Raw genomic sequence first — 72,089 nt, forward strand, 5'->3', positions numbered from 1 at the left:
CCAGTATCCCATGAGATTGTTTCAATTTATTCAGCGATTAGGCCTTCATTTTTCCAAGATATCAGCTCTGGATTGTGAGAGACTACAGATACAAATGAATAATGGCCTGACCAGATATAAAAATAAAATTCTTGTCCACAGCCTCTGCAGCAGTTGGTCCAACAGCCAGGACTTTGTCAGTAAGTGCCAGCTTCCCTCATTTTTGTTCCTGCTTCCAATTCAGGACCTAACCAGAGAAAGCCAAGTATGCTACCCTAACCAATCACATAGGATGCCTCTCTTCTAGATAACCCACCTCCGAGGTCCCCATGACAACAACTTCCTATCATGGCATACCTGATGCTCTTCCTTTTTTCCAAGATGAAGCTTTCCCAATTCTCTCTCTACTTTTGAGTTTGAGTCCGATACAAGTGATGGTAGCTGACCCTCTTTATAGCAAGCTCTAAGTAAATAGCCTTTATTTATTCTCATTTGAATGGTCTTCATTAATTTCCTTAGTTGACAGACATTATTCAAGTGAGACTAAGGAGGGTGATATTAGGGGAAAAGGATATGTTTGTTTGAATAAAGATATTCAGTGAATCCCCCTGATAAGCCTGATAATCTCACCTTCTGTATTTGCTTCAAATCATAGGCCAGAAGGCCTCTCTAGGGACCCTTTTGGCAGCTTGGTTCTTGCTTCAGTTTTGGATAGTACATTCAACTCTATGGCTCCTCTGTCTCTTTCTCCTCTTTTCATTTCACCTCATCTGTTTCTTCAAGAGACCCTTTATTTGATGATGTCTTTTTATTATATTTATAGTTTATTTCTTTATGCATTCCTACATTTTATTTTGGACTATTTCTTTTTTTTCTTTAAATTAAAGTTTATTGGGGCGACAGTTGTTAGTAAAATTACATAGATTTCAGGTGTACAATTCTGTAATACATTATCTATATCTCACATTGAGTGTTCACCACCCAGAGTCAGTTCTCTTTCCATCACCATATATTAGACCCCGTTTACCCTCTTCTAGAGCCCCACTCCCCCCTCCCCCCTTTTCCTTTGATAACCCCTAAACTATTGTCTATGTCTATGAGTTTTTGTTCTTTCTGTTGTTTGTCTTGTTCTTTTGTTGTTTTCAGTTTATATACCACGTGTCAGTGAAATCATATGGTTCTCTACTTTTTCTGTCTGACTTATTTCACTTAGCATTATAATCTCAAGATCCATCCATGTTGTCGCAAATGGTACTATTTCATCTTTTCTTACTGCCAAATAGTATTCCATTGTGTATATATACCACAGCTTCTTTATCCATTCATCTATTGAAGGACATTTTGGTCGTCTCCATGTCTTGGCCACTGTAAATAAAGCTGCAATGAATATTGGAGGACACTGTCTTTATGGATAAATATTTTCATAGTTTTGGGGTAGATACCCAGGAGAGGGATTGCTGAGTCATATGGTAATTCTATTCTTAATTTTTTGAGGACCTTCACATTGTCTTCCATAGCGGCTGCACCAGTCTGCATTCCCACCAACAGCCTCTCCAACACTTGTTACTATTTGTCTTGTTGATGATAGCCCTTCTAATTGGGGTGAGGTGATATCTCATTGTGGTTTTTATTTACATTTCTCTGATGATTAGTGATATTGAGCATTTTTTCATATGTCTATTTGCCATTTGTATGTCCTCTTTGGAGAAATGTCTCTTCAGGTACTCTGCCCCTTTTTCAATTGGGTTGTTTGTTTTTTGTTGTTGAGTTGTATGAGTTCCTTTTATATTTTGTATATTAGCCCATATTGGAGTCACTGTTTGCAAAAATCTTCTCCCATTCAGTTGATTGCCTCTTTATTTTGTTGATGGTTTCTTTTGCTGTGCAGAAGCTTTGAAGTTTGATATAGTCCCATTCATTTATTTTAGCTTTTACTTCCCTTGCCTTTGGAGTCAAATTCATAAATTGCTCTTTGAACCCAAGTTCCATAAGTTTAGAACCTATGTTTTCTTCTATGTAGTTTATTGTTTCAGGTCTTATGCTTAAGTCTTTGATCCATTTTGAATTAATTTTGGTACGTGGTGACAGATAACAGTCCAGTTTCATTCTTTTGCACATGGCTTTCCAATTCTGCAGCACCGTTTATTGAAGAGGCTGTCTTTTCTCCATTGTTTGTTTTTTGCTTCTTTGTCAAAAATTATCTGTCCATATTTACGTGGGTTCGTTTGTGGGTTCTCAATTCTATTCCATTGGTCTGTGTGTCTGTTTTTCTGCCAATGCCATGCTGTTTTGCATATTGTTGCCATGTACTGCAAGCTAAAATCAGGGAGTGTGATACCTCCAGCATTGTTCTTTTTTCTTAAGATTGCTTTGGCTATTCGGGGTCTTTTATGGTTCCATACAAATCAGATGTTTTTTCTATTTCTTTAAAAAATGCCATTGGGATTTTAATGGAGATTGCATTAAATTGTATATTGCTTTGCGTAATACAGCCATTTTAACTATGTTGATTCTTCCAATCCATGAGCATGGAATGTCTTTCTATTTCTTTGTGTCTTCTTCAATTTCTATTAAAAATGTCTTATAGTTTTCATCATATAGGTCTTTTACATCCTTGATTAAGTTTATTCCTAGGTATTTTACTGTTTTTGTTGCAATTGCAAAAGGAATTTTTTTTTCTTTTTTTTGAGATATCATTGTTAGTATACAGGAATGCAATGGAATTTTGTACGTTGATTTTGTAGCCGTTAACTTTACTGTATTCATTTATTGTTGCTAATGGCTTTTTTGGTGGAGTCTTTAGGGTTTTCTACGTATAGCTTCATGTCATCTGCAAAGAGTGACAATTTAATTCTTCATTCCCAATTTGGATGCCTTTTATTTCTTTCTCTTGCCTGATTGCTCTGTCGAGGACTTCCAACACTATGTTGAAAAGCAGAGGTGATAGGGGACAGCCCTGTCGTGTTCCTGAATGTAGAGCAAAGGGCTTCAGTTTTTCACCTTTAATGATATTAGCTGAGGGTGTGTCATATATGGCCTTTATTATGTTAACGTATTTTCCTTCTATACCTATTTTGTTAAATGTTTTAATCATAAATGGGTGCTGTATCTTGTCAAATGCATTTTCTGCATCAATTGATATAATCATATGACTTTTGTCCTTTATTTTGTTTATGTGATGTATCACATTGATGGATTGGCGGATGTTGAACCATCCTTGTGCCCCGGGGATGAACCGCACTTGGTTGTGATGAATAATCTTTTTAATGCATTGTTGCATTCGATTTTCTAGAATTTTGTTTAGGATTTTTGCATCTGTATTCATCAGAGATATTGGTATGTAGTTTTCTTTTTTTGTGTTATCCTTACTAGGTTTTGGTATCAGGGTAATGTTGGCCTCATAAATGAGTTAGGGAGTATTGTCTGTTCTTCAATATTTTGGAAAAGTTTGAGTAGGACAGGTATTAGATCCTCTTTGAAGGTTTGGTAGAATTCACTAGTGAAGCCATCTGGTCCCAGACTTTGGCTTTTGGGAAAGTTTTGGATGACCGATTCAATTTCCTTATTGGTGATCGGTCTATTCTTCATTATTCAGCCTTGGAAGACTATATGTTTCTAAGAACTTGTCCATTTCTTCTAGGTTATTGAATTTGGTGACATATAGTCCTTCATAGTATTCTTGGATGATCCTTTGTATTTCTGTGGCATCCATGATAACTTACCCTCTTTCATTTCTGATTGTTTCAGTGTCTTTTCTCTTTTTGTCTCAGTGAGACCAGCCAAGGGTTTGTCCATTTTATTAATCTTTTCAAAGAACCAGCTCTTTGTCGCATTAATTTTTTCTATTATCTTTTGTTCTCTATTTCATTTAGTTCTGCTCTGATTTTTATTATCACCTTTCTTCTGCTGACCTTGGGTTTCATTTGTTCTTCTTTTTCTAGTTCTTTAAGGTGCAATGTGAGGTTATTTATTTGGGATTTTTCTTGTTTCTTGCGATAGGCCTGTAATGATGTAAATTTCCCTCTTAAAACTGCTTTCTCTGCTTCCCAAAAATTTTGCTAGAACATGTTTTCATTCTCATTTGTTTCTATGTATCTTTTGATCTCTCCTCTTATTTCTTCTTTGATCCGGTCGTTCTTTAAAAGTATGTTGTTTAATCTCCACATATTCGTGGTTTGTTCCTGCTTTCTTTTTGCAGTTGATATCCAATTTAAAAGCCTCGTGATCAGAAAATATGCTTGGTATGATTCAATCTTCTTAAATTTGCTGAGGCTAGTTTCATGTCCCAATATGTGGTCTATCCTTGGGAATGTTCCATGTAAACTAGAAAAAAATGTATAGTCTGATGTTTTAGGATGAAGTGCTCTATATATGTCAATTATTTCCATTTTATCTAATGTGTCATTTAGAGCTGCTATTTCTTTATTTATTTTCTGTTTGGATGATCTATCCATACCTATAAATGATGTATTTAGGTCCCCTACTGTAATTGTGTTTTGGTCAATTTCTCCCTTTAGTTCTGTTAGTAGTTGCTTGGTATATTCTGGCACTCCCCGATTGATGACTATTATGTCTTCTTGTTGCATAGTCTCCTTTATCATTATGAAATGTCTATCTTTGTCTCTTATTACCTTTTTTATCCTGAAGTCTGTTTCATCTGATTTCAGTATGGCTACACCTGATTTTCTCTGGATACTATTTGCTTGGAGTGTCAATTTCCACCCTTTCACTTTGAGTCTATGTTTGTCCTTGTAGCTGAGATGGATCTCTTGAAGGCAACATATGGTTGGGTTTAGTTTTTTGATCCAATCTGCTACTCTGTGTCTTTTTATTGGTGACTTCAGTCTATTTACATTTAGGGAGATTATTGATATCTGAGGATTTCATATCACTCTATCTTTAGTTTTCTGGTAAGATTGTGTCTCCATTGTTTCTTTGCCTTTTTGTTGTTGTCTGTTATTTCTGTGTGGTGGTTTTTTATGATTTTTCCCTCTGTTTCTTCTTTTATTATGTTATACATTTCAATTCTGGATGTTTTTGAGTGGTTACTGTTAAATTTATGTAAAAGAAAGTTTGATATTTAGAATATTCCATTTTCTTCAGCATTCTTACTTTCTTCATTCTCATATTCCAGTTTAAGCCTTTATTCTCCCCCCTTTTATGTTTTGGTTGCCACAAATTATCCCTATTGATGCTGGTCAAATATCTTCCTTCAGTATTTCTTGTAGTGCAGGCGTGTGTTTGAAAATTCCCTCAGCTTCTGTATGTCTGGAAAGGTTTTTATTCCTCTTTCATATCTAAAGGATGTCTTTGCTGGATATATTATTCTTGGCTCATAATTTCTCTCTTTCAATAATTTGAATATTTAGCTTCAATGCCTCCTGGCTTATAGAGTTTCTGCTGAAAAATCTGATGATATTCTAATGGGCTTTCCATTGTAGGTTACCGTCTTCTTTTCCCTGGCTGTCTTGAGGATTCTTTCTTTGTCGTTAATTTTTGACAGCTTCAATACAATGTGCCTTGGAGAAAGCCTGTTGGGGTTGAGGTAATTAGGTGTTGTATTTGCTTCTTGGATTGAAGGATCCAGTTCTTTCAACAAGTTTGAGAAGTTCTCGTCTATTTGTTTGAATATACTCTCATTCCTTTCTCTCTTTCTTCTCCTTCTGATATGCCCATTATTCTTATACTGTTCTTTCTGATGGAGTCAGAAAGTTCTTGTAGAGTTATTTCATTTCTTTTAAGCCTCAAGTCTCTTTTTCCTGCCATCTGTGTCATTTCCAGGTTTCTATCTTCGATGTCACTGATTCTTTCCTCCATCTGGTCAACTCTACTTCCTAAACTGGCAATTTCATTCTTAATTTCTTCTATTGAGTTGTTAATCTCCAGAAATTCAATTTGGTTCTTTATTAAAATTTCCATCTCTTTGGAAAATGTTCATGTTGGTCTTTGATTGTGTTTCTGAGTTCATTGAACTGCCTTTCTGTGTTTTCTTGCATCTCATTGAGTTTTTCAGAACTGCAATCTTGAATTCTCTGTCATTTAAGTCACATATTTCCATATTTTTAAGTTCATTTTCTGGAGAATTTTCACTTTCTTTCTGAGCTGTCTTGTTGCTTTGGTTATTCATGGCAATTAATGATTTATTATTTCTCTTCCTAGACATCTACAGGAGTGGGTTCTGCAACAGGTTGATAGGAAGAAGTTTTTCTTTTGTTTTCCAGTACATGTTGGTAGAATGTTTTATTTTCTCTCCGACTGCAGACTTTTATTCTCTCTCACAATTTAGTGTTTTGTGTTCTCTGCACTATTCCAGCTTCTAACACAACGGGGGGATTCCCTGGAAGGCGGGCTTCTCCTCTGTTAACAGTTCACCTGAGTCATAGGGCACTGCGTCCCTGTGGGGATGCGGAGAGTTTTTGAAGTTCCAAAGCTCTTCCTGCACCAGATTCAGAGCCCGTGTGTTTCAGCAGTTCTGTTTACTCCTGCAGGGATCTGCCCAGATAGGTGGGGCCAAGGGCGAGATGAGTTGTGAGAGGTGGCCCAGAGCCATGGCAGCGACCACCACCACAGCCGGTCCTGCTTCCACAGCTCCCTCCCTTTTGCTGGACCTAGCTGGGCTGGGAGTCTGTGTATGCAGACCACACTTCTCAGAACTGCAAATATTCTGTTCTTTTGATCTGACACTCTACTCTTCCTCTTCTAGCACTTAGCAGGTGGGAGCAGGGCAAGCTCTTGTAGGATAGGGAGGGGTCGGCTAATCTCAGTGCCTAAGGCTTCCATTCTCTGCTCGGCAGTGAGGGCTTATACCACCAGTTTCAGCCTTCTTCCCTCAGTCTTTGCTCCGAGGTCTCTGCCATGAGCATTGGGTTCAGCTGTGTTATATGCTGTCCCCTCGGCCCTGTGAGCCATAAGTGGAGCCCTAGCAGTCCGAGCTCTTCCCTCTCCCGCAGCTGCGGTAGTTCCGGGATGCGGCGAGCTCGGAGCACTGAGCTAGGTCTGCCTCCTGAGTCAGCGCAGGCCCCATCTCCACACTTCCCCCTACCTTCCATCCCCACTGGTGCAATTTGCCCACCTTTACATGATTTCAATAGTGTGCCTCTTAGTCTTGCCTGTCTGCTGTGCAGGGAGTCCTTTGTGGAGTTATAGTTCAATTCGTTTTAACTTCCGGTGGAGATTTCAAGGGGCTCACCTCACACAGCCATTTTTATGACGTCCCAGATGACTTCTCTTATAACAATTTTCACAATCAGTTTTTAAGATGAATTAACTAGATATTTGAACAGATTTGCTCTGTTGGAGATTTGTTTCCCTGATTGACTATTATAATGGAATGGGGTTACGTGTTCCGAAAATGCTACCTTTATCTGATCCCACATCTCGCTATTACCCTTTGTTCTTAGATGGCTGATATTCCACATGAGAAAATAGAAATGTCAACACTTGCTTTGCATAATCTCAGAAAGTTATTGTGTATAAAATTCTAGGGTCATGATAGTTATTAGTCCATTCTATCATTTCTATTAATAAACAAAAAATCATAATTTACCTGAGATTCATAAATATGTGAGCTGCGTTTAGAAAATGAATATTCCCATTAAAAAATGAATTAAGGCCACCTTATTTTATGTGTGGCCAATTTACATTTTACTTTTTATGCATTTATTTCAGCATTTTGCTTTATCTGTTTTTCCTTATATAACACCCAAATCACGTATATTTTCTTACATTTCATAATGAGAGACACAGAGAAAGAGAGATCTGGTATAAATATTATAGCTGTACATCGATATAGCCTGAAAAATAAAATGGAGATACTCCCTGTGAAGTCACAATGTTATATAATCAACAATTCACCAGGAAATATGATGCTGGAGGAACAACCTCCTATAATGAAACAAACTCCTATAATTGAGCATGTCATATTGGAGTCTTAACTATGGTATACAAAAATTTTTGGCTAAATTTCTATATAGACAAAAGCTCTATAAGAAAAATATTAATATCCACATCTTTTTTGAATGTTCATTTTTGTCTTGTTAATCCTGAAAGACTGGTTATTTCTAAAACAAATGTACCTAGGCTTCAAAGCCAATTTGTACTTACTGTAATTTCATGTATGTTCAATTAAAGTTACATAGATCCATTAAGGCTTCAGAACTTGTACCAAAGAGTTGAGAAAACAAGCCTAGTCACTCAAAATAGAAGAGAAAATTCTGAGGATCTTAGTAGGAGAACGTTTCTTTACATTGTTTAATTTAAGAAATGTTTCTGAATGAGATTACTCCTTTCCAAACATCATAATATCTACTAATATATGGTACATTTCATGAAATGTATTTGATTATTGTACATGCTTGTGAACTTTTCATTAATAAAATGCTACATCTGTAGAATATGTAGCTTTAAAGATTTCTGTGATGAAAGATTTAAAAATGTGTGACTGGAATTATTTTCTCCATAACTATGTAACCTATTTAAAATTTTTCTCCGTGGACAAATATGAGTTCTGACAATTAACTTCACAAACTCATGCTAGAAAAAATGCTCCATACCTCATTGCTGAATATCACTATGGTCACTTCCCAAGTACTCCCCTTGGGTAGCTATGCACCAATGCCAGTGCCTAGTCCACCCTTCAGAGCAATTTTGGAACTCTTTTTCTGGAATGGCCATCAGAGCTGTCATCGTATTACATATTACCCTTGATGTCCTGAATGTCATTAAAACGTCCTCCTTTCAATATTTCCTTTATCTTTGGGTAAAGAAAGAAGTCACTGGGGGCCAAATCAGGTGAGTAGGGAGTGTGTTCCAATAGTTATTTGTTTACTGGCTAAAAACTCCCTCACAGACAGTGCCATGTGAGCTGGTGCATTGTCATGATGCAAGTGCCATGAATTATTGGCGAAAAGTTCAGGTTGTTTTCATCTAACTTTTTCATGCAGCCTTCTCAGCACTTCCAAATAGTAAACTTGGTTAACTGTTGTTCAGTTGGTACAAATTTGTAATGAATAATCTCTCTAATGTCAATAAAGGTTAGCAACAGCTTTGCAACAAGTCCATGAACTTAATTGTCAGTCCTCATATGTTTTTAATAAGAGTTACCATGTTTCCCCAAAAATAAGACCTAGCCAGACAATCAGCTCTAATACATCTTTTGGAGCAAAAATTAATATAAGACCCGGTCTTATTTTATTATAAGACTGGGTCTATAATATAATATAATATAATATAATATAATATAATATAATATAATATAATATAATACCAGGTCTTATATTAATTTTTGCTCCAAAAGACACATTAGAGCTGATTGTCTGGCTGGGTATTATTTTTGGGGAAACACAGTATGTATAGTCATACAAATCTTATATTTTGCATACATTGCACAGTAATATATAATGGGTCTTAATCTTTGTCACTTTTAAAGAACACATGCTCAAATTGTCAAAATTTAGTTTCACAAGTTAGCAGTAGGTAAAGAGTGGAGCTGAAGACAAGAATACAATGAATGCACTCATAATAGGCATCTATACATTGAAAAAAGAGTATAGACACTAAAATAAATTAACCTCTTGGGAATCATGAAGCCATACTTTATTTTATAACAGAAGTGTGAATAAAGTGGTGTATCCCGAAAGTTATTAGAGAAGCCTGACATGAAGTGGAGTGTAAGAGAATAGCTCTTGCAAGAGAACACAAGTTCAAACCGTTTATTCAGGAGGCTCACAATTCAGTAGCATGCCAAAATTAATGATGATGTTCATTTGAACTATGCCTGGAACGTTACAGAGCATGAGCATACACTTCACCAGCTCTGACCTCCTGGAGCGCTGGGCTGATTATAAGTTAGTTTCCCTCTGCTCCAAATCTATCCCTTGACACCCTGCTTTGTGACGCTGGGGTTGCGACTTTGCAAATTACAGCTCTCTTTACCAGCAGACTCTTGTCTAGCCTGTGCTAACCTGTGGCCTAGAAGACATGAGAAGGCAGGAGGAGGGGGAATGACTTCTGACTTCAGCTGCCCTGGGTCCCAAAAGTGGTACTAGCAGCAAGTCAGGTCCCAAAAGAGGCCTGAATCTGACTTCCAGGAGGGAACTCTGCTGAGCCTGCAGATTCTGACAATACCAAAACCTTCCCTTTATTTCCTCAGTCCTCGGGACAGAGGCTGCTCTGTACAGTTATTTCTCAGTGTTTTCTTTGTGTACTTCCATTTCCCCGTTCTGGTGTTATGACTCCCTATATAAAACTCATGCTGTGAAAGTATCCAGTGGGTTTATATTATCTTCACTATACTATACATGGTGACTAATGATCACCTACAAATTTAATTAAACATCCTAATATTCCAAGCCCCTGCTACCACTATTATTTACACAGTTTAGAAAACAAACTGGTTACCCAAGTGTATTCTGCATGGTTTAATCTATTTTCTTCCTTCCTATTAGATAGAATTTGGCACTGAAATACTCTACATCTCCCAATTAATTATGATCAATTGTTTTCATTTCAAAAATAGTGTGCTTGCTTTCTTTCACTCTTTGTAATTGATCACATCAGTGACTTCATAATTCAAGTTTTTATTGTTCAGAAATAAGATCCGTTGTCAGTGCCTTAGCTGTGAACTACAGTTAGATGTCTCGAACATATATATAATATATATACATATATATGTATATATATAAAAGATCGCTTCAGCGAGATGACTGCATAGAAATAGACGGATGATGACAGTGATGAGAAAATTGGATGTAGCTCAATTTGGCTGGAGAATAATGCTTATTATAAGAGTAATACTGAATGATAGGGATGAGAATGTCCGATGAGGCCAAACTGCACAGGACCTTTAATAGCAGATTTAAATTTCTCAAACTGATTTAACAGACATAAAAAATATTGTTGAATGCTACTGACATCAGTCATCACTCTCGGAAACTGAATAATACAGAAAATTGACAATAAAATTTTGCAGTCCATTATGGGAATAAGGGAAAAGCACTATTTATACCTGTAGTGAGTCCTCTGGGTATATTCCACATCTCTTCCTTCCAAGATGGAAATTCTCATGGTGTGGCGGTCAGAGTTGTTGGCTGCTCACACCACAGACTCAGCTTGATTATTGATGTGATTTCCACACCCAAGGGAGCTCCCTCACTCAGGGTTCCAAAACCTCCCCGAGACAACTACACCAATGACTGAGTGATGTAGGGTTACGTAGGACCACCACAGTGACTTAATCCTGAGGTCTTTGAGACAAAGCTCAGAGCACCACGTGTTAGCAGCTGAAGATGCTGTTGTGACTGCATCAGTCAGACATCTCCTTTTGCCTCATGTCATATCCCAATACTTCTCTTTCTTACAAGTGCTAGTTCAGACAGAATCAAACTTAGTGGATCTGCATGCAAATCTCTATCTCAGAATCTGGATCCCAGGGAACAATACCTAAGAGATTGCACCAGGTGTGGTCCTCGGAAGAAGACCCTAAAACGTGACTGGAATTGGAGCAATACAAACCCACTGGAGAGGAGGATCTCATCAGCAGTTCAAGGTAGAACAAACACTTTTACCGCTCCTGTCATGCTGGGGTTGGGCAACTGTTAAAACCTCACTAATGGTAAATTGCATTGACTGAGGTGAAAAAGAATACCTGATTGGTGTGCTATCTCAGGTGTATGAGCAATTGTTAGAAGTGTTTTTTGCGAGGACTAAAGAATCAGGTGTCTCTAGCCCGAGCTGTCAGGCATGGAGGAAAAACAGTAGAGGGCAACGGAAATTTAGGGGGGATTAATCAAAATCTGAAAGCGAGATGGCTTTCTTTGCAGATGGTAAAGAAACTCTTACAGAGCAGTGAAAAGGTAAGGATCAGGTCAAGTGCAAAATATAGGGTTAAAAGAGCTGAAAAGGAGGTTGGATTACCCAAACAAGTAGGTCAACTATGAAAATGTTAGGGTCCTAATGTGAAGTGTGATTCTGAAATCTGGGTTGCAAACAGCTAGGTCGTGTTGTTGAAATGATTGAATCTCTGGGTTTCCTGTACCCTCTGGGACTCCAGTGTCTATTCCTTGTAAGTAAATGTGGTTCACTCCTTAAAACAGTAAAGGGTTCCCCTTTTGTTGGAAGATAATGCAGAAACTTCCGCATTACAAGACGATGTGTCCCCCTTGCCTTCCCCTAAACTCCTGACCACCAGGTTATTAACTAGGGTTAAATCATAACATAACCCTGTTGTGGCAATGCTGGACCAGCTCAGGAGAAAACAACTGTTCCATGAAGGTGCCACAGGACCTAGTCCACACTGATAAGCAGTATCCGACTGAGTACTCCGGATTCTGAGGTGGCCAGAACAAGGGGAGACAGCAGCATATGAAGTTGGATAAAGAAGACAGTTTAGCAGTACAAAACCTTTTCCTCATGATACAGAACTTTATATTATGACAAAATCTTAGGAACCCATGCAAATGTGCTGCCAGATGGCCTTTGAATGCTTGAAAGAAGTGATGACCCACACTAAGTAAAATAGAAATGCCACAGCCACCGTGATGGAGAGAAGCATTCAAAAGAAAGTGGAATGCTGTGTGAGACCAGGAAATCCATCCGCACACTATGCTCTATTGTGAGGCCTGGAGGAAAACACATTTACCATAGTGGTCAGTAAAACGCAACTGAGAGGGGCAACAACATCACCGACAAGCTTGTTAGTGGCTCTCCTCTGTGAGTGAGGGCAGAATGGATGTGACGCTGATGCAGACTTGGATTGCCTGAAAGCAATGAGAAAATAGATCTTCGAAATCACAAAGGTCAGGAGGTGGTGATTACTCATCAGAAGTAAGATGAGCAAAATTATTTTAATGAGTAGCGGTGTCTAATTGGCATCCAGGGGTGCCTGATCTGCAACGAGGTTTGAGGATGATAAAAATATATGTATAGCAACTCTAGGATAAGAGTGATGTGTGTTCAACAAAGGAAGTGCTCCATCTATAGGAAAAAAATCAGAATGGAGTGTCAGGAGGTTGAATGCAGCTGAGCCAATTAAAAGCAATCACAATAACTTGTCCAGTTATTTTTTTTTTTACTTGTGGCAGCTTTCAGACTCAGAACTCAGTGACTAACGAGGTGTCCAACACCTCAGGAAAAAGGATCCTACAATACCATAGCAAATGATTACGGTAATGATCCAACGTATTCTTTCCCAAAGGGAAACACACCTGTACAAGAGTATCTGTAAACTGGGAGAAGGTAAATACATTTTAAATAGAGGGTTAAAGTTGACATTGCTACACAGGAAATGAAATATCATGGTGTCCCAGTAAAGGGGTATGTAAGTTTCCTATGGTTGCTGTAATAAATTATAATCTTGGTGCTTAAAGCAAAAAAATATATATTATCTCACAGTTCTAGAGGTCAGAAGTCTGAAATAGGTCTCAATGGGTGAATATCAAGGTTATTGCCAGGGCTTTGTTCCTTTTTGAAGGCTTAGGGGAGAATCCATTTCTTTGCATTTCCATCTTCTAGAGGTCACCCACATTCCTTCGATCCTGGCTCTCTTCTTCCATCTTCAAAGCCAGCAATTCATGGATGCATTTGCACATCACATTTCTCTGACATTGTTACCATATGGTTGTCACATTGCCTTCTCTGGTTGTGACTCTGCCTCTCTTTTCCATTCTTAAGAATTCTTATAATTACATTGTATCCACCCATGTAATCCAGGATAATTGTCCCACCTCCAGGTCAGCTGATTAGCAACCCAATTTCATCTGCCATGTTAATTCCCTATTACCATAAAACATAAGATAATAACAGGTTCTAGTAATTAGGACATGGACATCTTTAGGGTGTACTGATTCTGCCCACCACAGACAGGCAACATATTGATCATATTGCTCTAGTAACAAATAAAGAACCGCGTCTGGTCTGGCTTATGGTGAGTTCAGTAAGTCTACGGAACCACTCAGTGGTCATTTTCCTGGTCTCACAGTACATAAATGGAATAGACACCCTTTACAGTTGGCAGAACCACCATATAATTTTCTTGGCCTGTGAATGAATAGTGAGCTAATGCAGTAGAGAAGGCTCCAGGGGAAATGGCTCAGTATTTCACTAAGGCAAAATACCCACATGACTCTGTTATGGTGTATCCTACTGCATCTCCATTTAATCCACTACTTTTAGCCCCTTCAAATCAAATGGATCTGGAAGATGACAGGATATGACACAAACTCAACCAAGTTGAAGTCCTCATTGAGTCTTCTCTGCCAGTCAATATAGATTAAGACATATGGTGTACAGTCGTTCATCATTTTTCCTCCAATGAGGAAGAATAATCAGAAGCAGTTCAAATTCATGTGACCCACACAGCAATATACATTTCTAAGTTTGCCTTACATTAACTTTCTCTGCTTTGTAGAAATTTAGTTCAGAAGGAACTGGCCTATATGTTCAGTTGACAAAATAACATAGCGGTCCAGCACTCTGATTATGTTATGTTACTTGAACCAAATGATCAACTATATGTAATAAATATATTGGTGAGATATATGTGCTTCAGAGACTGAAAGATAAACCTGAAGAATATTCAGATCCATGAAGTTTCCAGGAGTCAATGGTTTGGGAATGCTGAATTCCCTCCAAATAAAAGCCACATCATTGCATCTCAAATTTCTGTCCACTAAGAAGAAAAGGAAATTCTTGATAGATCTTTTCAGGTAGTGACAGCAATTTATCACATACCTGGGAATATTGTTCCAACCCGATTACCAAGTGACAAAGAAGGCTGTCAGCTTTCAGTGAGACATGGAAGAAAGCGCTCTGCAGCAGGTCCAGGCTGAAATGCAGACACGCTGCCTTCTGAGCCATATAATCTGGCAGACTCTATTATAACTGTGATATCGGTAGTAGGACGTGATTCTGTTAGAGCTTATAGCAAAAGCCAATGGAAGAATATCCGTGATGACCACTGGTGCTCCTGCCATCTGCATGCTTGGAATATAAATCATTTGAAAGACAGAAAAAAAAAACAAACAAAAAAAAAACTTTAAGGACTTTATTTTAGAAAATGGAGTCAGAAAAGGCTAGATTTACTCTTCCATTTGCTAAAACATTAACAAGATACAAGAAACGTTTTTCAAGGTCTAATATTAAGAGATGAATTACAAAGCTCGTTGAGAGGAGAGAAGCAAACATGGTGGGCCCTATAATCACCCTCACTTATTGCCTTGGGAGATTTTGTATATATATCCATACAAAGAGTTTTACATGAATATTCATAGTATCTTCATTTGTAATAGCCAAAAAGTGGGAAAATGCAAATGCCAATTGAGAGAAGAGTACATGAATATACAAATAGAATACTAGTTAGCAATAAAAATAAATGATCTATTGATACACATTGCAAGATGGGTGAATTTATTATAATTATGTTGTGTGAAAGAAACCTGACAAAAAAGATAACATGTTCTATGACTCCATTTACATTATTTTTTTTTGAATTTTTTTTTTAAATTAAAGTTTATTGTGATGACAATGGTTAGTAAAGTTACATAGGTTTCAGGTGTACAATTCTGTAATACATCATCTATATATCATATTGTGTGTTCACCACCCAAAGTCAGTTCTCCTTCCATCACCATTTATTTGATCCCATTTACCCTCACCTACCACCCCCTCCTACCCCTTACCCTCTGGTAACCACTGAACTATTGTCAATGTCTATGAGTTTTTGTTTGTTTGTCTTGTTCCTTTGTTGCTTTCAGTTTTATATCCCACATATACATTAATTTTTAGAAATGCAAATTTATCTGTGGTGACAGAAGACAGATTACTGGTTGCTCAAGGATGAGGAAGGCAGGGAGAAATGGGAAGAAGGGATCATAAAGGGGCATGAGGAAACTTTGGGTGTGAAAGAGATGTTCGCCATCTTGATTGTGATGATGGTTTATGTGTATATATTTTAATTATTTTGCCGGAAAAAAATTCATGTTATAACTAAATTACTTAGTTATAACTAAGTTAAACACTTCTTATAAGTAGCTACAAAAATTAAAAAGGCAGCTATTTATTCAGCATTGTAAAACAAAATGGATGTCACCAGTAGCCCAAATTTCTCATGGACCACACCTATTTCCAAAGTATCACTTTTCATGGATGGACACTTATTCTTTATGAAGGAATTGACTTATAGCACACATACAGGTAATGAATTCTTTTAGACAATTAGTCTTTCCGAAGGGCTCTTCCAGACTTCTGTTCTATGGCAGCTTTAGCGGGATCATTTCTAAGGGTGCTGTCCTAACAACATGATGCCCCTCCAGCAGAAAGCACCAATGTATGCATCTGATGCAGAGGTTTTTATCATGACCTCCCAGATCCCCTTCATTGGATCTGAAGCTAGCTTAGCAAACTAACTGCTCTTCTCCAGAATGTTGTAAGTAAACGGGAGAAGAGGATGTTGATTTGCAGAGAGGAAAAGACAGTTTAAGTTGGACTATGTCTTTTTCATTTATGTTCTAAGTACCCTTCTTATTTGAAGGCTAATGACTTAATAATTAACCTGCTCTATCAGACTTGGAATGATTGCTTTAGTAAACCGAAACCCCTTCCGCTCTGGCTTCCTTGACAGGTTCAAAGTTACATCTGATACACACAACATGAATGACCTTAACCTAGGGTGAATGAATTTTCTTTTTCTTAAAAGAAGAAAATAAAATATTCTCAAGTAATAATTTGCATGCAGAGTTGGCCACCTGCTTTATATTTTTCAATTCAATCATGATTTCAGACAGAACTATAGCCCTGCATTATGCTAATACTGTACAAGTACCAGGTGACTCCACTTGTACACTGCCACAATAAAGAAAAATGACTACTCTCACATCTATTGTGATGGTGATGTCGCTCCAGCAGGATCAAGGAACAAACAGAATGTTGTCTGAGTATAAATCTAGATGAAATATTACAAAGTGTATATACATTCAGATGGTACATTCACATAGATAAATTTGATGGAACACCTTTTCCAGGAGACACTACACACTTTCTCACAAAACTTCTTTGTCTTGATAGATTTGATGGCATTTATCTCTCTTTTGGTTCTAAGACAAGACTGTTTTCATTAAGTTACAAAATTCTATATCTTTAGTAGGTCTCCTTGGTCATATAAAAAGAATATCCTACATCTTTAGAATTATAAAAAGTATCTCGGAAACCTATCAGCAGTGTGAACCTGAAAAAAAAAAAATTAATATCACTGAATTTGAATTTTCTCGCCTGTAAAATAGAGGCTATACTGCATAACTCACAGTATTATTGTGAGGTTTTTGTAAGAAAACATTTTTAGCTGATAAGTACTGAAAAGAAAAGGGCTTTCAGATTGTGACCCCAAAATATCTGGCCCTATGTTGTTTATCTGCCTAATTGGGAACCTTCACCAGCTGGAAGAAATCAATTAATTAAGGAACACATAAAAGACAAATCATGGAATAAATAAATAAATAAATATAATTAAAAGTCGTATTGGATTCATGGTCTCTTACATCTGCGATGATTAAATCAAGGAGTATTTGGAGTAAAGTCTGTCTCAAACCATTCAGGTTTGCTAATAATCTCCTTCTTCAATCCCCTTCCCCATTCTGCTTACTCTCATGTTCACTTATGTGACAGCAACGACTTCTATTTTTCATAAAGAAGAAAAATTCAAGATATTTTAAAATTTCCATTTGAATAGCCAGGAGCTTTTAAATGGAAATTTCTTTAGGTTAGTTGGCAGGTTAATACATTAAAATATCTAGACAGGTAACGTTAAACATTGTAAACAAAATATGGTAAATGTTGCTGACAAGCATGGAACCCTTAGAGTTCTCTCCTTTCTCTCATTCTTTTCTGGGTTACCTTAAGGCAGGAAAGCTTGAACTTACTAGCATATACCTATATGGACATTACATTTTTCCTCTTCCTTTGGTCTTGTTCATTAATTTCAAACAGGCCTAATTAAACATGTATGCCTGGTAAACTTTTGCCTAAGATCCAAAAAGAATTGAAGAAAAAGGCCTTATGTTTATGGGAAGATTGAAGAAAATAGGCATATACATGTATACACATACAGTCATGAAATACCTACAGTTAAAACACCATATAGAAAATTCTAAGTTTCCAAACAAGATTCTAGACCGTGTACACCACAAAAAGAACCAGACTGACATTGCCCTTTTAGATAATCTTATTTTAATTGTTGATATTGTTAATGGATCTGAGTGCAGAGTGAAGTGATTAATTTTGTTTTCCTAGAACAGTATGTCTACTTCCTTATAGAATGAGCATAGAAAAAGGAAACAGTGGTCAACAATAAATCCTGTAACATAAATGGATTAATTAAATCGATTTTGATGCTCAGAGATTATCCCCAGAGATTTGGGATTTACCTGGTCAAGCATTGACTTCTTAAATATATTTACAGGTGAATTTAATAAACATCAAAGGTGAAGAATCACTAAATAGAATACAAACAATTAGACGCCTAACTAACAACAAGAAAAAGGAATTGAGTGAACAAACACTGGAGTATGGGAAACATGGTTAGCACAGAGAGTCTCCATAAGCTACCAGTGTGCATGAGGAGTTTTCTCCTAAGCTACACCATCTCATTTACATTAAATAAAGTTAACATAAACTAGGACCTGCAGGTTAGCTTAGTCTTCAGTACACATTGCCAGAAAATTCAAGAACACCTAGAGGGGAAACAGATTTGCAGACATAGGAAGTAGAGGTTCTTCAAATACCTTAAAGTGCATCAGTCATTACAAAGACAAGTTATCCACTTAACCAATCTTTGTGACATAAATTAGAAATTGTGGAACAAAAGATAAAATTGGGCACCAGAAGCAGCAACTCAAGGGAGGATACTGGGATCTTAAAATACAAAGAAGAAATTATGTATATGTGTGTCAGAAGTAACAAATGGATATATCATATCATATATACACATATATATTCATATACATGTATGGTGTTGGTGGTGATTGTGATAGTTGAAAATTTTTAAAATGGAAAAGTAAAAGAGGACAAATAGTAAAATGGAAAAAAACTAAAGACAGTCATTTGGAAGGTCACATCTATAAACAATTCCTTAAGCAGAAGGAATTAGTAAAGTCAGGGAAAATTGAAAAAAAAAAAAAGCTAAGTAATTAGAGAAGTAAAAATGCCAACATCAAGGAAATAAACAAATAGCAAAATAAACAAATGAAGGAGGGACTTACTGAGTTGTAAAGTTCTTCAGACACCAAAATAGCAGTCTTTGTCAAATCCTTTGTTTAAAATGGTCTCCTAGTCTGTAAGTTCCTGATTCATTTTTTTAAAAAAAAAACACAAACAACGTGATGTGATGAGTATATTTTTTTAGGTTGATAAAGTTTAATTTTTAATTTAAAGCTGCTGATTTTCTTTTTGTGATTAAGAATTCTTTACCCACTCTCAAATCCCAAAGATATTCTCCTATGTTTGATTCTAACATCTTTATGATTTCAGTTTTACTATTAGTGCCTATGCACCATTGTAAATTAATTGTTTTTTGTTTATAGTGTGAGCAAAAGGCCCAGAGCCACTTTTCATTAAATATGGACAGCCGTATTGTTTAAAAGAAAATGCTTTTCTTTCCTCATTGAATCGCATTGGTGCCTTTCTAAAAATTATTTTGACCACATAAGAATGAACCTATTTCTGGTCATATTTTAATCTTGCAGCGAAGGACATTGATAATACCTGTTATTACTTTAGTGCTTATTTTGTAGAGTTCTTATTTTTTCTACATAAGCAATAAAGGCCACCTTCAAATAGAGAGTGTTTTACTTCTTTGATTCTGACTTTTAAGCACACTAATTTTTTCTTTCCTTAATATAACAGCTAGGATCTTGAGTACAATTTTCACTAGAAATAAGGTGATTAGGAATCCTTACCTTTATTCCTCTTCTGAGATTATTCGATATGTTTATTATTACATATGATGTTACCTGTGGGATGAATTTGTTGCTATTGTTTGAAAACAGAGAGACTTAAATTTTTTTTTGAAGAGAATTTAAACACAACTATACACATAAATATCTCTTGTGATTGACTATGGTTCAGAGGTCACTGGCAGCTCGTCTTACTAGAATTGCAGAAAGAAAATGAAAACTGTTTTTTAAATCAAAACCACAAAGAGATCATTTAAAGGAATGAAATGTGCATGACATGACCTTATAAAATGGCCCCATTAGTCTTCATTTTAAGGATCTAGTAGAATAATTATAAATTGAATGATTTCAGTTTTCTTCTCCCAGGTCTAATGGGCAATATTTTGGCTACAGTGTATATTTCATATTTTCTCTTTGTTGGAAAAAAACACTATTGTGTCATTAATAGTTGGTCAAGCAACATAAGGTGACTTAGAGTAAGGTATATGTAACATAAAATATAAAAGATTAAATTATTGTCTGATTTATATCCAAATATCTTGTATCTTCAATGGTGTTCTCTGTTTTTCTCTTCTACGCTCCATCAACACGTTAGTTGAGCTTGCATTGTTCTCTTCAGTTACTTTTCACTGTGGAAATTAAAGCTATACATGACTTTTAAAATCTTCTTATCGGTGTTTTCATCAGTAAACCCCAACTGCAAGTGTCTGGAACCAAGCTAATCAAGATTAATGCATTCATTTAACAGATGGTTACAATGTTATTAAAATGCAAATGATTGGTTTCTGCTAATTGTTCAACATCAGAAACAATTAATCAGGAGATTTTTTTCATTTTCTAATAGCCTTTGTAGAGTTTACCTCCAGAGATTAACATAAAAGACTAATATGTAAATTTCTCTCACTAACCTCAGGAGAAGTCAATCAACTTGAAAGAAAAGTAGAAACATGATTATATATTTATAGTAATGGGAAAAATCCTTTTAGTACTGTAATTTGCTCCTGAATTGTTTTGCACCCAATTTAACTAGTCTTTATATAATTATGTTTACTGGAATATCTATTCAAGCTGAATGGGATTTGGTACTTTATTTTGAGTCAAAAAAGACAATTTAACTGCTTGAGTAAATAAACTGAGAGTGTGTCTCACCAGAATAGTAAGATTGTAACAGGGAGGTAGAGAATATTTCAGATACACTAATGATGTGAAGTTCAAGCACTAAATATTCCATCCATTCATTCTTTCACTCAACAATATTGTATTGAATGACTCTTTGCATCACCTTGCAAATCTTTACTTTCAAACAATACTATAATTGCTTTGTGAAGTAAAAAGATGCAAAAAAAAATGGCTAGGATTCCTGCAATTGAGTCTGGCATAATATTTTTATGGCACAGGCAGACTTGAAATGAACATAGAGTTTTAGAATGAATTAGTGTCATACAGTTTCACAATGATAGCTGGTGCTATTCCAAGCAGAGCACATAGGATGGGTGTGACTCACATATTCTTATTCTCTCAGAAAACCTGTATAGTACAGAAATCCAAATTCAACCAAGTGGTGAGTTATTAGCATGGAATTAAAATGTAGATTTAGATTTATGTGAAACATAATCTACAAAACAGACCAATTCACTGAACTTATATAAAGAAGCATCTTAACTTTGAAAAAAAATCAAGCTTTACTTTTTGTGTTTCTATTACTAAGCATCCATGACAGACCTTCTGAATGGCACACTCTTTGTTTAGGTGTCTAAATATTTTAAAGCAAACTTTCTTCAAGAGCCATACAAAGATATATTTCTAGAATGTGCCAAATCTCTATGGATACATTTAAATTTGCATTTTATTTTCTATGCTAATCTAGCCACCTGAACAGATACTCACAATATCACAAAAACATAGACAGAGTCCTTTTCACCTAGACTATGACCTTAAAAATTTAAATATTTACATCTTCCTTTGTATTCATGACACATACTATCATTTTAATTGTTTGGAGATAATGAAACTAAATATAGGTGGACTTATTCGATACAGCAAGCATTGTTTCCAATGAAGCCTAAACAACTTCAAGGTTAATTGACAATAGTTCAAATCCACCAGAAATGACAGATCTGTAGCCCACAGGTTAAAAATATCCCCAGCTATCTAGTTTGACTCACACAGGATTAAATATTCCTTTGTAATTTTAAAAACATTTCTGTTATTGCATTTTCTGGTTCTGTAATTTTAATTTTTATAACTTCTATATCTTTCCTGGAGTTTCTAGATGCTCCATTTTTCAGTTTTTTGTTTTTGTTTTTGTTTTGTTTGTTTGCTTGTTTGTTTTGTTTGTTTTGTGTGCTTTGTTTTGTTTTTTCAATTTGTTTCAAGAGAATTTGTAACTGCTTTGGAATCATTTTTAGCTGTTTTAACATCTTGGTCAAATAATTCTAACATCTTATTCATCCCAATGTGGACAGGAGTTGATTGTCTTTTTTTTTTTTTTTTTTTTTTAAATTCAGGTTGTGATTTTCCTAGTTTTTGGCAGAATGGGTGATTTTTAATTATATCCAGAGACTAGTTAGCTGTTATTTAAGATGTTTGGGTCCTATTTATTTTATTATCGTTTCTAAAAAGATTTTATCAGGCATTCACCCTGTTGGGTTTTATTATGCAGGTTATGGTTTGCTTTTGTGGGCTGCTGTGAAAATGACATTCAATTTTCAGAGTCTTCAGGGTATTATTTTAGTCTGCTTGGTTTATCTCCAGCAGCTGATTCTTGTTCATGCTGCTTCAGAAGGTGGGAGAAGCTTCTCCAAGCCAGGGCAACCATTGCCCTTACATGGGATAAGAGTCTCCGACTCACAAAAATGAGAGTGCTTCCCTAGAAGGTTATTTGTTTGTTTGTTTGTCTGTTTGTTTGTTTGTTTTGTAGCAGACTATATCGCTGCCTGTGGGGGACAAAGAGCTCATTATGAGCTGGACACTTGTAGAGGTTGGATCACACTTGCCAGGGCTCTGGCTGCACAGTGTTGTTACTGGGAGTGCTGTTTTCCTCGGTTATTGTTTTCTTGAAGGAAATAATTCAGTCAAGAGACAGATTTAAGTGAGTTGCAGAAAAGCAAGATTTATTAATAAGAAAGATACTCTAAGACATGGAGTAGACTGACCCAAGAGAGGGGAGCAGCCTCTCCATACATTGTGTAGGTTTTTATTTCTATGGTTGGAATTGTCTCTCCCTCTCCCTCTCTATCATCTTCCTCTCTCTCTGCGGAGGTGTCCCATCCTCCTTTCTGGTTTCCAAGGTTCCTTCTCCTGGCTTAAACATGAACCCGTCAATTTCCCAGGATTTATTTGAGAAGCTCATTAAAATAATCCTGAGAAGCAAGATGTATATTCTGATAAGCAGATGGTTTCCTTCCCTCTGGCATTTTTCCTTCTTCTAATGACACATCTTGTTCTCAATATCTTGCTGAGCAAGCCAGGTGTTTGTGCCCCAAATGAGAGCAGCTGCCAGGGGCCTTAACCCAAGTAGGAGCAGCTACCAGAGGCCTCCTAACCGGGGCTAGTTTCCTCCTTCTGCTCATTTCTGCCTTTCTATCTTATCAGTGTCACTGAGTGTCAGAGGGAAGTCTCAAGTGTGATGGAAAAGAAGAGTGCTTCTCCTGATACTTACTGTCCACAAAGCGTCTCAGGAGTCCTCCTTACTCATTCTGCCAGGTTTACCTGTCGTCAGGACACTCATTCATTCTAGCAGATGAATGAATGAGTCTATTGGGTGGGTAGGAGAAATGCCCCACCTCTTGTTCCATTGGCTATACTAACCTTAAGAATGTAGGAAAGATCTTTCCGATGCTTTTCCACTATGTTGTTGCTCCAGTCTTTGGGGCCCTCGGGAATTTGCCGTCTTCCTTCCATTTTTCAGTTTTCTTTTAGTTGTGTTTCACATTATTTCTAGGGATTATACTTTTTTTTTTTAGGGAAGAGCAGGGAGAGACTAGTCTATACCATCTTGCATGGACCAAATGTAGCTTTGTTTGAATATCACTTGCACACAGATACTTTTTTATCTTTTTGCTTTCTTTTGTTTGTTAGTTCAATGGCTTACTTTTTAAATGTGTTTTATGTGAGCTATATATCAAATATAGATTTAAATATATTTAACAATATTTAAATTGATACCTATAAATTTTTGGAAGTTATTTTTTTCTTTTTTTTCTTTTTTCTTGTATTGTTTATTTTGAATTTTTTTAAAAAAGGATTAATCTGTTACTTCAATAAGAGAAACATTGCATTAAATACAGTAGATATACTAAAACCTTCTCTTTCTCAATATATTAAATCATATGACAGCAAGATTTTGCTAACCTAGGAGACATTTGATCTCTTTTAGGTGACTTAACATTACTTCTCAGTTCTATCATTTATACATTTTACAGAAAACTCTTAAAAATCAATAATACTTTTTTCATTTCAAGTGTCTTTCAACTCGTATTATGGGAACCATTTATTAGACATAATGCCATGTTTAATCTTAATGATCACTCTATGTAATAATTTTTCTTATCCATTTTTCACAGAAGTTCAGAAAGGTTAAATAACTTTCCTGTGGTTGAATAGAGATTGATGCACATTTTATTTTAATCCTCTTACTTTTTCTGTGATATATTTTTGTAAACAAACTTGTATAGGAAATTTTTTAAAGTTTATAATTATCTCATCTTGAGAAACTTGGAAAAGAGACTATATATCAATTTTGTTTGTAAATACCTATAACTATGATTTTAAAAATGCAAGGTCAACTTTTACTTATGACAGATGCCAACTACAATAGTTTGCTTCTTGGTATTAGTAATCATTCCTCTTTAGTAAGATAACATAAAAGTAAGCAGTATAGAAAGTTTTTTCCTCACTCATATGATATTGCTTCTCATCTTCAGAGGCATAAGAAGTTAATGGTAATTTCTGATTAACAGCAATTTCAGTGAAAGCTCTTCCTACCTACTTCAATTTAACCAAATCTTAGATTAACCGATGCTCTTGATGGCTTCTATGACACGTACTTACTGGGCTCCTCTTGTAATAATTTTCCCTCTGGTACACCTATGTTTTTTCTCCCATTAGTTATATGCTTACCAACAATCAGTTGTGTTTGTTCCCAAACCTGGCTATGCAAGTTACACACTTTATTGAAATTTCATATTTTAATTGTATAGTAGCAAATTCATGATGAATGTGTACAAACAGAGTATTTAGTCTCTTTAAAAATGAATTTAATTCTGTGTAACTGTTTATAAATGTAGTCAATAAAATTGCTACTAAATTAGGCATCTGTTAGGTAACGTGAAAACATGAGAAAAAATAATATAATTCTACAGGATTATGCTCTTAATTGGCTTCATAGATACCTTTAATATATTTTTGTAATACTTCAAAACCATTGAAACTGGAAATCAAAGTTTGAGTTGTTAATATGGTTTAAGCAAGAAAATGGAATATATGAACCAATGAACCTTCAAAATATTTTTAATTAAGAGACAGTATTAATGCATTGAGCATCCTTATTAAAGATATCTTATTTAACTGTTCTCTTTCATTAAATTAAAAATGTGACTTTTATTATATTTTCTTTGTTTTACTTTTCACTTGCATTTGTTTTGTATTCACTTGCATTGATTTCACTTTTTTGTTATAAATGTTTGGCAATACATTCGATTTCCATTAATTCTATAATACTTAATGATCAAAGAACAATACTAGCTATTCTTTGTAGTATATAAAATGATCCACTAAATACTCTATTTTGAACTTTTCCAATAGAAGGCTGAAATCAAGAGCATATTCCAAACAAATGGAGTTGCTGCTTCAAAAGGTGCATGTATTTTTTAAGTTTTCATACATATTGCCAATTCTAACTTTCAGGAAGTATATCCCAGTTTCCACTGATAGTAATTTGTAAAAGTGGTGATTTAGAGTTGGCATCTGAGAACTTGGTCTACATGGCAGTTACCTTCATGATTTTCTGATTGTCATCAAGCCCCGAGGATATTATGGAACTCCAAGACAATCAATTACAACATTCCCTAAACTCCTTTCATACTGACATAAACCATAAAGTTGTTTTACTCTCGTTCCTCTCTCTATAGTCTGCGTGGTTACAAAATCTATCTCTGAGTATATCCAGCCAAACTACCTATTTCCTGAAACAGAGCCCAAATGGTGTATCTTTCACATTTATGCTGTTTGGAATGTCTTCATAGCATGGACAAAATGATACTTAAAATTACACGTCAGGTTCTAAACTGTTGACTCCCTCGAATTGAAAGTACTGGCATCTTTGCTTATTAACTGGTTAATTATCTATCACTCACACCATGTATGAGTCTTTAGTGTCCCACTGTGACCTTTACAAATCCCAGCTTCCCTGTGGCCAACTCTGTCAAAAAGTTAATTTCCCTTCTCCAAACGTCTGTCCACATTATAGTGAATGAATCATTACCAGGTCTTTCTTTAATCTCTATTCTTTATATTATCTCTCAGGGAGAAGGGGGTCTGCCTTTTTTTCCTAGTAAGGCTTAACTGAAAATAACATTTCAACATTAGATCACTTGTAAAAATTCATGGACATTTCAAATCTAACAAATTACTCAAATATGCATATACATCCCTCTTATGTAAAACAGATGCTGGAATTAAAAAGACAAACAAGCAAACAATCAAACAAACAGGCTTCAGATTTAGAACAGTTCATGGTTTACCAGATAATAACTTTATTACTTTTTTCTCCTACTGGTTTCAGTACCCTCAGAGGATCAAAATTTCATATAGGTAGATAATAGCTGGAAAATATTACTCTATAATCAGAGATGTGCAACAGATTATAAAACATAGTATAACAAAGAAACTATGAGGAACAATAGTTTTCCTCATTTTCCTAAATCCCCTGTTAATTTGGCTTCTTAAATTGCCAATGGGGGTAAGTGAAGATATCTCCATATTCAAAGAATCTGTCCTAATCAGCTAAAGGATAATGTCAGAATCACTGCTCTGGAATATCAGCCAGAGTCCCTCACAGGTACTTTCTTTCATTGTCCAGTCAACAGGCTTTAGCGAACTACTTCCAATCAGTGCTAAGAGACATAAGGACAAAAAGAAGCATGTTTTCACATTCATCCTAAACTAAAATCAATCTCTTAGTCACATTCCTCCAAAAGTCCACTCTAACTTACCCTTCCTTGTTTTTCCATATTCTAGTCATCTATCATCAATTTTATTCATTCCAGATGAGAATTTCATAAAGTCTCAATTTCATACCAATGCTCATCTGTCTCTTGCCTTTTAACAACCATGTGCCATGTGGTTCATTCATATTTTCCACACTGATTCATCTGTCCTACAAGTACTTTGAATGCTTACTGTATGGTAGACACTGTTCCAACCAGAGAAAAGAGTGAAGGTCAATACCAACATTTCTTGGTCTCATGCAGTTAACAAGAAAACATATCAGGAGTTAAAACTGGTATGTAGGAAATTAAAATAAAGCATAGGGTAAAAGTGGCCAGGCAGTTGATTTTTATTATTGTGAAGAACTAAGTGTCTTTCTCATGAATTTGCTAGATCAAATATAGGGTGCTCAGTTGAATTTGAATTTTAGGCTAACACAATTTTTTGTTTGTTTGTTTGTTTGTTTTTTAAATTTATTGGGGTGACAATGTTAGTAAAATTACATAGATTTCAGGTGTACAATTCTGCATTACATCATCTATAAATCCCATTGTGTGTTCACCACCCAGAGTCAGTTCTCCTTCCATCACCATATATTTGATCCCTCTTACCCTCATCTCCCCCCTCCGTCCCCCCTTACCCTCTGGTAACCACTAAACTATTGTCTGTGTCTATGAGTTTTTGTTTCTCATTTGTTTGTCTTGTTCTTTTGTTGTTTTTGGTTTGCATACCACAGTTTTTAATATGAGTATGTACCACATATGGCATAGGACATGCTTGTACTTAAAATATTTATACTTTATCTAAAATTCAAATTTAACTGGGTATTCATTATGTATTTTTGTTAAATCTGACAAAATTATTTTCACATGATCTCTTTAATCTTGTATTTTTCAGGAAATAGTATTAACCTAAATGCTAATTTTTCACATTTTTCTCTATAATATTATAACCAGTTGTTGTTGTTTTCTTGTTTTTCTGTTCATTTGTGTGTTTTTTTTGGGTTTTTTTTTTTAAGCATATTAGAAATTGTTGGAGGGCTGAAACTATGTTTTACTCATTTGTGTACTCATCAGAGTACCAAGCACAGTATCTTGGTAATAACAGTTAGTAGTCTAATAAATATTTGCACATAAAAATGAGACAAAAAAATACAACCAAAACAAGTTTAAATCATCCATATATTGATGGATCTTGAGATTATTATGCTAAGCAAAATATGTCAGACAGAAAAAGTCTAGAACCATATGATTTCAATGATATGTGGTATATAAAACTGAAAGCAACAAAGAAACAAGACAAACAAATGAAGAAACAAAAACTCATAGACACAAACAATAGTTTAGTGGTTACCAGAGGGTAAGAGGAGTGCGGGGTGGTAAATGAGGGTAAATGGGATCAAGTACAGTGATGGAAAGAGAACTGACTCTGGGTGGTGAACACACAATGTGATATATAGATGATAAATTACAGAATTGCAAGAATCAAGTACATACTTGAAACCTATGTAACTTTACTAACAATTGTCACCCCAATAAGTTTTAATTAAAAAAACAGAACAAAAACATTTTAAAAAATTATCCTTATATTGATTATAGATGTTTGTTTCAAATTCTTCCGGAAGTTCTGGGAAGGATAGTTTTTGAGTGGCTACCAGTTTTAAGCACTGTGGTAGGTGTCAAGGTAGCTGTTGTAAGGCACACATTAAGGAGACAAAATGGATACACTACAAGTAGTCAAGGAAAATAGAAAGCGGGTTGTCATTAATGCAATAGTAGTCGGTTGTGTGTTAGTAAAGGCGTTAGACCAGTACCCATGCTGTTTCATTATATTTCCACTACTTACTACACCATAACTTCAGTTATTCTACCTGGTCCTTAGACTAATAATTTTAAAATAAATTACATGTTGAAGGGGTAACATTGAGGTATACTAAATTTAATATGCTATATTACTAAAATTCATTTAGTTGATTTTGTTTGACCTTTTTTTAGTGTAGATATTAGGAAATTCAAAGTTATATATATGATTTGCATTATATTTCATACTGTACACCACTGTGTTAGCAGTGTTGAACTTAATTCTGAAAATTGTAGCTCTAAATTAAAAATCTGTTTTTATTTGTTCTTTTAACACTTAGAATACTTTTTTTTTGGTTGTTTTGTTTTTCTACCTTTTAAAAGAACTAAAGCAGCAATAAATTTAAGAACTAATTATACCATAATGAATTTATTTTCAGAATGCATTTTTCATGTTTATGCATAAATTACTAAAGTAGTTTGAAATTTATTTCAATACAGTAATTTACTGAAAATGTAGCAAACTAATAAAGAACCAAAAAATATATATCAGCTATTTTAACTGTTTATAATTTGCATTTTAGTAATGTGTTCCTCTGAGAAAAACGTTTACATAACACAGTTTAAATTATCATGCTAAACTACGATGAACTTTATTTATTTATTTATTTATTTATTTATTTATTTATTTATTATTTATTATTTATCATTACGATGAACTTTTATTATTATTTATTATTTATTCATGCTTTATGATGTAGGTGACACACAAACACTTTAAAATAAATTAAGAATCCTACTATTAATAATATTTCTCTTAGTTAATAAAAGTTTGCTTAATAATCTTTTTAACATTCCCCATGAAAAATGAGAGCATTCATTATTTAATAATTAGTGTGTATTAACTATTTCATTTTCTACAAACTAAACCGCTGCATGAATCTTGTGATAAAAACACTAGCTGCTATCTAGCAATTGTAGACAGACTGTGTGACCACAATGCTGAGTACAAATGCTTTTATACAAGGAGTATCAAGATTAAATCCATCCTGTCTCACTTTCCAATTCACTTCAGGCATTGAAAGAATTCAGAAATCATTGATTTCCCAATGTCCTCTGCTGCTCTGTATATCTCATCTGGCTCAAAGTGCAGAGGTATAGCCCCACTGAAACAAAAGTAGTTAAGATTTATGTGAGCTTAGCATTTATTTATATATTCTTTCCTTTATGTAATTAATCATTTCATTTTCCCAACATTTGTATCAGGGAGTACTATTATTATCACATTATTGATAAGGAACTAAGGTACAAGAAGTTTTAATTAATCCCTGTCTTAAACATGGAATTAACAGAAGTAGAATGTGAACACTGCCAGTCTACTCAATGCACGTGATCTTAACCACTATGTGACACTGATTCTTGGTACCATAAATATTATTTTGTTTGTCACGACACTTTACCTAATAGCTCAAATCTCCATGGATATTTTACAATACTTAGAATTAACAATTGTTAGTAAGTCCTAATTAATTAAGATGTGGTTTAAAGAAAATATTTCAGTTATTGTCTGTTCTACATTTTACAGATTTCATTTAATAATACAAATACAGAAAATAATTTATTGAACATTGTGTGGACTAAAGTAGCACCAGTATTTATTGCTATACTAGTAAGATCTTGGGTGTTTATATTTAACTACTAGAAACATAGAATAACATTCATCATAAACTGATTCTTTGGTAATATGCTACCCATGATTGTTATTTTTCAGTGTATAATGTGATGTTATTTAAGTAATTTATGACTATACTTTAAATTTATAGACCTACAATTTATTGAATACTGTTTTCCTTCCTCTATCTTCTTTCCTCTTTCCTTTACATGCTAGCATAATTAGAAGTTGTTTTATAGCTCTGTCAGAATTGTTAAAATATTTAGCGTTTTAAAATATTAATCAGGAATCATTATATATTCCTTTAAAGGCTTTCTGACTAACTGACATGAAGGGAAATGAAAAATGAAATATCTCCCATAAAGCCATTGAAAGAAAATAAAACTGTCTATAAACTATCTATTACATGAAATGAATCCCCACAGTCCTTTGGTCTTGAATTCATCAGACTTCTTGATGAACATCACTTTCTTTTTCTGAGTTAAAAATGTATAGCTTTCAATTACAGAGTCTTAATTCACTTTAAAATTTACATTGCTAATTAATCAACTTCAAACACTAAATTTATGATGCATTGGGAGGTTTACTCTCCTACAAAACACGTATATAGATAACACTGCTATGAAGATCATTCGTTTATATTGAGATGACTAAGTTTAATTCCCAATTCAAATAAACTTTTCTGTTTCCATTAGAGAAATTTTATATCTATATGATTTTTTTGTTTGTAATCATATTCAGCTTTCATGGATGTCACCATGCCCCGATATTAATTAGTAAGTACTTTCCACTGCATATGGAAAATACATGTATCCCTCCCTGTATATATCATCTTGCCATTTGTGATGTCTTCAATTCAAAGCAAACCCTAGGAGGGAAAAGAGTGCAGATATATTGAGTGCAAAATTCCTGAGCTGTTTCCCCGACACATCCCCTTTAGAATGGTCTCTCTGTCTCTTTCCTGGCTATCCCCTTCATGGTCTGGCACTAACACAAACCTCTTTTCGGGACACTGATTTAATAGATCTCCCTTCAGGACACTAATTCTCATGTGGACTTCTCATGGGACAGTTGTTTTTCATTCATTTGATTTTCTCCTTTTTTTTCAGTCTTATTGCGGTATAATTGACATACAATACATTGCACATATTGTGCACAAAATAATAAATTTTCACATAATATGTACCTGCAGATCAATCAACACAATCAAGGGATTGACTATATCCATCCATCTTCCTCAAAAGTTTCCCCAGACCGTTACAATTGTAATCTCTCCCTCCTAAACTCGTATCTTCTCTCTTGTTCCAGGTGACAACTGTTCAGCTTTCTGTCAGTTCTATGTTTTGTTTTATTTTATTTTATTTTATTTATGTTATTTTATTCTATTTTATTTTTCGCTGTAGTCTTCATATAACTAGACCCTGGAGTGGGTACGCCCTCTCTCCCTTTCTCTTTCTCCTAAATGTTTAAATAGAGGTCTCTTTCATGTGTTCAACAGTGTGTTCTCAAAAGTCTCATGTTTATTTTAGTATCTTTATATTTTTAAATCAAGAGAGTTTTGTTTTTTTCTTTTGAGACCCAAAGTTGCCAAGAGAAAGCATACAGCTTGTTCTTGAAGCTGCATTGATTGTGTCCCTTTCTCAGGCACACAGCTCGGACTAACCTATGTTCCTCCTTCTCATGATGGTGTACTCAGGCAGTGACAATGGGTGGCCACCATGACAAAGGCTGAATTTCACTACGGTTCTGGCTGAGAGGGTAGAAACTATGTTTCCCAAAATTCAAAGTATGTTTATTAGTCTTCACCTAAGGTCTGTCCACTCATTTCAGCTATCACTCATGGGTCCTCGATGTACTTTTTTACTTTTATACGATTTATGGTTTGGGAAAATTCCTCTGAAATTGTAGGATATTAACTGTCACTCTTAGTTATTAGGTGGTAAATTTTTGTTTGATATCCTTCCCCTTGGAATTTTAGTAGTAACCAGCACAGAATATGACAAGTACCACTTGTCAAATGTCATTTGAAACAGTAAATCTTGAAAGCAACATTGTATACCATTTCTTTGAGTGAATTGGTGCAATTTAATCATGTTTTACTTCTTTTAAGAGCCAAGGGGTGTGTGGTGAACACACAATGGGATTTATAGATGATGTAATACAGAATTGTACACCTGAAATCTATGTAACTTTACTAACAGTTGTCACCCCGATAAACTTTAATTTAAAAAAAGAGCCAAGGGGAGTAGGTTGAAACATGGTTTTCATAAGCCACAGGCGTTCGATTCAACTATCCATTTTAGTCATGCCGTTTATACTACATATGTGTACACTTGCTACTCATTGAATTTTACCTCACATAGTTACATTAATTGACTATATCATATAAATATGAAGTGTATGTCATATACGTGTACATATGCTGAGATTTTAATTTCAAATACATTTTATGAATCCTCTAATAAGTAATTTATCTTCACACACTTTGTTGAGGGTAAGGAATATTTTAATCACTTCAAGTAATACACAGAATGATTTAGATATGTAATTAAACATATTTTAATTTTTATGTTTACAAAAAAGGATACAACAGAAGTATTCTTGTAGCTTCTAAATATTATTTGCATTTTCAAAGGGGTAATTTATTTTATTACGTACCCTAGGAAAACGGCATACAAACACTAGATTTTGGATATCTCTGAGCATGAAACTCATTCAGCTTAATAGAGACATAATTGTCCCTCTCTGTTACTACATGTATTACCTAATTAAAAAATGAATAAAATTTCACAGCAAGGAGAGTGACATTTGTTTAACAAGAAATCATTAACAGCATGTGTTTTCCTATTGAACTCAGAAAAGGTACACAGTTGAACGTGCCTGACAATCTAGCGACTATTTCAGTTCACTTTCATCCTCATAGCAGGTGAAAAAGGGCACATGCCATTTTATACCTATTCTTTGGAAATGTAACAGTTGTTTCCCCTGAAAAATAATTAAAACAGGAGTTTACATAACTTCATGAAAGAATTATATTTTATTCACTTCTCATTTCTGCTGAGATTGTTAGCAAAGGCCACTTACAAAAAGAGGCTTTGCTTATAGGTTTTAATATTAAACATCTGAGTGTATCGTCTTAATCATTTATGGGCCAGATTAATTCTTCTATATTAAAATTCTTAGACATATCCTCTCATTATGGTCAGTGATTACTTATCAAATTATCATTAGTAAAATATAGAGTTGTTTGTTTTCATTACAAAACATTATTTTTTAAGAAATGCTAGTGAATTTAAATTTCATTATGGTTTTATTTCTTTACCCAACCTTTACTTTATTTCCCAACTAAGATCAAAAGGTCAGACAAATCATATGTAAATTCATATATACATAGTGTTTCTTAGTGATCCTGTGAATTTTCTTCCCATCTTTACAAATTCCAACCACTTGATCTCACCTCTTCCTTCATCTTAGCAGCAGAGGATCATGAGGCTACTTCCATGTCCACAAGGCTCCCCCTTATGCTTCCCACAGCTGTGTCTTTTTTTTTTTAATTTATTTTTTAAATTTATTGGGGTGACAATTGTTAGTAAAATTACATAGATTTCAGGTGTACAATTCTGTATTACATCAGCTGTGTCCTTTGAGTAAAATTTGGTATTCATTATTTTTCAGGATTTTTTCCATTAGCCAACAAATATATATTGTCTCTTTTTTCTTTTTCTTTTTATTTTTCGTTTTCTCAAAATTCTTCATTTCCTAGAATTGTTAATGCTAATGATAAATGCTTTCTATATGAACAGTTTTATTTCCTATATTTTGAGGGTTTTGTTTGTTTGTTTGTTTGTTTGTTTTTCCCCATAGATCTTTTCAATCTGAACCTGATGAGCAGGATAAACTGGGAGTTTTAGAAACTGAAACAAAAAACATCAATACATATTTTGGAGCCAGAAATCTCCAGTGGACTAAAAATTATCAGTGAGGATAGCTGATCCTACTCCACATTCACAAACATTAAGATAAATGAGTAGTTTCTGAACAGAATAATGAGAGTGTGGGCATAGCCTTTACTATTAGTTTATTAGCACTTTGTATTTCCCGACGCTTTTTCATGTGCATTTTCTTGTTAACTCCTTGCAGTTACCCTTTCTAAAAATGTTATTGCAATGTAATGATAATTTCAGTGTTTTATCTGATAGCATGCTGACTCAGAAGCTTTCTTTTGAATCTAAGTCCATGCAGAAGCCTTCCTATATGCTAAGTTGAGGTGGCATGTTTTGCCTTACTAATTGTATCTATTTTTAATGTTCTAAAATTTAGTTAAGTTCACTTGAGAGTTAAGGTAATATCATTACGATGAAATTATTCACCAGCACCAGAACCAAGAGTTGGGAAATATAGATGCAAATCTATGTTTGCCAATAATACCTGTGTGAATCTAGTAAAATCAAATTTCTCTCCCTTAAATTGAGACGTTTGGGTAAGAATAGCTCCTTTGTGTGTGGGGGGGCGGTAGGGGGTATGTAACAAAGCTACTCCATGGTACTGCTGCCTTGTCGTCCATTTTATTTGGCCAAGCAACCCGCAGTGCCCTTAACCTGACAACAAGCCTGCTCCTACCAGTGCATGCCCTAAAAAGCTGCCTGCAGAGTCACAAGCAAATGTGAAGTTCCTGATATGATTTCTCTAAAGCTCTTTTGATCTGCAGTCTCCACTGCCTTTCAATCTCATGTGCCTCTTAGGTAAGACCCCATGGGACTTACCAAAACCCCTCTTCTGGATTGAATTCACCAATCATCCTTAGCCTGGGAACCTCAAAAACCCCAGCCACAGACCTAATAGAGGCACGTGCTCCAGGTCCTGTCTCCCTCTCTGCCTCCCCTCTGCTTTAATTGACTTCCTCATGCAAAGGAATAATGCTTAATATCTCTCTTTTAGAAATATGCTCTAAACATAAATAACAGCCCCAACATTAAGGTTTCAAATATCCTTTTGAATGTTCTCTCCAACATCCTAAGGCAGATGGAATACTCCAGTTTTCTTTCTGAATCATATAATGGCATGTAACTCCATCAGAAAACTCCCCTAGAGTCCCAAGCCAACAAGAGGATCAAACAAAGCCTCACTGAGGGAGTGGCATTAAAATTCTCAATCTGTCTTGTCACAAACTCAGAGGTTCTTGCAGAGGCCAGACAGTGCACATAAATGGATTTTGACCCAGGGATACATAAGGCAGAAGAGAGTGCTGGGAAAGCAGGTCTGAATCAGCACAATGGGCCCCTACTCAGCCTCAGGGACTTTTGTAATATGGGTTTTCGGGCCCAATTCTATCAGATAGTTGGGTTTTTCAAGATGAATTTGATACATGAATGTGTATATGATGTGTCCTAAATGTTCTAAGTTGGCAGCTAATTAAAACTATTTGAAATCAAGATCCAAGCCAACAAAAGACACCAAGTAAGGGTTTGGCATCTCTCTTGCAAAGAAGGCTTGAGATTGGAACCAACACAAATGTACCAGGAGGATGATTTAAGACCAAAAGAAAATGTGCAAATATGGGAAATAATGAACGCATTTAAAATAATGGAAGTTTATAAAGGATAGACTAAAACAGAAAGGGCAAATTAGATTAGAGATATACAAAAGCCATGTTGAAGGGAGCTTTCAGCTATGCTGAGAAAAATTGAAAATTAATCGCTAGCATTGCATCTCTATGAAAGTGCTTGATGCTATGATATAGTCATGAACACTGATACTTACATCAAGTAACAAATATGGGTGAAATGACATATAAGATAATTTTTAAATTTCCCAATCAAAATAAACCAATATTTATATTCATCCAATGAAATAAATTATTATAAAATAGTATATAATTACCTAGGTGTAATCCAGATGATAAAGAACAAAGATATAACAGCTAAACATTTTAATTTAGGTTATATTACTGTCCAGAATGTATTTGGAATTAATTATTCTTTGTTTTTCTTTAAAACATCATCATCACTAGCAATAAATATATAACATCTATGCATAGCACAGATTAAATTTTAAAATCATAAATATTTTATATCATCTGTTTTTCCAACTCTAATAATATAATTTTAGCTTTTGTAAAACTTTTTAATTATTATGTATAGTTTTAAAAAATTAACCTGCATGAAATTAGTAGACTGAAAGATTCCAAAAGTGAGGGTATATTTATTATTCTACTGTGCAAATTCAGTGTGCAAGAAAGTACAAATGCTTCTGAACAATCACACTTCCAACTCCTGCAATGCATCAATAAACTTAAAAATATTCAGTATTCCCTCAGAGGAATCACTGTTCAAATTATTCCACCATTTCAAAATATTTCTTGATTTCCTTAGTATATATTAATTATTGTCATTTCATCTTTATAAACAGTGTACCATTCTTCTTTTCAAGGAGCCAGACTTTAATTTTATTTAAAAAATTTAGTGGTAATTTCTTTGAAGCTTGTTTTCTAAAGAATACATTTCAACTTTCATCTTTGTTGTTCCCTGCTTTATTTTTGTTTACTTTATATTGTTTACTATTGTCATATCTTATTTCTTGTTATTTCCTAGATTTTTTAAATGTCTATCTTAATAATAAGAATATGTTATTGTCTTCTGAATACAGATATGTCCCTTTTAGGTCATGTGATATTTGTTGTTGTTAGTAGCTATCTATTTTTTAATTATAGTTTGATATACTTCTGGATCCAAGAAGTTTTTAAAGGACTTGTAACAAACTTAGTGAAATAGCTTTACTTTTGTTTTGTTTTATAGTTAATCCGTTTTTTATTGAGCATAACTTTTAACTGTGAAGTCACATAATGTATAAAGCTATAAGATTTATTGTTTTAAGCATTGATTAAGGGTTACTCTGTGAGTACATGAATGATTAATTTCTTCTATTATTCCATATCAAAATTAAAAGTCTTATTCTGAAATTTTAAGTATATTCACACACACATACACAAATATATTTATGTTCCATGAAGATCTAGAAAAATCAGTTAGCCCTTTCTTCTCCTTTTGTGGGCTAAACTCAAATTGTTGGATAACCTTAAAGTCAGCTCATAGTTGAACACGGAAAAGGTCAGATCATTTCTGTTTATAAGGGCCCCCATGCTAGTAGCAAGGTTCACACAGGTCAGTAAAACATTTCAGGATCCTAAAATGGACTGCATGGTGAAAAGAAAACATTTCTCTTCTTCAGTTTGGACATGTTTCTGAGTACAGGCAGTGGCATTTGCTCCTAATCAGACATTAAATTAAAGAAAATTTCTTCTGAGACAAATTGGTTGTATTGGCCTAAGAGGTAGTACATCAGTTTTCAATCTGGTGCCGGTAAATTTGATCACATGCAATTGGAACCAGCTTCTGTCTCTAGACTCCCCTATTTTAACCACTGATAGTGGTGAAATTCTGTTACTGCTGCTATACTGCCTTCTCTAAATTCCAACAGCAACTACAACCGTCATTGTCACTATCATTACACATGCAAACACGCGCGCACACACTACATATGGCTTGCAATTGATTGGTATGTCTTCAGCTTTTTATTTTGAACTTGTTTTTCTTGTTTCTTATAATAAACAATATAAAACTGTATTTTGCTATTCACCTCAATTAGGGAAACTTTATCTTTTCAATGCAGTTAAAGTGGTAATTGGACTTATAGCTATTAGTTTATGTCTACAATATAATAATATAACGAGGGTAGTAAAATTCTGCCATAAATGTTTGAAATTGTGCAGATAAATGTAGTAATAAAAGCATTAGCCAATTCTCGTGTGTGTGTGTGTGTGTGTGTGTGTGTGTGTGTGTGTGTGTGAGAATTGCTAGAAGCAGTGGGTTTTATCATAGTGGTGATAGTCATTGTCTGTACAAGAGAGGGCAGTAATTAATATGACGCTCTAGTATAACTTCCATAGCCCTGATGGTATTAAAACCTGTAGATAGGAGGGGCTTAGTGATGTCTCTGTTCTCCATTTTTCTTCTGTACTTATTTAGTCACTTTGGAGATTTCCGCACATTTTAGAGTAAATCATGTGGTTCTGCCCATTGTCTTGATTTTGAAATAGGTATATTATCACCGATGTGAACAATTTTACTATGTAATAAGCCCTCCTTCCAGAGCCAGAAACTTCTCTAAGGTCTCCTGCTCTGCACCATACTAATTTATACTCTTCTAGCTCATGTGAACTCTAACATGAAAGTCATTCCACAGTGATTTTTCTTTTCTCAGCCACAACTGCTGTGGCCTTGATGAGAAAGAAATTATCAGTGCAGTTATTAAGGTGTAGACCTGTTGTGTTTTTGCATTCATTCATTTAAGAGAGATATTATGAAACCAGTCTTGAGTCTGCTCTGGCACGTGACACTTTAAGAATTGTATGGATAGGTCTGTACTTAAGACTATGCCACTGACAGCACAACAGCTGTCAAATACAATACCACAGTTTTTATGAATTTATGAATACACACCTGCTTGTGCATTCTGATTTCCCTTTGCTACCTATTTTGTTCAGTGTTACTTGAAGATATCCAGTTAATTATTTGGCCAAGGCCTTAAAGTTTTTAAGTAGTAGAGCCAAGATTCATAGCCAATTGGGATGGTCCCCAAGTCTTCTCTCGTTCTTCTATCCCACACCAATACTCTAATTTTGTTTTAATTTCCCTCTACTGAATTCTTTCTAAAAGTTGCCAAAGGGTGGTATACTAAACTCCAACGTATTTCATGAGGCCTATAGGCTGCGCATGTGCCTTTCTGAATCTGTTTCTCTGGTCTCTCCCGTAACTCTCTCCCCATCACCGTCTCTACTCAGCCACCACAGGTTGTTTTCTGTTTGTTGAGCATCCTACAGGCTCGCCTGCGTCAGAAACTGCATGCACAGTTTTCTTTGCCTGAATATTCGCCATGACCTAGCAGAACCTTCTCCTCCCCTTGCCCCTTAAACTCTGACGTTCAGATCGTTCATCTTCCAGGTGTCAGGTTAAAGAGGACAGAAGGTGCTCTCCTCCCCCACCCCACCCCACCTTGGTTATATGCTCCCCAGTTTCACAAGCTCAAGCAGTAACTGATCCCCCTTCATTTAATCTCATGGATCTCTCTCTAGTACTTCCAAAGTCCCAATACATGTCTCCAAATCTATGGGGGGAAAAGGAATTTTACATTTAAGATGTATGAAATCAGAATGCTATTTACAACCAGTGTGCACATTTATAGAAATAGTTACATTTATTATAGTGGTTCCAGTTGTTTTCCTGAACTGCTGTGGTTAAATAGGCATATCTTCTATCTTAAGGGATATTAGAGTTAAATGAAAAAAGCCTGCAGCGATATTTCACAAATGGCCCTAAATAGTCTTCATATATCTTATGAGGGTGTTATTAGCACTAGAGCTACTTAGTAAATGAGGAAATTGAAGCCAAAATGGAAGGTGCTAAATACATTACATGATGAAGAACAAATGCATAAATCCATCAAGGCCTTTATGGGACTGAATCACCCCCTCTGTGACAATCAACTTGTGCTTGCATATGTCAAATCACTCTGTCGCGGTGCCTTCTACCTCCTCTACTGTCACTGTCCCTGGTCTTGATGGGATTTTTTATTTGCTTCTCTGACCTTCCCACAAGACTGCTGATCTCTTGGAAGCTTTTTCTTTCAAGTCAACCTGTGGAAGACTCTGCTGTCCCCTGGTGGCTGCAGCTAGTAGTTAGGATTCGTTCTTCAGATTCCAGTTACATCTCAGGACAAAGAAACAAAACAAAACAAGGAAACACCATTCAGCCAATTACATCACGAAAAAGGCTGTGTTTGACCCCCAAAGAGGGTATTATATTTGTCATATGAGATATCAATTTAATGTGTCTTTTCCTTTAGAATAAAAATAATCTGTCCTGAATCTGTTTGCTGTAGGACTAGCTTGTACAAAAAATCCATACCCTTTTAAGACTACATAGTTAACAGCCTGTCTTTCACTTTTGCTCATGGTAGCCCTACAAAATAAAGTTTGTGGATGACATATTCAAAGAAAAGGCATTCCAAGAAACTTTAAAGGTTGAATTTCTGTTGCCATCTTTTGAACTGGTATATTCAGAAAGCAATGGCACACCATTTAGTAAACCTTCTTAATATAACAACAACAACAAAAAAATGTAACCCAGGAATTTTAAGAGTTGGCAGGGTTCCTGACTGAATGTAACCTGCTTTGCCGCCCCCCTGTTCTGCATTGCCACCCAAATCTGTATGTGTTCCTGAAACGTGCTATAGTAAACTACTATGGTTATTCTTTCCCCCAAAATGGGACCAATAGTACTTCCATTATGCTGGTGACTCATTTTTCACTTCTGTAACTCTTCTCTCCCCATATACATGTTGGAGTTCACATTTTTGTTCCTAATTCTTTTTTATTTGCTTGGATTTTCTAAATTTTCTTTAGCAAAATTTTGTGGTCAGAGGAAGGCAAAAAGTCTATACCAATAAAACCTGATTCTAAAAAACAAACAAGCTACATTAATAAAATAATTAATTAAAAGAAACCCGTGTGGGGTTAGAAGAATGAATGTCTCAAATGAGAGACAGCTTTATTTTTTTCACTGCTAAAATGGGGATGATATAATACGCATTACCACATTGGCTTGCTGGTAATGATATGTCTCTGTCCCTTATTTTTTGAAATTTATTTCTTAAGTTTACAGAAAAAATGTTCATGTTTGATGACTAGTTCATTGAGTTGTGAAAAATGCATACAGTTATATAAATACCACTAGAGTCAAGATATACAAGTTTCATTGCCCTCCAAAATTTCTTCTTCCACCTCGTTATAGTCAACCCCTGAAGCCAGCCTTTACTTCTGGCAACAACTGATTCATTTTGGTTCCTTGTAGTTTTCCCTATTCCAGAATATCATATAAATGTAATTATAAATTATGTAACCTTCTTCACCTGATGTTTTTCACTTAGTATATTTGCATTTGAGGTTTATCTGTGTTTTGTGCATATCAATATCTTCTTTCTATTTCCTAGCAGTATCTCAGTGTATGGATGTGTCACATATTCCTTATCCATTTAAAAGGTTGTTGCTAGTTTTTGATCATTAAGAATAAAGTTGTTATAATTATCACAGGTTTTGTGTGAACATAAGTTTTAACACTCTTGGCTACTTGTCTGGGAGTATGTATTTAACTCTATACTTAATTGGTAAAGATTTTATCAAAGTCTCTGTAGTATTTTACATTCCCACAAGAAATATGAGAGCTTCAATTGCTCTGTATCCTTGCCAGTACTTATCATCATTGCATTTGAGAATAAATGAGCTATTGCAATGGTTTTATAGTGGCATTTTATTGTGGTTTTGAGTATTATTTCCTTAATTATTGATGTAGATCACATTTTCATGTGCTTATTTGCCATCTGTAAATTTTCTGTAGTCTATGTTTAAGTTTTTTGTCCAATATTTATAAGGTTGTTTAGTTTCTAATTGTTGATTTTTGAGTGTTCTATACATATTTGGTTGGTGGCAAGTGTTTGTCTTTTCACACCTTAGCGTTGTCTTTTGCAGAGCCAACGATTCAATTTGGATGAACTTCATTTTACCAAAGTATTCTTTGTTAGGTCATGTTTTGGGTATCACATATGAAAAACTTTTACCAAAAAAATTTGCAAGATTTTTCCACCAATGTTTTCTTCTCATAGTTTTACACTTTTACATTCTACATGTCACTCTGTGATCCACTTTGAATTCGTTGTCATATAAATTGTGACGTATACATCAAGTTTCATCTTTTTAGGGGGTATAGGTGTGCAAATGTTCCAGACCATTTGTTGAAAGGAGTTTTTTTTTTCCTTCGTTGAATTTTCTTTTCACCTTTGTCAAAAGTCAACTGACCATATTTGTCTGAGTGTATTTTGAGATACCCTATTTTATTGTATTTATCTATGACTTGATAGTTGTAGCAGTAGTGTAGCTTTAAATCAGAAAGTGTGAATCCAGCAATTATTTTCTTCCTTTTCAAAATTACTTTATTTATGTATTCTCTTTGCATGTCAATATAAATTTTAGAAACAGCTTGTCAAAATCTACAAAAAAAAAAAAAATCCTGCTGAGAGTTTCATTAGTCTTGTGCATAGATTATGTGTAAAATAATATGTCTCTATCACTTTTCATTTTTTAATTGGTAGTTCTAGCAATTACTAAACGCAAAACTAACTGTTACTGGGAATGTCATTTGTACCTCGATTCTTATCTTCTTGAAGCAAAGAAGTCAGTCAAGAGACAGAGTTTGTGCACCATAGGACAGCAAGAAGTTTATTAGTAAAAGCGACTACACTCCCAGATATGGAGCGGGCTGACCCAAGAGAGGGGAGCAGCCTCTCCTTACATTGTGAGGGTTTTTATCTCTATGGGTAGACATGTCTCCCTCTTTCCCTCTCTATTATCTTCCTCTCTCTCTGCGGAGGTGTCCCATCCTCCTTTCTGGTTTCCAAGGTTGCTTCTCATGGCCTAAGCATGAACCCTTCAACTTCCCAGGATTTATTTGAGAAGCTCATTAGAAAGGTACTGAGAAGCAGGATGTATATTCTGATAAGCGGATGGTTTCCTTCCCTCCAGCATTTTTCCTTCTTCTAACAGCATATCTTGTTTTCAATATCCTGCTGAGCAAGCCTGGTGTTTGTGCCCCAAGTGACAGCAGCTGCAAGGGGCCTTGACCCAAGTAGCAGCAGCTGCCAGGAGCCAACTAACTGGGGCTAGTTTCCTCCTGCTCATTTCTGCCTTTCTACCTACCCTGCCATAATCTTTGAAATTCCATTTAGAGTTAACATTTTATCATTTCAAGTAAAATGTTTCTTTTAAAGACACATAAGTATCTTTTTCCTTCTCATTTTATGTTATGATTGTCATAAATATATTACATTCACATACATTGAAATCCCTACTAGAAATTAAGGTTTTAACATTCATTATTATATTAAATAACAAGATAAGAAAACAGTCATATTTACCAAATATTTACTTATTTTCACATTCATTCTTATAGTTTAAAGATTGCCTCTGTAATTATTTTTCTTTAGCCTGAAGAATTTCCTTTGATGTCTGTTTGTTTCTTTGTTGGTTTGTTTGTTTTAGGTGTTTGTTTGTTTGTTTTACAGAAAACCTGTTCACATATATTTTCATTTTCCTTCATCTGAGGATATTTTTCTGTAGCATTCATCCCTTAAGGGTATTGTCACAGGATTTAGAATTCTGGGTTGAAAGTTTATCCCCCTTACCGCTTCCCAAGCAATTTAAGTATGTTCTTCCAATGTCCTCTAGACACCATGTTTTCTGAAAGAAATTCACAGTAATTGGAATTGTTATTCTCTCATATGCCAAATGTCTTGTTTTGCTGTTTACATTCAAGATTGTATATTTATTATCTTCGGTTTTCAGATTTTTGATCATGATGTGCCTGGGCATGATTTATACTGTGTTTCCCCGAAAATAAGACCTAGCCGGACAATCAGCTCTAATGCGCCTTTTGGAGCAAAAATTAATATAAGATCGGGTTATATTATATTACATTATATTATATTAAAGACCCGGTCTTATATTGTAGTAAAATAAGACCAGGTCTTATATTAATTTTTGCTCCCAAAGACGCATTATAGCTGATTGTCCGGCAAGGTCTTATTTTCAGGGAAATACGGTACTTTCCAAAGTTTCCTAAACTTCTTTAATCTGTATGTTCATGATTTTTAAACCAAACCTGGGGATTTTTCGCCATTATTTCTTCTTTTTTATTCTGAACCAATCTCATTTCCTCTTTCCTTCTGGGACTCCAAAGTAATAAATGTTAGACTTTTTGACATTGTCCTACAAACCTTTGCAGCTCTATTTTTCCTTTTATCTTTTTTTCTCTGTTCTATTTATATGTCATCAAGTTCTTTGACATTTTCATCTATCTTCTGCATTCTGCTAGTAAGCCTTCACAGTAAATTTTTATTTGAAGTATTACATATTTCAGTTCTAACATTTCTACTTAGTTATTTTTTATAGTTTCTATTTCTCGGGTAAGAATTCTATCTTGCCTTTTCAGAGTTTTCACCTCTACCATGTAGAACATGGTTATAATACCTTATAATAGCTATTTTACAATCTTTCTCAACTTGGGGTTTGCTGCTATTAATTGGTTATATTTTGCAGTTTTTTATTATGTCAAATAATTTCTGATTGGACTTTGGACATGTTCAATATTATTTTGGAGACACTTGATTCTGTTCAATCATTTGGAGACTATCCATTGACATTTTGTCTGTTTATTTTTGCAGGCAGTTAACCTGGGTAGGATGATTCCACATATTTGTCTCACCTCTAAGTGGTAAGTCCAGAGTCAGTCTGGTTTTCATTATCTTTCTGTGCTCTTTGTGCCACTCAGTGTACGTGCCATTTCCAGGTTTGCCTAGGATTTGGGCAGTTCCAGAAATTAGTAATTTTTGTTTGTTTTTTGTTGTGTGTTTGTTTGTTTGTTTTTCTGTTAAAGGCTAGATAATATTCTAGGTTTTGTGCACACCACACAGTTTCTGTTGCATATTCTTCTTTATTAGTTGTTTGCTTGCTTACTTGTTTTACAGCCCTTAAAATATATAAAAACTAGTGTTACCTTATGGGCCATACAGAGTCTGTCGATGGGCTGGATATTTCTCTGTGGGATGTAGTTTTTCCAACCTGGTTTATAGAGTCTTTAGTTCTCAAAGACTCCACAGTACTGCATGGAGTCTGTTCTGCGCATGGCAAGCTCAAGACTACACTAGAGATACTTATTGAGGCCCAGACAGAATTGCAGGATAGAGGGATTAAGCTGCCTCTCCCCAGGATCTCCTTCACACTCTGAATCCCAGGGGTCACTGGAAGTTGATCATGAAAAAAATATGACAGCAAAAATACTATTTTTTGGTTTCAATAGCTTTTGCATTGTCAGCCTTTCTAAGAAACAGGTCCATGGTACACACATTCATCAGCAGAAGGTTTGTTTTTTTTCTGTTTTTTGTTTTTTGTTTTTTGTTTTGTTTTGTTTTGTTTTTTATGGTGTCAAACTGAATTGAGCATGAATAAATATAAACTTCCCAGATATCTAGAAGTCTACAAAATGCCAACTCATAAAACTGCCGATGTGAGCAACATCTTATGAAAACGTATATCTCAATATTATACAGAATTTCTGTAATATTTGTCAGATAATTTTTTGCAGTTAACATTTTCAAAATTGTGTTTATATGTACAGAATCATAATTTTACACTTATTTTCATTATGTGAAATTGGGTAATTTACATGGTTAATTAAAAAAGACAAGAAGGAATAGTTTAACAATAACATAAATGTTAAAACATACACTTAATGATATGAGACCCTGGGACAGTTAAAGGGATAATGTAGGTACTCGTAGTAAATATGAATTGATTTAATATTAACTGTGCAAGAAAAAAAATAATGAATATAGGTGCATTTATTAACATAATCACAAAACAAAATCTTTAGTAAATAGGGTAAATAATGTGAGGATGGATAAAGATTTATAAAGTTCTAGTCAAAATACTCTTCTTGAAAAATTCATAAATCTTACAACCCTAAAATGTGTTCTTCTTAGTAGCAACCTGATGTCTCCTTGCATGTTTGGAATACTCTTCAGTTGTGACATTTTAAAGTTGTTATGTATTTCATAATTAGAGAAAAAATATGGAATGAGAAGTGGACGCAGTAAAATTCAAACCCTCTCCTTAAAATACAGTGCTTCAAACAACAGTGAAATACAAACTTACTCTATTACATTTCTTTATAAAAATAAATTATTTTGCTTGTGGTAGTGTACTAAAAATTAACAACATCCTTCAAATCACAGTGGAAGCAAGAAATCCGTTTATCAATTAAATACACATTTATTGAGCATCTATTGCAGCTTCCAATAAGAAACTAGATCCTATACAGAATTTTGGGAGGAAAGTTTAATATAAAGAATTATTAACTATAACAGGGGATTGGCATAACAAGAGATTGGTAGGGAAAAGTAAAGAGAACTCTCACATTATAGGAATAGTATAGAGAAGGAAAAGCACTAATTCTAGGGTTGAGCTTAAGTGCCTGAGAAAGAGATACCCTACATCTGCCATCCAGGCCATGTTGGCAGAGATATGGTTGTGGTGCCAAGCTGGCAGAACTTGCTGGAAATTTACCTTCTGTGGTATCAGAGAAATCTATTTAAAGGTTTCACTCTGCTTCAAAATCGCCTGAGGGGTGTCAAGAACAGCTGCTATCCAGGCTGCTGCCAACCAATGGCTATGACAGAAGTCAGGAGTTAAGAAACTGTGTGTACTACAGGAATATTACGAGTGCAGTACTAAAAACAAGAAGGAAAATATTTTTTGTATGGAATAGTCAGGAAAGGCTTGTCTAATCAGTGACTTAGAGCAGAAGTCAGAATTTTTAGAGGGGCCTGAGCAGTGAGTCATTTGAATAGATTAGAAAAAGCATTCAAGGACCTGGGATGCGGTGTGGGGAAGGTAGTAACACTTAGCAGAATTGTGTTGTGGGAGCACATCTGCCATCAGGTAAATAAGCTGGTTTGTCAGTTGTGGTTACAACAGGGTGGGTGAGCAGGAGACAGGTGGATATTTGGTCAGAGAGGAAACTGGGGTTTAACCTCATAAGTTTTGTCAAGTTCTTTGTGAGAGGAGAAGCTATCTGAGAGATTTAAACAAATGAGGGACATATGTTTTAGAGGTGTCATGCTGGCTACTCTTGGGACTGAGTATCAAGGAAAACGGGGTGCAAATTTTGTAAATAACAAAATTAGAAAATTTTAGGGCCATGGCTTGACACTGATTTTGTGGCAGATATTTCTAAGGTTCGCCAATGTTTTTGTTCTCTCTTTATTCCTGGTCATATAGATTTATTACATTTTCTGGTCTCCCTTTTAGTTAGCATAACCATATTACTGATTTGGGGCAGGGAAAAGAATGTAAGATTGGACGGATTTTTGTATTTGTAGTTAGTGAATGTTTTCCTAATTAACACAAACATGGTTGCTTTAAAATGGTTAGCTGCCTTTATAAAGATATAAAAATGTGATTGTTTTTTATTGGGGTGACATTGATTAGTAAAATTGTATAGGTTTCAAGTGTACATTTTATGATACATCATCTATATATTTCATTGTGTGTTCATCACCCTCACCCAGAGTCATTTCTCCTTCCATCACCATATGTTTGACCCCTTTTTTCCTCTTCTACCACTCCCCGCCTCCTTTATCCTCTGCTAAGCACTTTTAATGGCCAGATTGAAAATCTACGTGTCTGTTACAAAGGGAGATTGCTTAGAAGACAAACATAATACTCTTAAGTCTGTATCTCTGAGTGAAGTGACTGGAAGGAATCAGAATATTGTGTGTGTTGTTTGTCTTTAGCAAGCTATTATGAGTTAGAAGTGAGAGCAGGTAAGAATTGGCTGTTTTTTAAACAGTGATCAGATGAAATAGACAATTAGTGTTCAAAGGCCTGGCAGCTGGCAAGGATGAGTGCTACCAGTCCCCAAAAACAAACAATAAAATTAAAACAATGTTGAGCAATAAAGATCAGTACAACTCAATTGAACAAAGTATTTAAAGTACGAATTAGAATGAAATAAAAGGCCTCAAAGTAGCTGCCATTAATGTGTGAGACAGAAAGTCAAGGGAGTGGTAGTGATTTTGCAGGTACAGTCCAGGGAAGACCTTTGCTATGGAAACTTGCAGATGGAACTGTGTGGAAGCAGACACTGGATGCTCATGAACACTTTTAGGAAAGTGTATTGACAAAAGACTCTCCAGGCTATAATGAAAATAACCTTAGGAAATTAAACATGAAAACAGCAAGTGGGCGCCCAAACTTGCATGGGTGGCAAGGAGGCTGAGAACTGTAGGACTGTAGAAAAATTGTCACTCACAGGAGGGAATTCTCCCAAACACTCCTTTCCATGTCACCAAAGGGCATAGAGGAGGCAGAAGAGTCTGCTGGGGTCAAATCAGGGTCTAATCAGGGAGTCTCCCTCTTGGAGAAAGAGACCTCACAGAGGTGCCCAGCGAGAGTCCCTTTTTGAGGAGAGTTTTAGATGCGGATACCCCAGTTCTGATCCACATTTAATAATAACTGAATGTGAGAGTTTTTTTGGTCTTTTTATTTCATAGGTCACCAGATTTCAAGAGAGTAGAGCTTATTGGAAGAATTTTGAGTCCAAATCATGCTGAGGAATTATGTTTCTTTCTTTTTTTTTTCAACTCCTCTGTTCAACCTGTACCAGTAGGTCTCTGGATATGCCTGCAATGGCAAATTGTGTTAAAAACAAGGGGACTTTGCACATTTGTTATCAACATATGTCCGCTGCTGGGGATGTTCTTGGGTAACAAGTGCTGAAGGCAAACAATCTCTGCCTGACTGGATTTGTAGAAAGCCCTGGAACAGAGACATTTTGATCACTAACTCCATGACCATTTGGGTTTTTGATTAACAATTGTATTACGCCATTGAGATTTGACGTTTTATCAGTTATAGCAACTAAAGTTATCTTATACTAGTGAACTTGTTTTCGTATTTTTACATCCCTACCTGTTTATTTTCTATATTCAATTAATTACTAAAATGAGGCAAGGGTTTCTCCAAGGAAGACCAAAGAATTATTTCAGTCCTGTTTCTACTAACAATCATTATTATGGAAAGAGTTAGAAAAATTGATATTACAACACTAAAAGAGAAACAAAATACATAAATATTTTTAATCTTCCCCTAAAATTAATAGTTTATATATAATACCCCACACTTTGTTCTAATGTTGCTTATTTTATGAAAGAAAGCACAACTTAAAAATTAAGCTTATTTATTTTTTCATTTCATTACTTGTTATAAGGTTGTATAATAAGAATATAATTCTTTTAAGTCAACTGAAAATCAGGACATTTTCTACACTAGTGGAATAATAGCTCAGATAAATCAGTTCCCTCATGTGTTACAATGTCACCAATAATCAAATTTTCGTTTTATGAAATAATTTGATTTTTCTAATTATTGTATAATAGAGAATTTTATATATACATCTTTTGTACCCTTCTGTATTAGTATCCTAGAGTTGCCAACACAAAGTCCCATAAACTATGTGGTTTAAAACAAAAGGATCTTCTTGACTTATAGTTCCAGAGGCTAGAAAACCCAACTCAAGGTGTCAACAGGACCAGGCGCCCTCTGAAACCTGCAGGAAGGCATTCTGATTCTGTTTTGCCTTTCCCTGGCTTCTGGGAAAGCAACCTTTAGTGTTCCTTAGCCTGCAGTTTGCAGGTACCTCAATCGCTGCTTCTGTCATCACACAGTGTTCTTTCCCTTTGTCTCGATCCTCTTCTTATAAGAACAACAGTCATTATATTTTAAGCAAAATCATATTGTCATCACTGAAACCATAAAAGCGGATGAGCTGGGCAGCTAAGAACCTGTTTTTATTGATAAGCACATGGAACCACATGACTATACTGCCAGTAGCTAAACAGGAAAAGAGATCTCTACTACAACATTTCAATTCTTTTGTTATATTGGTATGTGGTTGCCTTTATTTTTCTTAAGTAAATGCCATTAAACAAAGGGTCAGTTCTCTCTAACAGCACATGGTCTAACAACAATAGTTTGCATGCATACATATAAATGTATGTGCTAATTTTAGCCTCTATTACCTACTTTATTGGAAAAACGCTCTTCCCAGGCAATCATAGCATAAATTTATCTATCTACCTATCATCATCTCCTATTATTTTCCAAAGAAAAGGATAAATGCCTTAAGGTAATTATATATAGAAATGTCAGGGTAAATTGCTACACAGAATTGCATGACTTTTAAATTTGATTTTGTGAAATTTCAGTTCGATGTAGATGTATTTTTTCCATTCTAGAAAATATCCCAGGCCTAGTATTTCTATCTCAGTATGTTTCTATTTTATTATAAATGAAGGAGAGTTCATATGTCCTTTAGATAGTAGCTCAGAAGCCATGGAAACTGCCTGTTTATATTACCTCTTCTCTCCTTCCTCTTCATAAACCTTTCCAACAGAGTGAAGGTACATTTTCGTTTTATTAGGCCATAAAACTTGGTGCAATACATTTCATCCTTTTACGAATTGTCTTGAGAACATTTTAATTGCATTTCATTGTGCCTTGGTGTCAGATATGTTCTTTTATGACCTACTCTTCAAACCTCACTCATTACTCTTCTCAGTTCCTCTACTAATGAGCAATATTGTATTTCTTAAGATCTCTTGTCAGTTCCAAAGCTGTAAACTTCTTTGAGCAAGTATTTTTGCCTGTGTTAGCTTGTGTTTAACCACAGACTTCAATCTCGCTTCCAATTCCTTTCCTAATTCTTTTATACATCTCCATTTTTCACTCTGACAAATATCTCTTGTTTATTTCCTCTTGCCTGAAAAACTCATCTACACTCATTTTGAAAAGTTATTCTCAATAAAATAATCTATATTAATTTGTGAAAATTAAAAATTTGTACACATTAATTGTACCAATTATGATGTTATAATTCTTTGATGATCAACAATATAGAAATTTTGTTATTCCTGATAGAATGCAAATTCAAATTAAGCTTCGCGTAGTAAACTGGTAGTAGTGTTTATATATAATATGGAAGTAGTGTTATTAAGGGTGGGGGTGCAGATTGAAGACGCTTGAGGAAGAACTGAGGACACAGACCATAACTAAGCTCTGAAAAGCAATGGGAATCTTTGCTTAGGCAGGGTCTGAAAGTTTAGAGAAAATAAATAACTAAAGCTATGTTGTTTTTGTCATTGGTGTTGTTTCTGTTTCCTGTCATTCTGTGCCATGCTTATAGAGGTTCCAGAAGATTTTTTTTTTTCTATGTATACAAATTGTTTCTATGAGTGGAACCTGAGACTTTAGGAAGGGCAGTCACGGAGTCGTGACTGAAAGAGGTAATCCCTTAGCCCTCCAGATGAGATGCATAACTGTTCAAACAATGAGCAAGGAGTCTTAAGTGATGTAGAACATTCTGATCCTCCGTGATGGTAACTCCAACACATGTAGAATTACCTGGAGAGGGCAGCCCAATGCTGGGTTTTTCTGGGAGTTGATAATTATAGATATAGGCTATTGAGTGTGATGTCCATAGCTGAGGATTGCAGGAGACAGAAAAGTCAGGACTCCAGAAGACAATAAGTGGATGGAAGGGAAAGAACTTGGCTTATCTCTGCCTCCACTAGAAGTGAAGGAGAAAAAATGATCAAACAAAAATTGGTATTTAGTGCATTTACTGGACATATTATCTGTATCTATACATATATCTGTCTTTCTGTATCTATATTTACATTATTTTTCATAATTTTATACATGTCTTAGAAATAGTCTCATAAATGAGTGCAGACTGTGCTGGGCAATGGTAGAATGACAGAATATGCACAGGGAGAAGTAGTTGACTTTTGCACAGACAGGAGTTAAGCTACTTTGCTTAACACTCTTTTACTTTAAGTACATTTAACAATTGGGTAAGTGTTAAATCTTCTCTCTCTCAGATCTACTGGAAATATAAAATTATTTAATCTATTGGTTTAATCTAATGGTTGTTCTTTTATTTTTCTTTTCTACTTATTTATTAATGAGGATTCTATTAAATGTAGGAAGGCTGTATTAAAGAGATGTTGTGATTTATATTAAAATTGATTTCAGATTCTTTAAAAAAGATCATGCCAGTGTAACTACTTGCTAGGAGGGAAATAATAAAAATTGAGGACTTACCTTTACTCTTATAGCATTTCCTTTGTAATAAAACTCTCAATTTGCTGTAAATTACATTCATGGCTACAATATCACGCTTCTTCAAATAAATTGTTTGCTCACTGAGAATATTTATATTTTTCCATTTTAAATGTCTTAACTATTTGTAGTTCAAGTAGAAAGCTATAATTTAAATAAAGTTGCTTTGATGTTATTCTTCCACCTTTAAAAAGATTTTTAAGAAATTATGATATAAAGGCATTTTGCTATACACCATGGTGTTGTAGAAATGCAAATAAGACACAACGTTGACCTCAGAGGTTGCAGGACTTCATGTTTAAAATCACTCTATAATTGCCAGGAAATTGTCACGTCCCATGTGACCAGAGTTGTGGGGAGCGAGGAGGGCAGCGCAGGGTTAAGAAAAGACAGTAGCCAATAATAGAGTGTAAGCGGGGCCAAGGGACCCCTGTCTCAAGGACTGAGCCCCGAATCAGGCCTATGCATAGTTTGTATTACTTAGGTAGGTAAGTAAAGGAGATAAAGCTTGTCAATCTCAAGATCTGTGAATCCCACACATCATAATAGGAAACTGATTCAAGCCAATCACCCTTGCCTGCAGGCAGCAGAACCCTAAGTCTCAGGATGTATGTACTTCCCCAAGGGACAAAACCTTTATGCATATGAATAGGTGGAGAGCACATCATTGAATCACTTCCCTTGTAGGTTGTGGGAAGGAATGCAGCCACAGAGGCAGAGGCTCTCCTTAGCTGGGGTAAGGTGGGGGGCTGTGCCCACCTCTATGAACCCCGTGGGTTCTCCTGTTGGTCCCCACTTGACTGCACCTGGCTTGAGTTGCCCCCCCCCCCCCCGTGGGGAATCTTACTCATCATTGGCTGACCAGCCATCTTTTCAGGGCTAAACAGGGAGACATAAGGTGCAAGTACAAAAGTGAAGCCATGTCCCTGAAAGGACCTGTCTCACAGACTCTCCTTTCTTTAGGGGCAAGTACGAGGAGACAGACGGGTAGGCTGCTGCGTGGCAACAGGAAATAGTCTTAAAATTAAAACAAAAATAGTATGATCACAGTTGAATTTTTAAAAATGTAGACGTAGTTTTATATCTTGTGATGAGTTGGTGTATTGCTAGGAATAAGTATACCTATAATGCAGCTTTGCTCTTAAGACAGAATCAAAGTTCATGGCATTTCATATAATGTTAAGTTAACTATATGTAATTGTTGTTTTTATAATGTTCAACAAAACATAAATTCACTTATAATGTATTTGGTTGAATAATTCATACCTGTCGAGAACATCTTTCTTCAACAATTATTTTTTATGTACCTACCATGGACCAGACACAGATTTCAGTGCTGCAGATATTGCCAGGAAAAAATTCCCTCCTCTCTTGGAGCCCCCATTCTAAGGGAGAGGGAAGAGATGATAATGATACAACAGGTGTCTAATATGCCAGCTGGAGTCTATGATATAAAAATCATAAAGCTAAGTATTAGAAGTAAGGGGGAACAGAGATACATTATGAGTGTGTGTATATAATATGTGTATGTGTGTTTATACACATATATGTGTGTGTGTGTGTGTGTGTGTGTGTGTGTGTGTGTGTGTGTGTGTTTATACCGGGGGTGCCAAAAAATTTATACAAGTGGACACTTTGGTCAACATTCCTCAAGCAGTAGTTCACCATAATCAGAAGTGTCTGGATGCTGATCATAACCACTTTGAGCATCTCTTGTAATTACAGAAATCAAACATGACTTTTGTTATCGGTATATGTTGAGTATTACAATTTTAATACAGTTTTTTTCCTTTCTTAAAATGTGTATACATGTTTTTGGCACCGTCTGTATATATTATACATAGCATATCCAGGAGCAGTATCTCTGGAGCAGCCGTATTTGAACAGAGAGCCGAATGATGTGAGCATGCAGGCCACGACCGTAACTGGGGGAAAAGTCCTCTAGGTAGAGGGGACAGCAAGTGCAAAGGCCCTGAGGCAGAAATACACTGAGTGAGCATATGGAATATTCACCATCTGGCAAGAGCGAGGAATGTGGAGAGTGACAGGAGATAAGTTCAGCAGATAGATGGGTGAAGTGATAAGGATCCTATGATTCAGATTAAGGGTCCTAACTTTGTATTTGAATAATGTAGAATGCATTAGAGGATTTTGAGGAGAGGATCTCTCTGGCTACCATGACAAGAATATGTCACGTCTATCACAACATGGGCAGTGAGGGAATGAAAAGGGGTGGCTTTAGGTTAAGTTTTTTAAAAAAAGAAAGAAGCAGAGACTTGATGCAGTTAAATCTCAGAAGGCCAGGGGGGCTCACAGTCATGGAAGACTGGAGCCCAGAATCAAGCCAACTGGTGGCTTTTATTGATAGTCACATAAGGCACTAGCATTATTTATTCCATGGTCTGTAACTCTCATACATCATAATAGGAAACCGATTGGAGTCAATCACCCTCGCCTGCAGACAGCTGGACCATAAGTCTCAACTTCCCCGAGGGACAAAAACCATATGCATATAAATTGATGGAGAGCACATCATTGAATCACTTCCCTTGCAGGCTTTAGACAGGAATGCAGCCACAGAGGCTGAGGTTTTCCTTAGCCTGAGGAAGGTGGGGGGCTGTGCCCACCTCTGTGAACCCCAGGGGTTCTCCAGTTGGTCCCCACGACTGCGTCTGACTTGAATTGTTCTTCCATGAGGAATCTTACTTGTCATTGACTGTCCCAGACTGTTTCTGGGACCAAACAGGGAGGTATAGGGTGCAAACACAAAGGTTTAGCAAAGTCCCCAAAAGGATCGTCTTACAGACTCTCCTTTCTATGGGGGCAGGTAGAAGGAAACAAAAGGTTAAGCTGTTGCATGGCTACAAGAATAGACTGAGAAGTGCCAAAGAAGGAAGCCAGGGGATCAGTTAGAGGTAGTCCAGGCAAGAATTCATGGTGGTTTAGACTAGGGTTGTATCGGTAAAGAAGGTAAAGAGACAGTAATATTTTTAACTAAATTGAAGATAGAGTCAACCAAATGTGTTCATGCCTTGGGTAAAAGAGAGACAAAATCATCAAGACAATGACATGTTTTATTTAAGAAGCTTGAAGGATTGGTGCCCGAATCATAGATGAAGAATGATGGTTTAATGTCTCTAAAAAATAAGGGAAAAATATTGATACATAAATATAAAGTCAATATTCAAAATGGTAAAAGCTGATTATATTACACTGGGGAACTCTTTAGCTTGAAGTAAAATTAATAGTTGTATTTATTCCTACGGAAAGTTAAAATAACTTATCAGGTAAATAGACTATCAGTATATTTTTATTTGATATGCCACAGAAAAAAAATGCATTGGGAATCCAGGCACATATACAACAATACAGCTTAAACTGCTCTAAAATTATTTTGCCAATCAAACCAAATTACACAACAATTTATAGTCACTGATGGGTAGTTAAATCAAATCAGAACAGATGCATCATCCTGGAAACATAATCATACATCACCTCTTTTTCAAAAGATATACATAATAATTGGTAGTCCTAATTTGCATAATGAGAATATGTACAAGAAGAAATAATTATTTTTGATGAAGTTGCTACCTTCAGTTAAATTATAAACCTCTTAATTTAGTAATATATATCAATGAGTTTCTAAAAACATAATGTTTAAAATGAAATGCACCACCAAATGAATTTGAATTCACTATAATATATTTGATCTATTATTTAAAGGTAATTCAACTTAGCATAACCAAAAGGATGCATTAGATGATTTAGAACTATTATTTATCTTTTCTGATATTTTATGTTAATTTTTAATCAATTTCTTGTGTATCATAACTTCAATGCTTGGCAGTAATATAGCAACACTCAATTTTTCTCATAAATAGGAATATAAATTACAAAGAAAGTCAGAAACAGTAACACAATTTATGGTTTACTTATAGGTAGTGGAATTTTTAAACAGCATAAAATTGTCCTATAGAGAAATATAGAAAATATTGTATTTTGTACATATGGTTTTACAAAGGGTGGAATATCACAATACTTTTGTTTATAGCAGCAAGGGATTGTTTTTTTCTTTCATTTTATGAAAGCTGAGTATCAGAAAGTAACCATTCATTCACAGATCTTGACAGCATATTGAATTTTTATCTAATATTGATTATTGACATTAACTATATTTTCTGCAAGGTTTAGACTAAGCAAACAGGCACTGATGGATAGTAGAACCACATCTAAAAAAACAGATCCATTTGACATAGAACATGGGGAAATTTGACATTACCAATATATTACTAATACTTTCTATCTATCAATCTACATATCCAGTTTACTAAGTATCCATACACTAATTTTTCTTATGTAACTGTGACAAGATATGGGAAATTTTCTAATATTGTATTTAAATTTCTATGATACCCTCTTAACCTAAATATATTTCTTCATTCAATAATTCATAACAAGCAAAACAAAAAACTTGCCGAATGGCAATTCGTGGTCAGTCTAAAATGTAAGCCCAAGATTGATAATGAAGAGCTAGATAACTTTTCCTCTGTAATATTAGACTTCAGTGTTTGCAAATGCCATTATTTGTTATTGTTTTAAAGAGATCTGGACACTGGTCATTAATCAAAAGTATTTTGAAGAATTATGCTTTCCTATACTAAAAATGTTTACCAAATAAATGAAGTAGCCACACAATCAATACACGTGGACTAAAGGAATGCAGATGAAATAATTAGTGTGTTTCAAATCAGGAATTATATTTAGTAAGGAATTATATTTAGTAAGAAGAGTGATAAAACTTCAAATACTTTGGCAAATTATGTTCTGCTAATACTATTGACAGGGTCACCCCGTGAGGTGGTGGGGGAGAGAAAATCAATGTAATTGTCAGCGCTGTACCTCACTCAGTATTTAAGCTGAATTAAAATAATTAAAATGATGTAAGAAAGTTACAATAAAGGAAAAACAAAAGTTGGTAACTACGATGTATAAGATTAATCAGGTTCATAGAAATTTTCAAGTCTATTGTCTCATTAGATTTTTGTTTACTTGTTCTATCAATTGTTGAGATAGAGTGTTGAACGTCTCACTATGATTTCAACGTTTGTTTTCTCAGATCTTTCAGCTTTTACTTATGTTAATATGTGCATGCACATTTACATTAATGCCTTATTATAAAATGATCCTTTCGCATTATAAAATATTTTTATCTCTGGTACTCTGTATTGTCTTTAATTGTGTTTTCTCTTTCATTAGCATATCTAAACAAGCTTTTTTATAATTACTGTTTATGTGGTATTTATTTTTCATTGTTTTACTTTGAACCTGTGTTCTTTAAAGTGTGCTCCTTTTTGACAGTGTAGACTTACAGCTAGATTTTTTTCACCTCTTCTGACAAAATGAAGTTTTAATGTAGTGTTGAAAATATTTAAATTTATGTATTTTTCAAAATTACAGGATTTAAATCTACCTTTGGTATTTGCTTCCTATTTACCACTTCTGTTTCTTTTATTCTCTTTTCCTACCTTTTTGTGGATTGATTATTCATTAGTATTTTATTTATTTCCCTTATTGATTTATTAGATTTTTCTCTTTAAATTCTTAGTGGTTGCTTTTCATCTATAATGTGCATTTTAAAATAGCAAAATCTACCTTCAAATAATAAATATCATCAAATATAACATAAGAAATATTCAGCAGTATTCTTTTTTTTAAAATCCATAATACATTATTATTATTACTGCTTTAAGCAATCACTAAAGAAATTAGAACATAAGAAAACAAACATCTTTACTATTAACCTATATATTTCCCATTTTGGAGGTGTTCATTTCTGTGTGTAGATCAAATTTTCCATATGATATCAATTATTCTTTTATAGCAGTAACTTTCAATAACATTACCTCTACTATAGGTATATTGGGGAATAATTAAGCTATCTACATTTAAAGATGACTTTAATTCACCTTCATTTTTTAAAAGATATCATCATTGGATATAGAATTCTGGGTTGATGGGACATTTTTCAGTGCTTTAAAAAATGTCATCCCACTGTCCATAGACTCTCATTGTTTTTGGAAAGAAATCAATGAATTTTCTTATTGTTTTGGGGCTATATTTTTTCTTTATCTGATTGCTTTTAGGTGTTTTCCCTTTATCACTGGTTTTCAGCACTTTAATTATGAAGTGCCTCTGTGTGTTTACTTACTTCCACTTTTCCTTAGACACCCCCAAGGTGTATCAAGATTTTTTGGATTCTTGGCCTGATATTTTTCATCCAAAATTTAAAGACTATTTTTGGTGAGTTATCTGTGCAAAACAAAGTGTTTATTTTGGATAGTAAAATTTACCAGTTTTTATTTTTTTTTTACTTTTTGCTTATAAGATTTATACTTGATTAGAAAAACCTTCTCCATTTTAAAAATATCAACTCTGTTTTCTATATAGGCTTTAGGGTTCAAATTTTACATTTAAAAATTTGATGCAGTTAGAAATTATCTAATATAAAAAGCAAGGTATTTTACAATTCAGTAGCGAGTTTCCCTGACCCCATTTTTGAAAAATCTATCTTCCCCCTCTGATTTCATATAACCCGTCTAATATAATAAATTTCTATATACATCTCTCTTACACTAGTTTCAAAACTCTTGAATTATACCCAGGCTATGCTATAATCCACAAAACAAATACGCACTAAAGAACATTCAAATCTTTCAGAGTATTTTCATTTCCTTTGAATAGATTTCTGAAACTCCTAGTTTAAGCAATATTTATTTATTTATTTATTTATTTATTTATTTATTTATTTATGTATGTATATATGTATGCGTGTATGTATTATATATATTCATAACTGCTTTTTAGAAAAGATTAAGACTTTACACCTCTACCAGCATATGTAATTTTCTGTTTATCCACAATTTCACCAGCACAGGCTGGTCAGCCAATTGATAGTTAAAAATAGCCTACTGTTTTAACTGGCACTGGCCTCATTTATGGGTGAGGCCACATACTTTATCATCTAGAACTAAATCTTTTCTGATTTGCCTTTGTACATTTTTTGGCCATTTCCTATTTGTCTGTTATCCTTCTTATTGATTTGTAAGACCTTTTTGTATATTAGAAACATTAATCTTTTAGTTGTTATTTATATGGTAATTATGTGGCCTGCTTTCATTCACTCTTCAATTAAGGTTAGTGTATCTTTTTTTCTGCATAGCTTAATTTTGCATTGTGGAAGTAATCATGCTTTGTACATTTGTCCAGCAATCTCCTCTTTCCTGATGTTCGGCCCTGCTTTGAGTTCTTCCTTAATAAACAAGCACAGTAACCGTATGGTATAGAACTATTAGGTGGTGCAAGCGTCATTGCGGTTTTTGCAATTATTTTTAACCTTTTAAACCACAGTTTCTTTTGCACTACCCTAATAGATGTTCTCAGCACAAATTCAATGTCATGTAGAGCCCCAAATGGGTACACTATCCATTTAAAGCCATAGGAAAGATAAATTTACAGTTGAATTGAAGCCATGAGGAAACAGTAAACTATGATCTTCAGTTGCTATGATTCTTGACCTTTTTCAGTGAAGACCAAGAAAGTCATGTTATAGAGATCACCTAGCCCTTGAAAAAGAGAAATATTGATTTCCTGACATTTAAGTTTCCCTATGGTCTATCTATTCTTTATTCTTACCTCTCATTTCAATGAAATTTTCCTTTATTTTTTTTAATTTCTCATTCTAAATTAAAAAATTGTGTAAATGCCTGTATTTCATAGCTATAGTCACAACCACAACATTCACTTATAAATTTTGTGCTCTGTCCAAGGGAATCTGGCCAAGAAAATTGGGGACTAAATGTGTACGCTGTACTACAGAGCTCTGTACTACCACTGGGAGAGGTTTGACACATTTTTAAAATTTGCATGAAGATGTTGTACAGATGAGTTAGTGACGGGCCCGATTAAATGATCCCCAGTTGAAATGGAAATAAATATTAATAATAAACCATAATGGAGTGAGAAGATTGAAAAATTCCTCAAACTGGTTTGCAAAGAGTCTATTCTGCTTTGTGATGAGAAACAAAAAATAATAAATTACTTACATCACTTTATAATTCATGCCCAAATAAGGTGTTAAGATTGGTGAGATTTGTAGCCAAAGATAAGAATCTATGACTGTGTATCATTTGTAGTGGACTTCAAAGGAGAAGAAAATTGTACCTGCATTACTGACTTGATGTTTACAAGTAAAAAGAGATAATTATGTAAAATTATAAAATCCCATTTGTCTAAAGCAGAAAGTGAAACTATTTCAGTAGGACTACTAGATTTTAAATATAAGAACCAATTGCACTTTTTGACTGACAGTGGTCAGAATTTTTGTTCTCTATTTTTGAAACTTAAATGCACTGATTTTTTAAAAGACAGGGAATTGGGCAATTGGAATGCGAATGTTAGGGAGCTCTGAGAAATTCTGACATGTTGTAGGGTATTTCCCTCTACCCCTAGCTTTCCACCACTTAGCACCGTCTGACTCAGTGATGTTCATTCTCGTTCCAAAGCTGGGGCAGGATGCCGGACGGGAATGATATGCAAATGTTCCCTGCAGCTTGTCTCTGTCATTAGTCTCTAAATAGGAGGCTGACATGAGGACCATTAAGTGCATCGCAATGCAGGAAGATGGAGCCCTGTGCCATATTGTTCCTAAGCAACAGAAACCCATCTGCCATTTCCCTTCTGTACCAGAGGCAGCTGTTTAGGACAGGCAGTCTAACTGCTGAGGATCGAGTAAGTGAATGGAAAATTGCAGGATCATACCCGCTCTTGCTTTTAACATTGGTCCCCAAGTACAAATCTGATAGAAATTTCACTGAAGGTTCAGGAAAGTCATATTGCCAGGAGACTCCATGCTCTATTGACGTGGGGTGTCTCTGCCTATTCAAACATCTACACTGTGAAAGCTTCTCCCTCCAGAAATCTGCCTACGGACTAGGAAAGTCAGGTATGCTTTACCTAAAATATCCGTCTATGACGGCTATCAGTGCCATGCGAATGAACCCCTGAATTGTTGTGATTATCAAGAAGGGATATCCGCTCAGCAGTCATTAATTGCCATGGCAGGAGTTTCTGGGTGTGGGAATCAGTTCATTAACTGGTAAGTATGTGGAAACTGATGTACTAGTGTGATAGTGCACAATTTACCTGACAACCCACAAGTGGCGATCCTCAAAGGATACATTGCATCTGTAAGTTGCTAGCTCAGAAGCAGTCGTATCCTTTGCTCTAGAAATAAGAGTACGGCCTCATTCTGGAGAATTTTCTGTATTCCACTTTGATTTATTTTGTTTTTATTTGTTTGCTTATTACTATAATTTCATTTCCTATTATTCTTACACATCGATCATGTGGCCAGCATCTGATCAATAAAGAGATGAGAATTGTGGATACCTGATAGTGATTGTAAGTGTGTTCCTCTTTGGTACAGTGGCATCTGAAAGAAATGGTCCCGTGACATCAACTCTGTATGCAGTAAGGAGACAAGGTAGTGTGTTCCCTCCCATTTAGAAAGTCTGCTTTAGTGACTACCTATGTCAGAGGCAGTCAGTATGGAAAGAGAATTTGGGGAATAGATGTATGAACATCAAGTTATATATTTTGGGAGGGAACTATGTGAAATGTAGTAGATAAGTTTTAATGTGTTTTGTATTAGTTAGTTTGCGTTAGGCTGCATATAGGAAACCTATATATAGTATGTAATTTGCTTAAACAAATAGGGTTTATTTGAAACCAAAATCCAGAGGTAGCTAGTTCCATGACGACATAGCTGCTTAAAAAATCATCAGAGACCTAGGTTTCTAGCTTTATTCTCTGCCAGATCTTTCATCAGGGAAAACAAACAAACAAACAAACAAACAAAACAAGAAACAGCAAAAAAACATATCTTCCTGGAAGGACCTTCCAGTACACTTCTGTTTACCTTTTACTTAGTAATATGCAGTTAATATGTCTTGTGCCCATCAGTATCTGCAAAGGATTTTAGAAAGATGAGTCCATTGTCATTGCTACCCAAACAATATTAGAATTTGTTCACTATGGCAAAAGAAAAGATGGTATGTTGTTTAGAAGATTAGCAGTGTCTTTCATATTTCTCAGCAAGAATCTCTCCTCTGTGAGAAATTCTAGCGATAGACATTGCAAAAAGCATTAGTTTAGGGGGTCAGATGGCTAACATATTATTCTAGTTATTATAAAGAAGAACCGTCATATCAGCTGTTTACAAAATACTTTTTTTAACAAATCAAAAATAAATTAAAAATTGTGTGAGCCAAACAGCAAATTAGATCAGTGCTAGGCCTGGAGACAGCATGTAGATGGTAAGATCACTAGTCAAACAAATGTTTCAAAAGAGTAAGATTATGAGGGAGGAGAAGCTCAATTCAGAGAGGTGTGTGGAGTACAGAGGTTTGGAGACCAGAGATGGGAAACCATATCATCCCCAAGAAAGATGGAGAGAGAATCACAGCAACATACATTTTTAGTAGTACATGTTGTTGTTAATTTTTACAATATCACCTTATTAACTAATTATTTATAATATTATACTTCAATTAGAAATAAATTTGGAGAGAGAAATGGAAATCTTCAAATTGAATTCTCCCTCCCTAAATTAACTCAAGATGGATTAAAGATCTAAATCTAAAATGCAAAACTATGAATTTCATACAAAATAACTTTGGAGAAAATCTAGATGACCTTTGGTATGGTGAGGACTTTTTAGATATACCAACGACACAGTCCATAAAATAATTGATATACTGGACTTCAATAAATTAAAAAAAACAAAGCAAACAAACAAACAAAAAAAACAGACACCAAATACTGGTGAGGATATGGGGGAGCAGGAATCTCATTTATTGCTAGTGAGAATGCAAAATGGTACAGCCACTTTGGAAGACAGGCAGTTTCTTACAAAAGCAAACATACTTTTACCATATGATCCATCAATCATGCTCCTTGGTGTATCCACAGGTGTTGAAAACATCTACACAAAAATGTGCACAGAGATGTTTATAGCAGCTTTATTCATACTTTCCAAAACCTGGAAGCATCCAAAATGTCCTTCAGTAGGTTAATGGATTAAATAAACTGTGGTACATCCAGACAATACAAAATTATTCAGAGCTAAAAAGAAGTGAGCATATGCTAAATAAAAGAAGCCAATCTGAAAAGTCTCCACACTATATGATTTGAATTATATGATATTCTGAAACAGGCAAAACTATAGAGACAGTGAAAAAGTCAGTGGTTCCCACAAGTCTCGTTGGGGGAGGAGGAGATGCAGGAATGAATAAACAGAACATGGGATTTTTTAGGGCAGTTAAATTACACTGTATAATAACAGTGATGGATAGATGTCATTATACACTTATCTATACCCATGGAATGTACAACAAGAGTGAACCCTAGTGTAAACTATGAACTTTGGATGATAGCTATGTCAATATAGGTTCACAAATTTAACAACTACACTCTGGTGGGGGGGTAATAATGAGGGAAGATATCATGTGTGGGGTCAGTAGGTATATCTTCCTCTTCATTTTGCAGTGAACCTAAATTTGCTCTGAAAAAATAAAATCTTAAAAATCTGAATTCTCCCTTTAAGAAAAAAGGCATATATTTCCATTTATTTGCATTGTTATTTCAATCCCTAAGTAAAGTTTTGCAGTTTTTAAAAATAACTGTGGTCGCACATTCTTCAGAAAGCTTTTAGTTTAAATGGTATTTTACCATAAAATAGTTTAAATTGTTATTCCCATTGGAATAGAGATTTTATGCTGCTCACCAAAATTCATACCTTGGACAGACATACTACCTTCCCAGACTCATTTCCTGTCTATACAATAAACATTACCCAAGTATGCACATTATTGCTCAGTCTTCACTTAGTTCTTCAAAATTTTCCCTGTTGGTATGCAGGCTCAAAAATATAATCTGTTCCTCTTCAATCTAGTGGGTTCTTTTCTCTATTATTTTGTGTTAGATTCTGATTGCATTGTGTTCAAAATTTAGAAGTCTTACATGAAAGTGATAGCAATAGAAATCTTTGTGAATTCCTAATTTTAGTGGGAATGTATGTTTCTGCATTAAGATTGTCATATATTGGTTAGAGATTAATGTTCTATATGATGATAAGAAAACATCCTTCTGCTCATAATTTTAAGATGTATGTAATAAAAATATTCTCAAATTTATGAACTGTATTTTAAAGCTGTATATTCTTATATATGAGAGAACATGTAGACTATTCTATCTCTCATCTATCTGTGTATCTATCTATAAGTATCTATATAATATATTTCTGTATCTTTATATTGTAATACTTTTAAGGGTAATCCTTACATACACCCTCACAAACTGACATATTTTGACTCTGTTGTTAGTCACATACACACTATGTATTGCTATATCTTCTTAGAGAAATTACACCTTTACAATTCTGTAAGAGTCTATTTTGCATGATAATTTGCCTTGTTCTGAAGTCTGCTCTGTATGAAATTTATATAGTTATTTCCAGCTTTCTTTTGATTAGTGTTAGAATGGTACATCTTTTTCCATCCACTTGCTTTTAATATATATGTGTCTTTATAGTTAAAGTGGGTTTCTTCCAGACAACATATAGTTGGGTTTTGTTTTGTGATCAACTCTGACAATCATTTAATTGATAGCATTAATTTTTTGGAAATTCTCAGTCATTGTTTCAGATGTTTCTTTATTTCTTCTTTCTTCTGGTATCCCCATTATGCATGTGTTGCACCTTTTGTAGCTATCCCGCTGTACTTGGGTAATCGGTCCATTTTTTTATTTTTTCAGTTTTGTTTTTGTTTTAGTTTTTCTCTTTGCCTTTAGTTTGGTAGTTTCTATTTACATATCCTCAAACTCAGACTCTTTCCTAAGCAGTGTCCAGTTTTATAATGAGCCCTTCATTTCTTTTAGTGTTTCTTTTTTTTTTTTTAATCTCCATCATTTCTCTTTGTTTTTTCTTAGAATTTCCATCTCTATGCTTGCATTACCCATATGTTCTTGCATGTTGTCTAATTTTTCCATTAGAGCCCTTAGCATATTATATACATGGTTATTTTAAATTCTTGGTCTGATAATTGCAACATACTTGCCATGTCTAAATACAGTTCCGGTGTTTTCTCTGTCTCTTCAAACTTGTTTTTTGTTTGTTTGTTTTTTAGTATGCCTGTTATTTTTTTAATTTTTTTTCCTTGACTATACATGATGTACTGGGTACAAGGTATTCTGGTAAATAAGCTTTTAGTGATATGGTTGTAAGGTATGTCAGGAAAGGAAGCATTTCCTAGTTCTCTGAGTGAGACTGTGCCCCTGGGATGTGACTTCAAAATTGCTTCTCTCCTGCCCCAATCCTCAGGGCTCTTAGGTGAGACAGGATGGCTAGAGGGGACTAGAGCTGGGTATTTCCTTTCTCCAGGGCCAGTCAGGTTCTGATAAAATCCTTTAGGTCAGGTTCTAGTAAAAACAAAAAATGTTCCTCTTGAGGGCAGACCTTGTTAAGAATAGAACGCCCTGGACATGTTGGAAAATGGCTGCATTTCCCCTCTCCCTACTGGGTACATGAGGGGTTTTCCTCTGTTCCTCACTGAGAAAACATCGTAGGGCAACCGGAGGTGAAATTTACTAAAAGTGGACTTCCTTGGGGGGTTTTAATTCTCAAAATTGCTCACAGAGTTTACAGCAATTCTGCAATTACAGATGGGGTTTTCCTGCCCCAGTTTTGGTTCCCACAGAGGTTTCTGCTCACAGGTTTCTGCACCAGTAAGTTGTGACTCTGTATCTGCCTGTATGTCTCCCCAATTGTTTGGGCAACCAATTGCCGTGTGACGCCAGTTCTCTGACAGATCTGTGAATAGTTGTTGATTTTAAGGTTGTTCAGATTTTTAACTGTTAGAGTGGAATGATACTTTCAAGCACTTTACATGCTGTATAAGAAATTGGAAATCTCTTTTTTCTTAATGAATCTCTACAGTATAAATATATACTTTTTAAAAAGTCCAAAATATAGAACTCAATTAGCATGTCTTAAAAATATATTCTTTCATATATTCTTAGATAAAACATGCATTAAAAAGCCTCAGTCAGATGTATCCCTTAATACACCAACAACTGCCTTAAGAGCTACTGTGTTACTTTACTACAAGCATAGACACAGGAAAATACTTTTAAAATATGATTCTTGAAATTTAAAACTATCACCTCAGCAAAATTTTAATTCAAGTTTTTATGATTTCCATATACTTGAACTAAGTCCAACAATTGCTCTGGTTATGATACACATGCACTTAGACGTCGACACATACACAAACACACACACAGGTAATCCGCAACGATGGTTGAGTTTTAAGCTTGGATTATCTTAGTTTAATATTAGTTTAACAATATTAAGAGATTCTAAAATAATAAATCAAAATGTATTCGTATGCACATTAATTTTAAATGCAGCTGTATAATTACATGCTAGTGATTTGAAATATCCAGCAAATTAATGCTATCTATAGTGTCTGTAATTAAATGACTAGGTAATAGCACATTCTAAATAAGTGGTGATGCAGAAAAGGCATAGCAAGTTGGATTAGGATCTGAGAAGAGATGTGGTAGCAAATATTGATCTGTTTAGCATACTCTTGAACATTATCCAGAGTGACGTTGCAAAATAAAAAAGTAATAATTATTATATTTTTCCTATAAGCAAAATATTTAACTGATCAAACACAAAAACGTGAAAGTGGTTATTGAAGCTCTCTGGTGAAGCATTCTCTCTCTCTCTCTCTCTCTCTCTCTCTCTCTCTCTCTTGTTCGCTCTTCTCTTTGTCTCTCAAGGTCTCTCATACACAGAGTGTTTCCTTTTCAGTTTATTTCTTCACGTACTTTCCCCATTTCTCTTCTACTATTGCTAACTTTTCTTTTCTTCCGCTCTGTATATCTTTCTCACTATCTCCTATATGTCTATTCATAATGCTTTCCTATAAATATATCTTACCATGGACCTTCATACAATTGACTGTAGCATTTGCCTTTTTTTTTCCTGTTCATTCTTTCATGTCCAGCTCCGATTGTTAAATGTATCATTTGACTCATGTTTTCCAATTTAAATTCATGAGCACAAGAACATAATTTACCCAGCTAAACTTTTGTGCTCAGTCAGTTATAGCATATATTTTGTTAGTCTACATAAATTGCTCTTGAATCACAATTTAACTCTGGTCATATCAGCTATATTCAAAATCATTGTGGCATTGACTTCTCAGGTAAGAGATTATGGCAGGTTAGACTAAAATTATGCCACAGAAGGCGGAGCAAAGTAGAAGGAATATCTGCCGTAATGATGGAACATTGGCAAGGTTTGCTATTAGACTGAAAGGAGGGAGTTTATATAAAAGATGGGTCAATGAGGACTCACACTTTTTTTCCTTCTTTCCTCCCTCCCTCCTCTCTCTCTCTCTCTCTCTCTCTCTCTCTCTCTCTCTCTCTCCCCCCCGCCCCCATAACACATCTTATTGCAGTGCATCTTACTAGAAACTCAGGCACAAGAACAGATTTGGTTCAGGAGGCAAAAATAGAGCTTTTAGACTTGCTAAATTTGTGATCCTATTAAACATCCAAATTGACCTATTCAACAGACAGATGTCAATGTAAGAAACATCTAAACATGTAGAGAATTTTTATGAGTTTATTTGAGCCAAACTAACAATATATGCTGGGAAGCAAAATCTCAATGGATTGATAAAATGCTCCAGAAAAAGCAGTTTTGCAGCTTGTTTTATACATTAGAGCACATTAGAATCAAAGGAGGAGACATAAGGAAGGTTAAGGGGTAGATTAAGGGTATGGGAGAAAGCAAAGTGGGGAAATCTCTGGGATTGGATAAAAAGTAAAATGGACAGACACACACTTCTTTTCCATTGGTGGGCACAGGATAGTTAGTAATTAACATTTACAGCTCACAGAGATGGTTTGCAGGAAACAGAACAGCAGGGGTCCTGTGGTCTCGTGTTCTGATGTTCTTGTGCTCTGGTGCCAGAGGTTGTGCCGTCAAGGGGGTAGGAAAAAAAAATTACTGTAACATTTCAATATTATGTTATCTTAGATGTGTAAGAACAATGGACAAGACTCATGTAAGGTACAGATTGACCTTTGCTAAGGAAGCTGTAGGCCTGGGGTGTGACTACCCACTATGACCTTTCCAGTGAGGAATTTGTGATCAAAGCATCCTGTGTGGTGACTCTCTGAGTTGCTCTCTGAGTTTGTGAGGCCTGCCATGTGGCCCCCCTGAGCTTGTCAGGTTTATTGCATAGCCCCCTTTTCATTCACATAGATATCCCAGCACAGTCTTCAGATGTATTTGAAGTCAAGCACATAAAGTATTATTTAAAATCATGGGTAGGGATAAACAGGACGAGGTAGACATCTTTTCTGAAATGCAAAACAAGCCATAGGGGACTCTTAAATTTATAGAGAAGGAAGGAGCACCCAGCACAGGAAACTGAGACTAAATTCTGAATTCTCAAGGAAACTAAGAATGCATAGAGGAAGAAGGTAGGCATCTGTGATGAAAACTTCTAGAATTTACCATGTAATGAGAATCAAATATTCCTCATTACAGTTGGTAACAGAGAGGTCACTGAGGACCAGGTCATATGTAGACTTTTGGAGTAGTGAGGACCTAACCAGATTGTAGTGTGTTAGAAGGCGAACTAAAAGTGAGGAATTAGAGGTAACATAAGAGTGCAAAAAAGTTTGCACTTTGAAAAGCTTTTCTATGAAGGGGAACAGAAAAACAACGAATTTGTAGGTGATGTTTTAGGCTGCTAGTAACAGAAAAGTGGACTAAAAGAAGCTTAAATATAAAGAAAATTGAGAGAAGCTTAACTATTAAGGGAAATGTGATTACAAAACTAGAATCCCAGGAGGGTGTCTACAGATCAGTAAATAGTGGTTCAAACATCAGAGATTTTAATTCTTTATAACTCTGTCCAGATAATCTCAATAGGTAAAGTATTCTGTCCACATACGCGGATGGGTTGTGACACCTCAAAATATATCACGTCCCTATAGAGCCTTGTCTCTCCTGAATTTCTTTTACAAAAACAAGTAGCTTTTCCCAGAAATCTCAGGGTAGACTTTGCTTCATGTTCTATTGACCAGATCTGCATTATTTATCTAATCTAAATCAATCTGTCAAAAGAAACAGGAGTGCTCTGATTGTTAGAATTTTTTCACTTTATGGGGCTGCCTGTTAATTGGTAGCATGCTTTCAAGATAATGAGATTAATATACTTATTGATTTTTTCTACTAATTGACTCCAGGCTCTGAGGCTACGTAGATGGCAAGTCCTGACATCATATAGCGTCTTTTAGGAGATGGCACAAGCAATGTATTTACAAATAAAAATAAATTAAAATTTAAAAGCACTGTGGAGGAAAATAAAAATTTAGAATGTGATAGATAACTCCTAGGATAGAAAACAGAGGTTGTTTTAGCCGGAATAGTTTTGAAAACTCTCATTAATGAGCTAAGAATTGATCTGCAATCAAAATCATGGGGAGCGAGTATCTATAAAAAGAATTAGGAAGAGAATTTTCAAAGAGAAGGAACAAATAATGAAACTGAAAGTGTTAACAAGATGGGTCATAAAATTCTGGGTGTGTAACCAAAGCATAGAAAGATGCTCATTGAGCTGGAATATAAAGAATAAAATGAAACTAGTAGGAGATGACGTCAGAGAGGCAGATAGTTAGGCCCGGCAGGATGTGTTAGAAAAATAGAGAGGAATTCAAAAGTTATTCTAATTAAAATAAGAGTCTATTCACAGGTTTTGAGCATGGGGATGCTATACTGTCACTTATCTTTTTAAGAGATCACTCTGTTGGGTTGACATTGGGTTGTAGCCAGTAAGAGTAAATGGTGAGACCCAATAGAAGTTCTCCAAGAGGGGTGATGACGTCTTTAAGTAGGAAGGTAGCAACAAAAGAGTGAGACCTTGACTGTACTTATAACATATTTGAATAATTTTACAGGACTTACTGAGATTGTATTTGAGATGTTAGAGAATGTTCATAATTACATATGATCCCTAGGTTTATGGTGTTGGGCAACAAGACAGTTGGTAATTTCCTTACTAGACAAGGGAAGGCTTGGAGAAGAAGAAGGTTGGAAAAGGTGGTTAGAAATTATCGGGTAGATTAAGAAATTGATAATGCTGGTGGAAAGGAAGATTGTGGAATCAAAGTAGTTACAAGACAAGAGAAAATGTTTTCTAGATAGTACATTGAATGATATTTCCACACAGTTGATTGGCAGGAGTAGAAAGTTTGAGGAGAGAGGAGAAAATTTAAATTTGTTGTTCCATAAAAATCAAAACATAACATATGAGGCCATCCAGTTAAAAACTGGTGGGGTCAGGTACAGCCATGTGAAGTTAGTACAGTTCAACTTAAAGTAGATCCAATATGGAGCATTCTATTCTTTTAGATCACAGCCCCAAAAGCGCAGGTGTTCATGATCAGCTGGCACTGAAGTGTTCCTGTTTAGGACAAAGAAAGAGAGAGGAGGGGTTGTATGTACTCTACAGGGAGCAATTTAAAGATGAACCATGGGATCTAAGCGAGAAAAGTGAGTTTAAACTAGAGGTAAGTGACTTTAGAAAGAGTGTGCAGATAGTGAAATCAAGGCACTAAATTGATTAGAAGCCTCAAGGGGTTCAGTAATTATACCAGTGAGTGTACAAGAGCTAGAAGGCTACAAAAATAGGAGGCAGAGGTTGATGAATAAGGCATCCGAAATAAGTGTTTTCAGGAGTACTTGTGCTCAGTCAAATGTACAAACTGATGACAAAAAGGATGACACCTTCCTAGAGTTGCTCTGATTTGTTTTTGTTAAGCAAATCCACAAGAAATCTAAATTTTAGACTTAGATGACTACTATGTTGCAATATTTAAGTTTAAAGTCCCTCTATGGGTGTGTGTTTTAATGACATACTTATAGAAGCATAACATTTTGTTCAGTACATACCAGACTTTTAAGTGTTTACCTCATGGAGTAACATTGAATGAGGTGCATAAAAGACTTTGTATCTTTGGCAGTTGTAGATAAAATGAAGATGGCAAAGCCACAGAGGCAGCCCTCCTGAGGCAGGACGTTGTAAGTACTCATGAACTATTGATTCGGTGTGGTCCCAGTGCCTACAGAGCAGGGAATCAGGCTTCTTTCCAAGCTAACTTCAAGTCCAAGATCCCACGGCATTAGAGAAAAGACAGAATTATTTTAAGAATAAATCAGTGACAATGCTGAAAAACAAGAAGTGCAGTTCTTAGTATAAAAAATCATATAGTGACACATTTTCCATGTTTCACAAGACTAGTATCTTAGTATGGTGATTTCCTTCTTTTTCAAATGAAGACACAGCTAATACACTTGGTTAGGTAAAGGAAAGCAAACATAATTTTCATTTTTGGCATTGTAAATTTGGTTTTAACTTCAAGAGAAACAGAAATTTTAAATGTATATAAAATCACTTTTAGAAATTGAATGATGGATTGTTAATCAATTAAAATATGACCAAAAA

Source organism: Rhinolophus sinicus, linkage group LG03 (genome assembly GCF_036562045.2).
Source record: "Rhinolophus sinicus isolate RSC01 linkage group LG03, ASM3656204v1, whole genome shotgun sequence".
In the NCBI taxonomy this organism is placed as follows: domain Eukaryota; kingdom Metazoa; phylum Chordata; class Mammalia; order Chiroptera; family Rhinolophidae; genus Rhinolophus; species Rhinolophus sinicus.